The sequence below is a fragment of the Dendrobium catenatum genome, unplaced genomic scaffold, assembly GCF_001605985.2.
Source record: "Dendrobium catenatum unplaced genomic scaffold, ASM160598v2 fragScaff_scaffold_133, whole genome shotgun sequence".
Lineage (NCBI taxonomy): Eukaryota > Viridiplantae > Streptophyta > Magnoliopsida > Asparagales > Orchidaceae > Dendrobium > Dendrobium catenatum.
This window is the reverse complement of record NW_021318595.1, coordinates 6,123,584-6,185,592: the sequence shown is the minus strand read 5'-3', so window position 1 is coordinate 6,185,592 and position 62,009 is coordinate 6,123,584. Positions and strand designations below refer to the sequence as shown.

The 62,009-nt window shown below is 32.6% G+C and overlaps 3 protein-coding genes across 4 annotated transcripts; 1 reads left to right on the top strand and 2 right to left on the bottom strand.

The window, feature by feature from the left end:
- Positions 1-2,577: 2,577 nt before the first annotated feature.
- Positions 2,578-7,379, bottom strand: LOC110114913 (monocopper oxidase-like protein SKU5). Its single transcript, XM_020847957.2, has 9 exons — positions 7,102-7,379; positions 6,751-6,860; positions 6,362-6,632; positions 6,118-6,256; positions 5,249-5,615; positions 4,591-4,956; positions 4,420-4,498; positions 3,252-3,451; positions 2,578-2,874 (listed from the first exon to the last, which is right to left on the bottom strand). The coding sequence occupies exons 1-9, from the start codon at positions 7,249-7,251 to the stop codon at positions 2,769-2,771; spliced, it is 1,788 nt and encodes a 595-aa protein (XP_020703616.1). The 5' UTR covers positions 7,252-7,379; the 3' UTR covers positions 2,578-2,768.
- Positions 7,380-10,637: 3,258 nt separating this feature from the next.
- On the bottom strand, positions 10,638-28,859 carry LOC110114914 (transaldolase). The gene is made up of 13 exons (XM_020847958.2): positions 28,712-28,859; positions 28,511-28,625; positions 28,351-28,429; positions 28,200-28,275; positions 28,005-28,088; positions 27,817-27,921; positions 20,797-20,877; positions 20,623-20,687; positions 18,921-18,990; positions 18,771-18,848; positions 16,106-16,203; positions 15,880-16,015; positions 10,638-11,014 (listed from the first exon to the last, which is right to left on the bottom strand). Exons 1-13 carry the CDS (start codon positions 28,760-28,762, stop codon positions 10,868-10,870), a joined length of 1,185 nt encoding a protein of 394 aa, XP_020703617.1. The 5' UTR covers positions 28,763-28,859; the 3' UTR covers positions 10,638-10,867.
- Positions 28,860-46,453: 17,594 nt separating this feature from the next.
- On the top strand, positions 46,454-59,142 carry LOC110114908 (ATP-dependent zinc metalloprotease FTSH 2, chloroplastic). Of its 2 annotated transcripts, XM_020847952.2 has the most exons (6): positions 46,470-46,610; positions 47,529-47,605; positions 51,950-53,146; positions 53,351-53,664; positions 57,704-57,944; positions 58,504-59,142. In XM_020847952.2, the coding sequence occupies exons 3-6, from the start codon at positions 51,959-51,961 to the stop codon at positions 58,846-58,848; spliced, it is 2,088 nt and encodes a 695-aa protein (XP_020703611.1). In that variant the 5' UTR covers positions 46,470-46,610; positions 47,529-47,605; positions 51,950-51,958; the 3' UTR covers positions 58,849-59,142. The 2 variants fall into 2 exon arrangements, with proteins under 2 accessions (XP_020703610.1, XP_020703611.1); XM_020847951.2 differs by lacking the exon at positions 47,529-47,605 and having other exon boundaries at positions 46,454-46,610.
- Positions 59,143-62,009: the final 2,867 nt, after the last annotated feature.

The window sequence follows — 62,009 nt, the reverse complement described above, 5'->3', positions numbered from 1 at the left end:
GGGCTATTGAAACCTCTCACATTCCAAGCAGCAAGACGAGGAGGGTTCATTGGGATTTAGTGTGGTGGTTAGGAGTTTTTTTGGCTGCTTTACTCCTAGAAGCTTTTGGCTGAGCTTGTGAAACATTACGTGTCTGTTCTTGACTAGAAGAAGAAGATGTTGTCTGTAAAATAACATTGCTTTCCTCCAAAAGAGCAAATTTATTAGGCGATATAACTTTGTCTTGCTGTTGTGGAATTATGATGGAGCTAGTGATCGGCACTTCATCCATGGGCGAGTTTAAATTTGGGATGTTGGTAAATGTAGTATGTATGTTGTAAGGAGGGATAACAACAAGAGATGGCTGAGAAGTGGCGGGGGTGGAGTTAGCAGAGATTTGATTGTTGATTGCTGGAATCTAAGTTGGGGGTTGTTGTGTAACGACATGACTAACAGGTGGAGTAGAATTAAACCCATCAGACGATGTAAAAGGATTATTCCGTGGAGCAGAATTTATTGAAGAGTTTCTTTGAGAAGGTCTTGGCGGCTTGCGACTGTTACTCCTCCCCCGCGAAGGGATTTGGACATCGGACTGAGGAGATGGCGGTTTTGATGGGCAAAAATCTGGAGTGTGTACAATAGATCCACAGTGTTGACATGGAAGAGTTTTCCATTCATATTGTATCTTGAGAGTAAAAGGCTCCCCTAAAATTGTGATTGGAATAGTCTCAAGATAAGCACAGTCCCTAGAAACCTGGACACAAACACGCGCATACGTGAGTCTAGTTTTCTTAGCCGTGAGATCATCAACTGCTAGAGGCTTCCCGATTTTACTGGCAATCCGCGAAATACCATCAGGAGTCCAGCAAGGAAGGGGTAGATCAATAATTTTGAACCAAATCGGGATGGAGGTAAACTCTTCCCTCACGGGTTTGAAATTGGGAACCCATTTTTTGCAAAACAAATGGTTTTCCAAGAAAAAAACAAACACCACCCGCCAAAGCCATATCGTAATCCTCATCAGTCGAAAACTTGAGCATGAAGAATCCATCACTTAACGAAAGTAATTTCATCATACCTTTCAGCTTCCATACCTTACGCATGGCAGAAAGCAAAGATTCGTAGTAGGGGCGTCTACCTATGGAGTATCCAATCAGCGACAGTCCCCATTCATCTTTGGCAGCTTTAACTTGAGGTTCATTGAAGTCCAAGGGGTCATCTGGAGCAGTCGAAGAAGAGAGCTGGAAAGTGTTCCCTGGGCGAGGGGCCGCCACGATGTTGCTGTAGCTAAGGGCAGGACCCGAAGGAAGCAAAGAAACCTTGGAGGCAAGAGGAGGAAACTCCTCAGGAGAAGAAGAGAAGTTGGCCATAGCTCCTCCGACAAAGCCGGAAGAGGGGAGAGGAAGGAAGTGAACCAACGGCTCCGACGACTAGGAAAAGAACGAAACCCTAGCAGAGCAGCCTTTACTGTACTTTGATCAACAGAGTGAACTCTCTAATATGAGTAAGTTAGTTAGTGCTATATATGAGTACTTATTAAAAAATAATGTAGTAAGTTAGTTAGTTAATATTAGATTTTAATTAACTTACGCTAACTCTACTGTTATGTAATTTGATCATTTGAGATAATTAAGTTAAATAATGTACACGATATTATCTATATAATAAATTTTTAAATCAATTTATTTTAATTTCATTTGATAATTTAGAAACAACTACACCGCCAAAATTATTTCACTTTTATTATGAAAGCTATGAAAATAAGCAATGCCTTCAACACTTGATCTAGATTTTTAATAAGCAATGCTAAAATATTTTTTAAAAATATTAAAATTTCAAAGTTGCCCAATTGGACTTACATATCAAAGTCACTCGGGCAACTATGACTAATTTCAAAAACTTTTTTGATAACAAATTAACTAATTAAATCTCTAAAGATGTTTACTTTAAAATTTTGTCATTAGCAAGAGTCATTAATGATTTAGGGATTCTTCATTTTTAAAGTATTTTGTTTGATAAATATTATTTATTATTAAGTTTATTTCGACTTTTTTAAAGATAATTGTGTACCGAATTACATATTTACATGTATTCCTTTTCAAATTTTGAATTAACAGACTTTTGTCCTTATCATTTCTTAGCGTTAATTTTGATTTGATTCCTCTTTGTCTCTATCTCTCTCCCCCCACAATCTGTAATGTTATCATATAGATTAAAAGCCTTTTTTTATTTTTTACCATTAAAATAAATTTAATTCTTCTTCTTCCATGTTCCTAAATCCACAGGACAGCATGAACGAATCCTTCATGGCTATTTAGAACAAATTAGACGATCAAACAACTTAAAAATCAAATTATTTCAATTTTGTGGGAATTTTAAGATGTTTGAGATGATTGCAGTGTAGCTGCTGTCAAGAAAACAAAACATGGAATTTGATTATTGTCATGAATGTTATAAGCATTCCACCTAAAAATATCAAAGGTAAGCCTCTTGTTTTTTTTTTTTTTTTTTTTTTTGCAGCTTTAGTTCTGAAAAACATCTTATAAAAAGAAAAAAAAATCTAAAAATAGCATCAAAAAAATTATGACAAAAAAAAAAGGACACTTCATAAATAATAAGAAAACAAACGGCACAAACACTGGAAAACCTAAAAAACATGTGGCCAACACAACGCCTGGAATCCTTACCACTCCACACACCTAGCTGATAAGTTATCCTTCACAAAACCCAATTAAGAACAAAATTATAATAATAATAAGCTAGCTCAAGTTAATCTGAAGTCTCGAATGTTAAAACAACAAAGGCAATGCAGCTAATAAGAGCGTCACCACTGGCCTTCCTCCTGTAATGGTTGTCGATAACGACTCCAAGGCCTCCGCATGCGGTTTCTGCTGCCTGAAAGCTTCACACCGTCAGTCTAAACCCTTTATATTAATGATTTAGGATCTGTTTCAGGAGAAATTATTAGATCCAAACTATATATAACACCATCTACGTCCAAAGAATAAGAAATTATTATGTGCGGAATCCAGATAGGAAAAATCATTCGGACTATTAGTATATACACAGTGTATACAAAAAATTGATACATACTGTATGTACACTCACACGTCCAAACAGTCTTTTCATCTAGATTCCGCACAAAATAATCTCCTTGAGAACACGAGCAAATAGCTATATGTACTCACCCTGTGCTCCATTTTTTCCAAGAGATGATTATAATAATCTCAAATAAATCATAAAAAACCAAATTGGCTATAATGAATGATTACTTTTGCATGTCCTCAAGGAGTCCACAATAAAGAGCATTATCAGGTACAGGCAGTTCGGTTTTGTTGGTGCTTTCAGGGTTGACAACTTTAATGTAGGTCTCCTGCCCTAAGTACCACGAATCAAGATTTTCTGAGCGCAAATTCCAGGTACCAACATTATCAAGTGAAACCAGGACAGCAGTCCAAGCTCCCGGATAAACCTGAAAGAAACAGCTAACAAGAATATATTACAAAATTTTATGTCTTATATATTTGAATAGTCACTCATTAGCTTTATCATAAAATCTACACTATAGCTCACTTAAATTTTGTGCGTTAATTTCTCTGTTTAGTCTGATTATGTATTTTATATTTATCTTCAGAGTTAATATAATATGTCACACGTATTAGATTTTAGGATTTAGGGTTTATGTAATACCTGAACTAGGCTTTAAGCCCAATGCTGAATCACACGAGCAACACAAATCGAACCACCCAACTCTACGCCCTCTTCATGCAAACCCCAACTTTTAAAATTTAAATTTTAAGATGCTGCTAGTAGACACCAAGATATTTATTGTCTATTTAACGATTAATCTTGATAAAAAATTTTCATACTTCACCAAAAAAAAAGTAATTAATCATAGGTATTTGCACCTATAATAAATCTAAAATCATATTATAAAGTTCTTGCAAAAATGAGGACGAAATATCAAGATATTATCTTATCTCAAATTCAATCTGCTTTATGAAAAATTGATCTGAAATACTGTAAAACTTTCCCAAAATGAGGAGAAACTAAGGAAAAAAAATTTGAAGTCAACAACAAGTCATGGGTGAGGGTTGCCATTAATAGCAATGAGAAATATAAATGTTGAAGGCTATTATCCTAGCATGATTCTAATAATTAAATATGCACGATAAACAATATGACTTTGGCAAGAAGATAAACTAGTGGACTATATATCATGAGTGGCTATATTTATTAGGGGCAAAAAATCAAAGATGAAAAGCAGCAAAAAGGCCTTGCCATACATTGTTGGACATTTCTACAATCAAGATAAATGTATATGAGAAGCAAAGTAAAAAGTTAATATAGCAATGCATACGTTAAAGATTAACATAGAACTTTAAGATGCTGCTAAAGAAATTGATTTACTTGAAGTTAACTAAAGCATAAATTATTCACCTGAATTGTGCTGCGAGCAACACCATCCCATTTATTATATGTGCCTCTACTATTCTCAGCCCACTCCCCATAATCCATCCTACAGATTTCAAAATCATTTATTTGACGTCACTACAAAGATTGTGCCAAAAAGTACACGCTATGTAAGCTAACATACAAAAGTGTCCATACCCAACAACAAAGAAGGCATATCCATCCAGATGATAACTCTGAACTCTCGACTCGTTATTTTGAAATACGATCTCCATGAAACCCCTGTATGTACCGTTAATTACAGAAGTTGCAATTTTTGGTGGTCCTGGAAATGCTTTGGTAGGGAAATTAAGCTTGTAGATTCCCTTCTTGTCATACTGGTCAGCAAGCCTCAACGGCGTCTCAGGAGGTGAATAAGAAATCCCATTGAGTGTTGCCCGAAGTTTTCCATTAATAAGCATAGGTGACTTGTTTTTTATAACATACATTTGAGTGACATTGATGGAACCATACCTAAAAGAACCTTGGGGATTGGGACGGGCACCACTAGCAGTCACATTCCACCTGAAAATGTTTATAGAACGCTCTAACAAACGATCTCAAATATATGAAATTAACATACATGAGTAATGCTAATGAATTATCATTCGCACGGAAACTCCTATTAAATTGTATCTATATAAATCATTCTCTAAAGAAAAAATTTGCGTTGGAATGAAGCAGAACATATGATAATAGCTAAGCAGCATTAAGTTTCTAACAAATAAGCAAACAACCAATGAAGAATGACTATAGTTGTTACAAAATAACCAACCTAAACTTCTTACAATCAAACCAGTACAAGGATGTGGCAAACCTGATTGATCTTGCCTGATTCATGGAGTATGTTTTGTCAAATACATCATTGGGAGGGTCTGGAAGAGGACCAGATGCTTTGCCCTTGGAATTCGAATAATGAAGGATTCCAACCCCTATAACTCTATCCCATTTTGATCCATTTACAAACCTAGCACTTGCTACAATGTAGTAGTCAGTGCTTGCATTCTGATCCATAGTAATCAGGAAAGAGTAGGACTGCCCAACAAATATATCTAGGTTGGTATAATTCTGCTGAACTGTGTACGATCCTTCTGTCTCAGTAAGAAGCAAGTTGTGGGATTGAATTCTAAAGTTCAAACAAGTAAAGATTCCAACATTGTGGACACGAAACCGATAAGTTTTCCCTGTAGCAGTTAAAATAATCATCAGAATAACATGATATGAAGATTTACCATAATAAAGACCGATATACTAACAGACAGAGCTAAGCTGATAAAAATTTAACTAGGATTCTTCTTTGATCATTCCTAATTTGTTTGATGATTTCTGAGAACTAATTCCAAAAAAAACCATTCACTTGAACAAGAATAATATAATAATAAATAATTCAAAGAACTAATCATGATTGAAAAGCTCCCAATCTTTTTTCATACGACAAATAATCTAAGAAAGAGTTTCATTTCTTAAAAAGACCCCAAGAAACCAATTTAGCATTTAAAACAAGACAGGCTTTAATCAAAGCTAAACTCCTAAATTGAACTTTCACTGATGGATGCAAACAGCAAAAGAAGAAAATGAGTGCAGCATAACTGGTCAAAGCCAGACTCTGATCAGATATTCAGTTCTCCAAGAGTATCTTCCGCTATCAAACTAACAAAGAGGAGATTCCTCAGAAAAGGCTATCACCTGGATGAACATCGATGGTCTCGTAATCGATTCCAACCGGAACAAGTGTTTTGTTGTACCTATAAGGACCTTTTCCATTAATGAGGACGCCATCCGGTATCCCCAGAGCTTTCCCTTGATCAAGTTCCTCCCTCAAGTCCTACAAAACCAAGTAAACACACCAACTCCGCATAAATCAAATCATCTACACCTTTATTTTTTCTCATAGTTCTTCCAACTAAGCAATGTTGCAATTGAAAGTCACCTTGTGGTTCTTACTGAACCAGTCACCCACAAAGAGACTGATGTCGCCATATGGCGTGTCAAAAGGCACCGAGATAATCGGCCTGTTGTTGACTGTGAATCCTCCATACCCTCCCGCTGCACGCTGGAAGAGGATTGAGGGGAAATAGAAGAAACTCCCAATTTGGTCTTTGACCTGGAACTGGTAAGTCCAATTCCATCCAGCTGGGATCGGGCAGTTGGTACCGCGAACTCCATCTTGCCAGCTATTTTTCCTATGTTGCACACCATCCCTAACAAGCCAACCCAATTTCTTTACCACATCAACTGAAATTAAACTTTATTCGTCTAATTTGAAGCAGTAGCACAGCAACTGCAAAAACATTAGAACCAATGACTGAAAATCCCTACCAAGTAATGAGAAGCGGCTCGTCAAGGCTATTAAGCACGTTGATCGCCACGTTCCAGTTGGTCGTCACATTGACGACGGGTCCAGGAAACTTTCCATTGATCGAAATCACCTGCCGTTAGTGACAAGACGGCGTGAATGAAACAAAACGAAGAAAAGAAGAAACCAAGAAGGGAAAAAAAATTACTCCGAGAGACAGTGAAAGTGAAATGCCGTCGCTCCAAAAGCGGAAAAGAGCGAAAAGACATAACGGCGAGAAAGTAAAGCCCATCCATATTCACACATTTCCGGAAAATACGAAAAGAAAGATAGCAGATCTAAAGTAGTAGCAGGCTGGCAGCCGAGGCGCACACCTGCTGCTCAACCCCGAGCGGCGCGGTTTTCATGTACGCCACGTTCCAGTCGAAGTAAGCGTACGGATCGCCGGACAAGCAGAGCCCCACAAGTGTCGCCGCCAATGTGAATGCCAATGCAGCTGCCGGAGCCACCCGCCGCCTCGCCATCCTCCCTCCTGGGAACTCCGGTAGTGGAGTTACAGAATGGCCCGGATCTCACTTCACCTGCTCCCTACGGCAGCTTTTTTCCTTCTCTCTCGCGGTCTCCGGCGCCTTTACAGTTCAAACCATTAACCCCGAAGACCATTTGACTGCTCGCGCTGTCTCGAGAAAGCTGGAAAGCCCTTTTTTTTTTTTTTTTGTTTTTGGAAAATTTGAAACACATTTCGGTCTGTAATATTTCTGTTTGTGAATTCCTTTTAATAAATTTTAAAATTGAAACTTTACGAGAAAAGGGCTTCTTCATCTATATATCTCACTAAAAATTAGCTAATTATATTTCTAACATAAAATTCATTTTTGGCTTACCTAATATTCTAATATTTAAATAAAAATAAATACCACTCGTCATTTGCTCATTAAATAATAAATATAGAAACATAAGAAAATTGTTTATTTTTTATGATGGTGGAATAATCTCGACAAAGTCACCATTTTAATTATAAATTTACAAACTTTGAATTATATTTAATAATAAAAGTTATTTATGAAAAGTTTTTTTTTATTTTGAGATTTAATATTTATGTCAAGATTTGATAACAAAATTATAATATCAATAAAATCAGATAAAACAGAATTCAATTTTGCAAAATTTAAAGAAGTAATTTTTTTTTTGTTGTTGCATTCAACTTTTACATTTGATATTGAACTTCCTTATGATATCAAGTCTTTTTTTTTGTTATTTCATATAAATAAGGAGGATTTATATACACACCACTCAAGATAATGAGATCTATATATTTAGCATCTAATGTATAATATTTACATAATATAACATGTTGTTAATGAAGTTTGTTGCATCCTGGAAAATTCGCGGCAAAAGAGAGATATAGAATTTAGCTTCCTAGCTTTGTATGAATATTCAACACACAAATAGTTAAGATAGAGAGGTGTAGTATTCATAAAAGATACCATAATTTTTATATGGAAACCATGTAAAAGGGGGAATTACAAATGATGTCTTTTCTTAGAGGAAGACATTAGCTCAATGTAGCAAATTTATATTATATAGAACACATTGCATAGTTGGAGAATAACACCCTAGTTATTCTCAAAAGAATGTTGTTCTGTTTGTTTGGTTGGCAAATTCATAATCGTTTGATGATAGTCAAAGGGATCATAGTTGGTAGATAATAGAAGTTGGAAGGACCACAATCGGGCAACAGTGGTCAGATGGATTGTAGTTGGTGAGCGACATTTCAAGGCGATGGTGGTCGGAAGGACCATAAATAGACGACAGTGGTTAAAAGGATTGAAATTTGTCGATGATGGTAGTCTGAAGGATCGCAGTCAGACGATGGTGGTCGGAAGGATTGTAGTAGTCGGGTGATGGTGGTCAAAAGTAACATGGTTGGGCGACGGTGCTCGGAAGGGTCGTAGTCGGACGACGGTGGTCAGGACCTTAATCGGGCAATGGTGGTCAAAAAGACCTTAATTAGGTGACAGTTATCAAAAGGACTATTAATGGTTGCCATATGGAGGTTCAATAATTGGTGGCCTGGTGATGCCAGGGTGTAGCATCAGAATTCTCTATGCCCAAGAGCCTTTTCTTTTCTTCCTTCTCCTTCCCCACGTAAAGAATGAGGGTCTATTAATAAATTTTTTGGAGTGCCATGTCCCGTAAATAAGGAGAATATCAAGGGCAAGTTGGGAGTATTCAATTAGACAACTTATAGTGATCCATTGATCATAGAGCATTTATCAAGAGATTAAATGCCTTAGGGATGTCAGAATCGAGAGATATTATGCTCGTTGGATTCGTCTTGTCGAGCCGCTCGATTTGACTACAAGCATGTCACAATTGAATATCATTTGATCTTCAAATTAATTCTCTAAAGCTTCCAAATAGGCTTTTATAATTTGATTTGGACACATGTGGGATTGGATTGGATCAAATTTGATGTCGTTATGTTAAATTTCACTATAAGCTTATTGAAATCAGAGTTCTAATGGTCATGATTTTAATTTTTAAAATTTAGGACTCATATTTGCATTGAGATTCGCACTTGATTGTGATAATTTTTTATGATATATCAAAAAATCGTTATGAATCTTGTCGAATATGAGGAAAGTGGCCATGGGATCTTGCCTAGAAAGATGCATGAAACATAACTCCTACGAACTGAACCCTCACTGTTAAATGTATTGATGAGGCCAGTGATGATGTGGTGCGTGAAGGAAAAGTCTTTGTGAGAGCTCATTAGCAAAGGCATTAAGCCATTAATGGGATATATCGCGACTTGTAAAGCACAAAAAGAGTTCACGAGATGTGTGGATTTCACTGCCTTTTGTTGTTGATGATGGAAATGTAACGGAGAGAATAAAGAATGTGTTATTATTTAATATTATTTTATTTTTTGTTTAGGGTTTATTGTGTAAATAGTAAAATTAAATAAATGCTTAAGGAAAAAAAATTTTTTTTTTCCCAAGCTCGACAAAGTGAAAAGATGCACTTATTGAATCGATACCACGCTTTGCCAGCGAATGCGGCTGCAAGGGGAAGGTGATTGCCAAAGCCGGGGCCACACAAATACTTCATTGAAATAGCAAACTTTTGCTTGCAAGCAATCGGACAATGGCACTCAAGCACTTGCATGCATGTGCACACTTTACTTGTTTAATTAAACAGAATGTGGGGCCACACAAATACTAAACAGGACTTCAATATGCATCATCTTTGACTGATATCCATTTTTTCTATAAAAATAATAATAATAAGAACCAATGAACTCCTACTTACTTCTTTATAATAATTAAATTAATTCAAATAAAACTTAAAATTTCATCTAAACAACTTATTAATTTATATCCATTTGATCATACTCGTTTATTATTTAACACATAATTTGTCAAATATTTGATAAAATACTCATCCCGATGACCCGATTAAGAAACTAGATGTATTAACATAACACAATGAAGAAAAAAAGATTCATGTAGCCGACCACATGTTGTAAGATAAAGGCTTGATGTTGTTATTATTGTAGTTGTTGTTGATAAAATACTCATGACTTAATTACTTATAGGATGACTTATTCAATTTTTTTATGAAGTTTTTCACATCTCATACATTTTAAAAATTAAGCATGTTATTAGAGAGCTATGTATGATAAAAATATTAAATAAATAATTAGATATATAGATACATTTGACCTCCCCCAACAAACTAAATAATACTAAATCAATTAATCAATTATACCAAATTACAATGCAGATTTGAAAAACAACAACACTAACAAACAAGTTAGAACGATATTTTAAAATTCAAGTCATATTCAAACAGAAGCTCAAAATCACTAAGAAAATATATGATTCAATTTGAACAAAGAGTACTCTTCTCACTAATATGTTTCCACACAAACCTGTAGCCACAAAACTCAAATAATGGAGCTCTTTCCACATTATTAAACTACAATACTTCAATTATGCACTCCAAATTGTGAGAATATGAAGCAAATAGAAATCATTTCAGTTATCTTGAAAGAAAACAGAAAAAGAAAATGCAGTTACACTTATTACAACATTTAGCAGTTCTTTATGTGGTTTTGACTCCAAGGATCAGATACTAAACATTTGGTGGTGGCCAGATCTTTCCAAATAGTTCCTCCACACGCTTAGTCTGGTTAATGTAACCATCGAGTCCAGAAGCAAGCAGTTCTTCAGCACAGGGTCCCATTGCTGCTGCAAGGCTCCTTTGATCCCATTTCAGTAGCTATGCCATCAAAACCGAATATTAAGGGTTAGGAATTTTTCTTTCATCTCAATAGATATGATGGATGAGACAACAGTGCCTTGAAATGGATGCTTCTATGGTTTAATGTATGACAAAACGTCATAAAGTAACATTTAAAAAGTGATCGTGTACATATTTTGAAGGCTCTTAAGATCATTGAATATGCCGACATTAAGACTTCATATGGGATGGCTTTCTAACTGCTTCTTAAAGCAGCTTTCTAGTCCAAAATTTAAATTTTTGTACAAAAAGTTGCTTTAAGAAGCAATAAGAAAGTTGTCTCAAATGAAGACTAATGATGGCTTTCTTCCTGCTTCTTAAAACAGTTTTCTAGTACAAAAGTTTTACATTTTGTACTTAAAAGCTGCTTTAAGAAGCACGAAAAAATCCGTCTCAAATGAAGCCTAAGTCAGATGAATGGAGTTATACGGTAATTACAAAATGTGGAGCAGTCTTAGAAGAAAGTATTGTGGAATTTAATTTTTATCCTAGGACTACTAGGATTGAATAGTTAATATTGAGTTAAATAGCGAATTTGCTTATTAAGCATAGATTTTATATTGACCGGGAGATTAGGTGACTTTAAAGGCATAAAGCTCTTGGACAAGTACCAAGGACAAACATGGCATGTCCATCAGTGGCTTAGAGGCATCGAAGAACAACTCTGTTATAGTTCGCTGAACATCACATGCAAAAAGTAGGTTTTTATTTTACGTTTAACGAGTTACTAAATTTGATTATTATATGGTTGCGTGAGCACCTGTGACATGGGAGCCTTTTAGAGAATATTATGCCTTGGTTACTCGAGTTCAGTGCAATTATAGTCACTGTATTCTTCCAAAAACAGTTGCACTGTACCGATACCTTAACACATTTCTATGCAATATATCCAATAGAATCTTTCAAGTGTTCAAGTGTTTTTTAAGGACAAATAGCTCCACAACATACCTAGCAAGGTAAAGGCTCAACCATCATTTTTTTTTTATCAGCAGGGATCCAATATGACAATACTTAAGACCTTGGCAATATGAACTGATAAACTAGAATGGTTTTTTATATTTATGCTTGACAAAGATAAATTTGACCATCTGAAGACGAGCCTTTGTTCTGTTTTTTAAAAGAACTCAATAGCATTTCTATTCTTCTAGGAATTATGTCATAATGGACATGCATGATCTTCTATGTTTTTTATAATAACTGGTAGTACAAAAACTGCTCATATTATGGACGGAAGTAGGCAAAGAAGCTAGTCCAATAAATTAACATTATGCTAGTAACTTGGAATATAGATTCTCATAAAGGCAAATTAATAAAATTAATAGATAATATGATTCATAGAAAGATAAGCATTCTATGTATTCAAAAAACTAAACGAGTTGGAAAAAAGGCTAAGGAGATTGATAGTTTATAATTTAAATTATGATATTCATATATGAGTTGTACTATAAATGATGTATGTTTGATTATATATAATAGGTTGAAAGATAATATTGTAGAAATTAATAGAATTGAAGATATAATTATAGCTTTAAAAATTGTTATTGATGCTAATATTATTAATATTATAAGTGTCTATGCTCCTTAAATAGATTTGAATATATATTTAAAATTAAAATTTTGAAATGACTTGAAGAATTAATATAAAAAATACATCTTGAAGAAAGAATTTTTATTATAGGATATTTAAATGAACATATTGATAAAAGGTAAAAGATCTTAAAAATATTCAGGATTGCTGTTAGTTTAGAGCTACTAATGAAGGTGGTAGGATCACAATAGATTTTGCCATAGCTTATGATTTTGTAAAGGCTAATACCTTATTTAAGAAAAAAAGGAGCATCATATCACTTATAAGAATGGATATGCTAAAACTTAAATTAATTATTTTTTATATGAAAAATGGATTATTTAAACTCAAAGATTGTGAAGTTATTTCAAGTGAAAGTGTATGTACTCAGCATCGCTTATTAATTTTGGACTTTAAAATGAAGACGTAGAATATGAAAAATAAAGTAAAATATTATCCTAGGATTAGATGGGGGCATTTTAAAAAAAATACCAACAAAAATATTTTTGAGAGTATGATTCAATTTCATAAGAGTTTGACTATACATGAGAAAACTAATGTTATATGGGAAAAAATAGCTAGTTACATTAAGAATGTTGTAAATAATATGCTTGAGGCATAAAAAAAAGTTTCTAAAAGCAAAAATAGTTGGTAGTATAATCAAAATGTGCAAGACGGATTAAAAATAAGAAGTTTTATTATAAAAATTGGTTTAGATGTAAATGCTCAAAATTTTTTGAAAGATATAAAAAAATGTTGTAAGGAGTTTAAGAAAACAATATACGATGTAATTTAACTTTTAATGATTTATATAATAGATTAGATACTAACAAAGATGAAAGATATATATATATATATATATAGTTAGTTAAACAAAGAGATGGGAGAAGTAATGATTTGATTTAAGTGAAGTGCATCAAAAGATGGAGATCAAAAAAGAATTTTTATTAGACAAAGATATTCAACAAAGATGTATGAGATATTTTGTTAAACTTTTCAATGAAAATTGTGAGAATATGATTGACTTTAGTGACCTTTGCACCTTAAATGAAAATATTTTTATTTTTATTTTTATTAGCATATTAGTAAACATGAAGTTAGAGAGGCTTTAAAGAAAATGAACTGTGGAAAAATTGTTGAACCTAATGATATTCCAATAGATGTATAGAAAAGCTTAGGAGATGAAGAAAATCATTGGCTTACGAAAATACTATTTTGAAGACCAAAAAGTCATATTTTGAAGAATAAAGATGATGCACAAGATTGTGTGAATTATAGATGAATTAAGTTAATGCTATCAAACTTTAAAATTATGGGGAGAGAGTTATTGAGCATAAGTTATGACGTATACTAATGTTTCTCAAAAATAAATTTGAATTCATGTTGGGTATTTCTAGTATGAAAGCCTATACATTTATTGAAAGGTTTCATGAAGAAAAGTATAGAGAAGAATAAGAATGATCTATATATGATATTTTTTGATTTAGAGAAAATATATGATAAAGTTCCAAAAGAAGTGCTCTGGAGAGTTCTAGAAAAAATTGTTAATAATTATATTCAAGTCATTAAGAATATGTATTTAGGAGCTATTACGTACATGTAAACACAAGGTGGTTTGACCAAGTATTATTTCTGTTGGATTACATCAACGATCAGCTTAAGCCCATTATATTTTGCTTAGCATGGATGTTATTACTAGACATTTGCAAGAGATGTACCCTGGTGTATGTTTTTTACTAATGATATCTTCTTGTTGATCAGACTAGAGAGGAGTTAAAGTAAAGTTGAATTATGGAGGCAACCTAATAGTCTAAAGAGTTTCGTTTGAGTAGAGCTAAAACCGAATACATGGAGTTTAATTTTAATAGTAATAGATCTAGTTGAGGGATTGTAACTTTGGACGCTCAAGTCATTAATTAAAAGAACACGTCATAGATATCTCAGGTTTTATTGTACCGAAGTGATGTTGAAATAGATGGGGCTATTATTAGTAGACAGTTGGATGGTTGAAATGGAGGAATGCATCGAGTCTATGGTGTGATAGAAAAGAACCCCTCAAACTTAAGGGAATATTCTACAAGATGGTGATGAAACCTGTAATGTTCTATGGCATGGAATGTTGGCAATTAAAAGAGTAACATAAAATTAAGTGTTGTAGAGATGAGAATGCTGTTGCCATTGAAATGATGTGTGATGAGTAGCTTCACTCTTATAGGCAGAATGTGAAACAGATATACGTGAAATGGTTAGAAATAGCTCTAGTGACAGATAATATTAAAGAGAGTCGCCTCAGATGATTTGGTCACATAAAATGTCGTTTTCTAAATGATCCATTTAAGAGAGTAGATGTATTAGATTTGATATATTGTTAAGAAAGGTAGAGGTAGACTAGGGGTGTAAATGAGTCGAATCGAGTAGTGGCCTTTACCAAGCTCGGCTCGTAGTCAGAATGTTGGCTCGAACTCCAGCTCGTCCAACTATAACGAGCTCGAGCCGGCTCGCGAGTCTAGATGGGATTTTTTAAATATTATAAATATTATAATATTTAAATTTTTATTAAATATTTTAAACATTTATTATTAATTTTAAACATTAAATATTAATTTATTTTTACCTTATAATATTTATTATTATTATTATTTAAATATTTAAATTTAATAAATAAAATAAATTATTTAAAAATATTAAAAATTGTTCGAGCTAGCTCACGAGCCGAGCCTCATCAAGCTCGAATTCGACTTGTGAGCTCGATAAGCTCGGCTTGTGAGCCCATAAATGAGTTGAGCTCAAGCCGACTGCGGCTCACTTTCACCCCTAGGTAGGCCTAAAAAGACTTGGTTAGAAAATATTAGAAATGACCTTTTTTTTTAGATTTAAATGAGGATTTGACTCTTAACAAGACAATAGAAAAAAAAAATGATTCATGTAGTCGACTCCACATAGTCCATAAGGCTTAATGTTGTTGTTTTTGATAATACAAAAATTGACTGTTATTTGTCATCATCATGTAGTTATCCTACTTAATTTAGGTCAAACACAAAGACGATGTAAGTGTGGTCTTCAAATTAAAAGAGATCGCTTTGCTTGAATCGGCAGAAGTGGTGGATAAATGGTGGGAAAGATAACGCATGCAAGGAAGAGGTTGCAAGGCTGGAATTCTACTCAACATGGAAAGATCTTATCTCCCATTAACAAGATTCGTTAACTGTTTATATGAGTGGAAAAAAATTATTCTGGAGCGCCATATAAAACATAGGAAACACAAAACAGACAATACCTCTTCATCACTGAATTCATATTCCTTTGCAGAGCTTAGAGTTAATCTTCTTACGTAGGAGTATTTCTCATCAGGGTATGTGACAGATTCTTTTAGGGATTGCAATATCTTCAGTGGTGCAATGATATAATCAACCCTGAGAACAAAAAGTAAGATGTGATCAATATTACCGGTTACCAAGGTATGTTACAATGAAGATTAGCAAAGTTTAGTTAGCATAACACACCCAAGAAGACCAAATAAGTCCTGCTTATTGCGGATTGCTGCAGCCATCAGCTTTGACTTGTGTCCATATTTGTGGATATAGTTGTATGCTTTGATTGGCTGCAAGATCATGAAAATTTAATATCAAATCTATAGTCTATCACACCACAAGAAGCATATAAACAAAATTATAATAATTATAACATATAAGGTTGACCCCAAATAGCTAAGAATATGCTAATGTTGATTATGACGATAATAAAGTCCAGTCTATTAATAATCCTGAAAGAAACTAGCAAGCAGTTGAACATTACGGAGCTCCAACAAAAATCTGCATAATTATGTGAAACTCAAATGGTTTAGTTGCTTCAATTTCTTCAAAAAAGCACCATCTTTAAGCATATTCAAAGAACCATTAAAATACATGTCCTCTGTAAAACTTTTCATCTTTTTCTTATACCAAATTTATGGATAAAGCATTCACGAACACAAAGATTTATATCCATCATTCATTTAACCTTGCTTTCATTAACAATTTTTCCATCTCACGTGGAAAAATATTTCTTGTTCCAAAACCCTATACATCATAGGCTTGAAGTAACTAGTGAATGAATTATTTTTGTTGCATCAAACCTTTAGTCATAGACGCATTTTGTTTATAGGTTCACAAAGCCGGTGGTTTTTAATAAACAAAATGTGCACAAGACCTTAGAAATCTTATTATCAGCAAAGCAAGCAACTAATGGCATAACCGCATAAGAGTAATAAGAATAATCATGTTCGATTAATGCAACCGAAATGAAGCTTCAAACTACTGATAACCTGGCTGAAAGAACAAGTAAGAGTAATAATCTAACAAAACAACACCATCTACCAGAAGCCAAGGCATCCGATATCACTTAAATTCATAAGGTGTCTGGCTGATCCATTATAAACTCCTTCAGCTTATAATTAGCTCATGATGGTCATCTTGATAGAATAGAATACGCGTTGTCTCACAAATTCCAAATTAATTAAAATCAGAGTGCATGCTATCTATTAAATAGCATGTTCACTAGCGCTTTCATAACATACCGCCCATTTAGTAAACATTATGACATCTCTTAAAAAACCCCTCAAAGGAAATTCAACCACTTTTCAAAAAAACAGAACAATCAGCTGGCATCTTCTCCCGATGTCCCTAATGTGATTTATGGGATGTTTGGTTTGCTAAAAAGTAATAAAAAAGAATGCAATATAAAATAAAATTTACGTGAAATGAATGCAATGTAAAATTTCAATGAATTTATTTTCCACTCTACAATTCATTTTTGATGTACTGTAAACTCGCCCAATTTTGACAGAATTCCTTTTTTTCACCGCAAGCCAACTATTTTGCTACAGCCCACCACTGCCAATGACTGCAATTGCGAACCACTGCCCTTTATCGCCTTTGTTGGCCACCACATCATTTTACTTTACATTGTATTCATTTTATTTCAAAACAAATAAAAATAATAATAATCTCCTACATTCTTTTTACACTCAACCAAACAACAAATATTTCAAATGCATTATATTCTTTTTATCAAGGTTTTAAAAACTAAACCAGACAACGAACCAGTAAAATAAGAGGTTCACGGTCGACCGGTTCTCGGGGTCGAACTGGATGACGTAATAAATATTAATATTATAAAAATTAATAAAATTAATATAATAATAATGCCAATTTAATCTAAAAAATTTCATCATTCTAAGAATTTTGAGACTAAAAATAAATAAAATTTTATGAATATACAAATAATTATATATTTAAGAACTTCAAAAATTATTATGATTATTTTTTAATTGAATATTTCATACAAAAATTTTCCAATAATTTCTCTTAGAAACATCCATCTTGCACTCATTATTGAAATTAGAAACTAGAAACTACTAGTGATTTAGTCCCACATCACTTAGGAGCATTATGTTATGTTATTTATATACATTTTCTTGTATCCATAGGTTAAGAGTCCACATGGGGTGAAGGAATCATGTGGGCATGATTATCTAAAATTTAAAATATAATATTATGAAATTTTGGGAATTATATTCTTAAATTTTTTTTCGAAATTATATCATATTTAAATTAATTTAATATTTTAAAAATAGTTTATATTCAACTAATTGAACCGGTTGGTTCTTAAGAACGGGCCGGTTCAACGGTCGGGCGGTGGAACCGGCTGTTTAAACCGATTTGATGCTAGCTAGCCCGGTTTTTCAAGAAGACCGAACCGGCCATAGGACCGGTACATGGTCTAACCGGCCGAACCAGCCGGTCTGGTATGGTTTTCAAAACCATGCATTCCTTCGTGGCAAGATGCATGCATTTTGGAAAAACGTGATGCTGCAAGGGACTTATAACACGCCTACAGGAATCCTAAATTCATTAAAGAAAATTCCGTGAGATTTCCTAGTAAATGACTTACAAGTAAAGACTGAGTTTGTGATGAATTCATAAAGCAACAGCATACATTTACAAAGATAAACCACCATTAGATGTTAATGGAAAAAAAAAATGAATAAAGCTGTAAGGTTCTTCCAATAAGGTTCCAGTTTTCCCATGGTTAATATGCTAGCATGCGTCTTCAACTAATACACCAGCATGACAAAGTGAATTTGCTAACAGGAAGCAAAAGAAAAAAAAAGGGTACTACAATGCTCACCAGAGCCAAACCAGGATCTTGTCCTCCTTTACAAGCAGCTTCTATCTCAGGATCACCAGAATGATTGCGAGCCCAATCCTAGAGCAGCATTCAAAATTATGTCTATTAAACAGTTTGAAATGAAAGTCACATTTCAAAGCAGAAAATTACCCTAATTCGCCCGACAAAAATCTGTATAACTGACGCACCCGCCTGAGCTGCAGCCGCTGCTTGAGGAAAGCTGAAGGATCAAAAAGGTGAATAATGTCCCAAAGTTAGAGTAGCAGATTAAAACAGATGTGTTGTCGCCTCATTCATTCTCAACAGTGTCATAAACGATAAATTATAGAAACCCCTTAACAAACAATCAAAATGAGCAAATGACCAGATTGACCCAACATTATTTAGGTTGTGTCCATTTTGAACTCAAACTTTTCTTATTCTCTAATTTGATCCATCAACTTACTAAGCTTGACTTTTTTTTGTCCTTCAACATGACTTTTTTTGATCCTTCAATTTGACCTCTTTGATAAGTTGAAAGATCAAATTAAAGAACAAGAAAAGTCTATAGTTGAAATAATTAAACTTAAAATAGTTCGGAGATTGCTCGTTTTCTCAAATCAAAATATTAGAACTTAAATTTTTGTCTATCATACAAAAATACTCATAAAAATTTAAATAATCACATCTGAAACATTTTAAAAGTGGCATATGATAATGATATTAATAGAATGTAATTAACATTAGACGATATCTCTAAATATTCCATATAGTTGATATTGTATGGGACACAAAAAAGTAATTCCAAATGTTTAAAGATAAGATTTTATGATTTGGATGAGCATTTCTGTGTTTTTTGGAAAGGTGGTGATGAAGAATGGGGCATCTAAAGTAGAAATAGCAATAGATTTTGATATTTTTATTTTTTGAGAAGAGAAAAATCCAAAGTAGAAAAAAGATGAGGAAATAAGGAGACGGACGGGAAAAAAGAGAAAAAAGCACTGTCATATTTAGATTAAGGAGATGGAAGGAGAAAAAAAGCAGTGTCATATTTAGAGAAATGAAGAACCAATTGTATCAAGGAATGTAAGAGCTTTGGTGGCTTCTAGTGAGCTAGTGGAGATAAAACCATCTCTAGCCACAAATGGAGCTAGAAATAGGCCTCTCTCTCATCCAATAACAGCCTATTGATGCCAACCCAACGAGCAAAGGCTCGATCCAGACGGGAGAGCTCAAGAGTAGAGTTCAAAAAGGCCATAATCCTACAGATACGATAACCTTTGAGCATGTTGAGAAGGCTAAGCAAGAAAAAAAGCTTGATAGAGAATCGGGTATAAGGGTGGAGAACTAAGGGATGAGGGTAAGTCCTATGACAATGTTTGGGGACATTTGGGAGAAGCAAACTGGATCGGCAATCAAGTAATACTGACTGTGAAAGCAAGATAGAGAGAGAAGAGCTGCAGGCAGATATGAAGAGAGTAAAGCCATACCTTTTCTCTAGAATCGCAGATGAGAAGAAGACCTCCTTCCTCCAATCAACAAAATAGTTGTAGATAATTTTTGTGTGGTTGTTTTGATTATAAGAAACATGACATGATTCAACTCTCATTTCAGTAAAGAAGGAATAGTATAACTTGGTAATATGAATAGATGATGGATCTTAATTATTTATTTTGCTTGTCCCTTTTGGGCTTTCAGTTTCATAATGTTCTGATTAACGAATCTTAAGAAAACAGCACGTCTAGTCAACATGTGTGACAGACAAGGCATTAGCATTTTTAATGCTAGATATCTGCTACATGAAGCTTGAAAGCAATATGAGCTATGCTTTGCATTGTGAAGCCATAATAATGCAAAGGAAGTTATCCACTACCTATAAACAAATGTCAAATGTGTTTGTATTCCTTCAGCTTCAAGCAACCTCGAAGCTTCAATACCCTGATATGCAATGGAAATTTAGCCAAATGATAATTTGTTGAGAGAGGATGATGGGACGTCATCTCAAACATTAGAATAATATGAACGATTTAATGAATCATAATCATACTTGCCAGGTTGAAGGAATTTTGAATAGGAGACGCTCTGAAGAAACCTCAACCTCATTATATAGCCTCAACAGCTCATGCACCTGAAATGTTAAAACACCAAGTAAATCACATTTAAATGGAAGTTAATGTTAGCACAACATAATAGCAGAAGAATTTTGAAGCATTTTTTTCTTATCATTAAAGGTTATGCGTAAACTCGTAAGAACATGAATAACATGCAAAAGAATATATCTTACAGACTTACACTTAGCTCAAAACTGAATTATTTATTTAAAATCGGATTGTACCTTTTTTAGCAGAGATTAGAACAGTCGACCTCAATTTTGAGGTCAAAGATAATACTCAACCAAATGGTTGGTGGCAGATTTTAAAGCCAAAAAAAAAAAAAAAAAAAAGTTTTCTAGCTACAAGAAAATTGAGGGTTCTCTCTACCGTATTTTCTTTATTCAGTTCAACCGTAATGGGTGATGAAAAAATGAAAGTAATTTTTCAAAAACATGACATATCCTTATGAAGTTACCGTATACAAAGAAAAACACTTTAAAAGCACAATAATTCTGAGACTGAGTGACAAACTTTTACATCTTTCTATCCCATTTATTTATTTCACATTTGGAGGCATATACAAAAGTAAATAGTTCCCTAACAATATACCTACTCCCTAAAGTAAATCAAGTGTCAAATTTGTCAATTTGCCTAACAGTCATAGAAGAATTGAACCACTTTTTCCATTGGGAATTATCATCATAATGCATGATTTTTCAACAATGATACAATGAAAAGCAATGGAATTGCTAATTTTCAGTAAATTTATGCTTTCCACAGATAATAGAATGATACAAGAATGGAGGAATCATTATTAGTAAAACCTCTCTTCAATCGTAGACTATAAGGGGATATATGCTTCATCAAAGCAACATGTCTAACATTGACCTTATAGAAAATTATAGAAATTAATTAATAGATTAGGATTTCTTGTGATTAAAAAATTGATGGTGAACATAGAAAGATCAATAATGATTTTCTTCTTGCAAGGTTTATGCTAATTGATTGTGTGAGGGAATTGGAGTGGAATTCAAAGGATGCGCACCAAGGAGAGATGATAGTGAAAGTGATGAGGACATCAACAGACGTTTTCGACAGGTATATCAGCACAGGAGGCGCAGATCGATGGCCACGATCCACAGTCTTTATTTTGATGCTTAGTTCTATTTTGATATTATGTATTATTTGATGTTACCAATTGTACCCATTCTTTTATTTGTTTTGAGTAGTAGCCCCAGGGGCATGCACGTCATTGTATGTTGTTTTCTTTAGGCCTATATATTATGGCCTCTTCTATTGTATGAGGATTATTGGATGAATGAAAATTTTGTTTTATGATCTCTTAGTGAATTCTTGAGTGAAATCCCAAGATCTCTTAGTGAGTTCTTGAGGAAGAGATTTTCTAGTTGGATTCTCTCACCTCTCCATTTTTTTCCTACCCCACCTCCCTTCTCAAGTTCCTCCCAAACTCCATTGCCCCCTCCCACGGTTTTTCCCCACCTTAGCCCATCCCGCCGTCCCAATCCAATCACCCCCAGCCTCCCTACCTCCACCGCAACCCCACCCCTCCTCCATACTCTACCGTCGGCTGAAGCCAACCGCCAGCCAGCCGACTCCACCCCGCCGCCCCCTTTGGCCTTCCAGCCTTGCCCCGACCCCCTTGCTTCCAGCCTTGCCGCTGGCCCCCTTGATCCCCTTCTTTTGAATTTCAAATTCCCTTGATTAACTCCCTTTCCTAAATAGCCTTTCTCTGTTTTGGAAAGTCAATTGAAGGGAATTAACCCAAATTTGAAATTCAAATCCCTTTCCCTCCCATATTACCCCAAATTAGGAAGTTTTCTTAAATTAAATCAGATCTGAATTTAAATTCAGATTTGATCCTAATTTATTTATTCACTATGGGCCCCACCTAATTAATTCCAAGCCCCTCTCTCCTCCCCATATGGTCGGCCACCCCTCCTCCCTTCTTTCTCTCTCCAATTGCCACCTAATCACCACTTAATACCTCATTAATACCTTTCCCTCCCCAAATTTTAATTTCAAATTTCAAAATCTGAATTTGAAATTAAAATGTTCCTTTCTTTCTTATTTGGAATCTGAAATTAAACTTCAGATTTATTCTTTCCACAAAATAGCCTCACCCTCTCCCTTCTCTCCCTCCCAAATTGTGACCCCCTCTTCCCAAGTCCACGGCCCAATCTTTTCCCCTCTCCACCCCTCTTCTCTCTTTGGTCTTCCTTCTCGATCGCCCTCATCCCCATGCTTACAGTGCATGGTTGATCCTAAGGTCGACCACGGTTTCGCATACAACTAGCAAGGGGAGATCAACATTTTCCTCTCCCCTTTCTACGAACCGGATTGGGAGTACGACGTCACAGTTGAACGCTACGTCAACCGTATTGTGTATTGCCTTGCCGGGACCATTGATCTTCAACGACCACAAACCCCGTGGTCCATCATTGGACGCTTCGTGCCTCCTCCAACTCCGACTACCCTCCCAACAACGACGTTCTTCGGCTCGTCCGTACTAGTGGTCACTTCATTTCTAGTGTGGAAGATATTTCTCCGCTCAGCCTAGATTCGTAAGAGAGAGAGCAGATCCTCACGGTGAACATCTCATTATTAACTGTTGGATTTGTGTTATAAGTTTTGACATTATTTCGTCTTTGTATTGGATTGAGAGTGTCTTGGTTAATCTTCATGTATCTCTTTGCCTAAGCAAAAGGAAAACCGCAAATTTTCTTAACTCTCTTTGATTTGATGCATAATTTTATGATGGTTAACCTCTAATAAATTATCTTGTTAATCTTTTTTGTAACTCCATACATGTGTCACATCATAAAGTTGTAAACAAATATAGAAAAGGTGAAAACTTATCAAATCACAAAAGTGTAGCCTCCTTGATTGAAGTCTATGACCCTCTCTTCCCATAATTCCCAGCATCATTGACTCCTTGCTTCCTTCTCCTTGCCTTGAAAGGAATGTCATTCCTTCAGTACTTGCTTTTGCAACCAATTATTCTTCCTTTTTTAAACTCTCAGTTTGAAGAGAGCAGAGAGTGAGAGATTAGCAGGGAGTGAGAATATGGATGTAAACACACAAAAATTCAGGTAAATAAAATAAAATTTTTATAACAAAAATTATTATCATATATTAGCAATTATTATTGTTAATTAAATCTTAGCATTTATATTAAATAAAAAGTCAAATTTAATTAAAATGCTTCCCTAATCCTGAATAGAAAGATCGGTTGGCTGCAAAGGAGTTTGAAGCAGTTATTAATGTGGGCCTCCTTTCATTATCTGTTCACGTATACAAACCGAACCAAAATGTTGTGTTCGGCTGTGTGAAACAAAGAACAATTGTGGGTTTTCAAGTGCTCGAGAGCGGCTACAATGGAGCTACAATGGAGAACGGCTGCAAGGAAGGTGATGGCATGGTGCAGGGAAGAAATCAACTGTAGCAGAAATTGGTGGAGAAGGCTGTAACCGAGTGAAGATTTCTCTTATTCATTTAATTGATTACACGTAAACATCAGGCTAAGCACTATGAGAACTTAGCGGCAGTGAGAGAACCATTGTCGTAAGACTCAATTTTCTGTGAGAAAAGATTTATTAAGAAAAACAAGAGGAAGTGCTGAATGCACATAGAAGATCAGAGAAAGGTATAAATTGGGTAAGTAAACCTGTAATTAATTTTAGTAAGATTAGCAAAAAATTCTTTGGGTATATTGCTAAGATCAACTGATTTCTACAACAGACTTTGAGAGCAGGAATTTCATTAAAGAATTCCAATTAAAGGAAAATCCTTGAGAAATTGAAGGAAGAAGAAATCAAGATAAGCAATTTTGTTATATGCATAGTGTCTTGTAAATTTCAAATAGTAATAGCCTTTAAAGATGTTGTATCTAATTGTGTCATAAGTATCATTGATTATATGCAAAAGGAAGATTTTGAGGTAAATTGTTATGTCAGTAGAAATTTATTGTATACAATTTATTTGAATTATAAATTTTACAAATTATAGAATTTGACAGGTGATTGTAGGTAACTTACAAGTGTAGAAAGAGTAAGAAGTAGATGATTGGAGGAGACAACTCATCAAAAAAGTAAGTTGTGTAAACTAAAATAGTTTGGAGAATTGGATGGAAGTCCGACGACGGTCAAGCGGGAGTCCGACGGCTATTAGACAGGAGTTTGACGCTGGTCCAGCGAGAGTCCAACAGTGTTAGGGTAGTGATCTGGCGGCAGTTGGCGGCCGGGTTGTGGTCCGACGATGGTTAGGTGAAAGTCCCGATTGGGTGGAAGTCCGGCAGCAGACGGTGGCCGAATAATAGTTTGAAGATGGTCGGACGGAAGTCCAGTGGCGGTTGGTGACCGGGTTGAAGTCTGGCAGCGATTTGCGGTCGGACGGTGGTCCGACAATGGTTGGGCGGGTGATCATCGACAAGCCATGTTCCGAAGCTGTGGGTATGGCGGGGGGGGGGGGGGGGGGGGGGGGGGGGTCCATCGGCGGTCAACAGAGGTTTGTCGGCGTGGTGCTAAATCTTTTGAAGCCTCAAAGTTCTCTTCAATCTCTAGCCAAAGATCCCTCTCGTCCAGAGAGTGGTGGTTTATTTATAGATGTTGTGAATGGCATGCCCTGTAAATATGGAGAAGATATAGGGTAAATGCAAAGTGCTCCATCGAACGGCCGATATTGATCCCCTCGATCATAGAGCATTTTTCAAGCATTTATGTGCTTTAACAATATTCAAATTAAGTGATCTTGGGCTCATTGGATTCATCTTGTCGAGCCGCTCGATTCGACTATAAGTATGCCCTATTTGGATATCATTTAGTGTCTAATTAATGCTTTGAACCTTCCAAAAGTGCTTTGGTCACTTGATTTAGAGCTATGTGGGCTCGGATTGGGCTTATTTTGGTGTCGTTGAGCTTGTCTCTTTGAGATATTCAATTTGATTATAAGTTTGCTAAAATCAAAATTCGGATGGTCCCAAATTTAATTTTGAAAGTTTTCAACTTCGACATGCCTCGATATTCGCACCCAATCAAGGCATTTTTTTGTGATTTATCATGTATAAATCTCAAATAACTTGTTAAACTACCCTTTACAAATCCTAAATCTAGACCACTTGTATCAAAACTCTAATTCTTGGTTACTTGATCATTGGATTTTGGTCATCTGCATAGGTTCTCACATGTTTGTTGGTTTTCAAAATTTTTTGAGGTTGATTCTTAGTTTGCTTATTTTGTATTATGGTAAATCAAAGGACTTTTAAAATTATCAAAATTGGTGAGAGACATAAAATTCAACCAAGATTTTAGAAGGTTACTTTGGCCTAAATCTATGCCAAAATACTGAATTTGTTGTGTATAAGGTAAGTTGTGTCCAAATGGGAGGAAACCAAGCCACTGCAAAGGAAGAAATGGTAGAAATCTCAAATAGCTTTTGCCAACCTACGCCTAACAAATACTAAATCCATACCTCTTGGAACAATAATCTAATTATGAGTTACTTGATCATTGGATTTTGGATCATGTGTGTAAGTTCTGATGTCTTTATTGGTTTTTAGAATTTTTGGAGGTCAAATCTTATTTTGCTTATTTTGTACTAAAGTAAATCTAAGGGGGTTTATGATAATAAAAATTGGTTAAGAGACATAAAAGCTCAACCAAGTTATTATGAATAAATTCAAACTAGATGTTTTATACATTTGAGTCCTCTCCTTGATCAAGAGGGCTTAGGCTTTTCGGGGCAGGCTATCTCCTTGTACAAGCGAAAGGCTTAATTTGGTAACTTCTTTTCTTTCTATATTTTTTTCTTGTTTTCTAAAATTCTGTTATTGTTTTACATGTGATTAATTTTATTTGAGTTTGATACAATCTAAATTTCTATAGTAGCATGATTTTCCACTTGATTTTATGGTTTCATATTTCCAAATTTCTATGCATAATTCAAGTTAAAAGGCTATTAAATTATCAGCTATGTAGATTTTATGTTTGCTCCCATTTTAATCTCAAGTAATAAATAAATATCCAAATTAAGAGTTCATGATTTGCAAATTTATGTGTTTTTGCATGATTTTGTGCAACTTATTACTCATGTATTTAGATCACCTTTTTTTTTATGTATGTGGATCAACTTTGGTGTAGATTTTGGAACATATCAGAAAAGACATCTAAAAAAATAAAGAAAATAAAAGCAAACCTTTGGTATAAGTTTTTGAGAGTTTGGAGCTTCCTATGGCATCTTGTGTACCTTGCATACAAGCTTATCACATATGAAAGATTGTTGCTCTCACTTATGGTTCAAGCCTCAAGAATCATGCACTTTCCAATCACAGCTAATAAGGCAAAAAATACACATAAGAAGCTCGATTTGTTGTGCAATGGGGTAGATCATAGCTACAATTCACTTTTAAAAACACATATTAGACATTAATTTATACTATATGTTTGATCACATTTCATAGCAACAACATTTCAAATCATGCATATCATTGCAACGAACTACGATGGACATTAAACTAGGCAAAAAATTAATCAATTATTGTAACAGATTATAATGACTTTGAGTTTCTGCAAGGTGGCAATGTTCTAAGCTAATCCATATCGCAACTGTGTTTCTGCACAATGGCAATGATTTGAGCTCCTTTGTATTATTTTCCATGACGCTAGGTGTATGCGTATGCCCAGATTTGTATAAGTATTAGCATTCATTTCAAGGTTTAGCTGGACTGAGTCCGTTTGGCAGAAGTTGTCACAACAACACAAGCATAACATCAAAAGTGCAGTAGTTCAGCGAATGGATGAAGAGAAAATGTTAGTAAGGGTAAGATATAGAAGATTTTTAGACAAGAGATGGCTTCAAAGGCTCCCAAACTCACCATGTTTGAAAACCAAATTGTAGTATCTGGCCATTGAGCAAACAAGGATAGTAGAAAAGGAGTAAAATCATAGACATGATTCTACCTTATTAATGATGCCTCGTGTGTCATAAGCAAGACGGGCATCCACTTCTATTGACACCCTACCTGGGACTAATCTAGCCAAGTCAGCGCCAACATTAACCAAAGCCTGCAAATGAGGAAAGCTTATAAGCTGCCGAGAATCATTCCTCAAAAGTACAAATCCTCAAATTACGGCACAATCAGAATGACCTTGTTTAAGAAGCAGGACATCCGGTCACTAGATTTCCCTTGTTCATAACATTCACTATTTGCCAATGCAGTCTCCACAGCATTCTACAACAACGCCATTGTTTTTAATAGTTTGAAGAAACAAATTACAAAAACATGTAAAATCGTGTGCTCTTGAGATAAAACCAAAGTCGCAAAAGCAGTACACTTCCTCACCTTAAACTTGGTATCTGGAAGACTGCAAATTCCTAAAAGGAGCGAAGAGCTAACAGTAGCAGCTGTTGGGGGAAACCTACCCTCAAATCATGAAATCATCGGTAACAGTAGGCACCAATTAAAAAACAGCAAAATATTAAGTACCGCGTACTTCTCAAAATCGTCAAAAATCACTGTGTCCGGAACAATCTCGCTGAAGCTAGACACAGCGTCCATTTCGGTGCTCATAGCTGCATTTCAACAAGTCAGAACTAAACAAACAAATTCGGATTTTCGGGAGGAAATAAAGGGGATATCAGTAAAGATCATACCAGTGCCAACAGAAGAAGACGCATTTCCAGATGATGCAAGGACTATCGGGAAAGATCGCCGGAAGTGGACCAGAAGATTCGAAGTCGATCGTGCCGATCGGGGCCATTTCCTCACCTGATTCAAGATCAGATGGCAATGATTCAAACGAAATAATAGATTGGAGCCCCAAGCCAAAAGAGAACAAAGGAAATAAACCAAACCGTCGGCGAAGAAGCGCTCAAAACAAGCGAGGAAGACGGCGAAGCTGACATTTTCGATTAGAAACGGAGCTACAGTCGAAGCGAAGTAGATACGAGCGATATCGCCTAGGAGAAATTATTTAATGCAGTTTTGTCAGCAGATAGCCCGCCTATGGGCTCGATTTTAATATTTATTGTCAGCGGGGTAAAAAAAGGTAAAATGCAGAAAGTTTTTACATTTTAAAAAGCACCTATATGATTTTCAATACCCGGAATTCATAGTTCTCTCAAATTTTTGCAAAAAATTCTCTTTACAATTTCCAGCATTCTCTTCTATCAATTCTTGCGCAAATGAAGTCACTTGCAAAAAAAAAAAGTTGATTTGTTGCTTGTGTTGTTAACTATCATTTTAAGCCGTAATAACTGCATTTTTATTGCGTACAACATATTGATTTTTTTTATTGTACTCCGGAATAATTGTGTTTTTTTATGTACAACAGATTGATTGTTCTCGACTCCTTATATTATATTAATGTTTTATAATTGCATAATTATTTGCTGATATTTATTTTTCAGCGTATTTTCTCAAAATTCTATGTGTATTTGCTAAAAACTAAAATTCTAACATTTTAACATAAATATTATGGATCATAAAAATAATAATCAAGTAAACACATCAAAACGCAAATAACAAAAACATTCGTAACATAAAAAGATTAATGATTTCTTACCTTATGCTGTGCGTATTTTCTACGTGAATTATGTGTAATTTCTGTGTATCTTCTGTTTATCTTCTTTTTCATTTGTTTGTTTTCTTAATTTATGTAGATCTACGTTTGTCCTATCTCTTATTGATGCTATGCTTCAACATTTTGAACAATTTGTGATAAGTTTGATGAGATAATTTCTCCTGATGTTGAGAACAATTTGAATAGATTAAATATATATCAATTTCTTCAATTTCCTAGATTCGAGTAAAACGCCTCATTTATTTATGAGCTACTAACGATCTGGAATATTTCAAAGTAATATTTTATTATAAGTGTCATGTTATACCTTCCATTGTTGATGAAGTGACCCTCCTTATTGGTATGTTAAACATAGGTGAAGAGATTTACTGGCTTACCTTGTCACTTACAGGAGTCACATCAACGAATATAAAGTTTGAAATATTGGAGTTGAATATACATAGTAACCTAGTGACTATGTTCAAAATATTTATTATGTATTTATATTCAAATTTATTTTTTTCAACTTAGTAACTTCAAAACCCCTATGTTTCTACATATAATATCAAATAACATAGTTGAGTTTTTATCAATTAACTATCTGTGGTCAATTAGGAATTTTTTTTGTTGAAGATTTTAATAAGGTATCTATCATGATTTTAAAGAACAAGTCAATAGGTTACATCAATGATTTTGTGTCTCTACTAATTATGAGTGTTAAATTCATTTAAATTTTTATTTAATTTAACTAATTCATTTGCTAAAATTAATTTTGATCTTATACAGGTTTGGTTCCTAGAGCAAACTTTCATTCATACCCCTAAGTAGTCGGACAAAAGGTCATATTTTCTTCCATGGGCTGCTAACATTGTATATAATACCGAGAAGACCAGTAATTTATTTGTTAATTTAAAAAAAAAAGATAAGTACATATGCATATTTGTCATGCGGCAAATTTTAATAAATACCTCTAAGAAGAATAGAAAAGAATAAGGATTTGTTACCAAATTAATTTTTCATAAAATTTTGATGTCCTCTAAGGAGTTACCTAGGAGGAAGTTAATCTTTTGAACATCTAAAAATATCCATCAATCCATCATTCTCCCAATCAAACCCCCACTCCTAAATAGCTTCTCCCCCCAATCTCCCCAATAACCCTAACCTCAATCACCTAAGTTACCCCACTTTTTATTTTCAACTCAATCATTCAATATTCTCCAGGAGAAAATAATCAAGATAGTCCAAGATACCTGCACTAACCTCTTTCATGAATTTGAAGGTAGAATGAATAAGAAGTTTAAGCAACTAGCTCAAAGAGTTGAATTAATTGATGACAAGCTCTACAATTATATTACTCATGCACTCTTTATCCTGAGCAACAACCTACTCTTTTATCCTCATCCTGCAATTATCTAATGCAAAATAAAGTGATATCTTCCAAGCAAATAAAAACATTAGCCCTAGATGAGACCAAATCCCTAGACGAAACCAAATCCCCAGAGCAGTCCAAAGCCCAAGAGTAGTCCAAAGCCCAAGACAAGTCCTACAATAACCCATATTTTAACTTTATTAAGTTTTTTATGGAGTTGATATAACACCAAATTGTAACATATCTTAGTATTTTGATTGTAGTATTTTACTTACATACTTTTTTTCATAATTTTTGGGATCTGATGAAAATCCTTAAGAAATTGATACCTATCAGTAAAAATAAAGATTTTGGGACCTTTAGATGTCTATTTTGCAAATCGATTTCACTAATATTTTTTTAAATAATATGTTTTATTTTATTTATATTTGTATGTAATTTTTAAAGTCCTAAAATGATTTATTTGAATTATATACTAAAGAATCAATTAAATGTGATTTTAAAAATATACAGATTTTTATCTACTAAAAAATTTATTTTGATGTATAAAATTAATAGTGTAGTATAATAAAAAATCTTAAAACATCATTTTATATAATTCCTGATATTTTGATAATTTTATAAAAATATATATTTTTGCATAATAAGATTTTTATTGTCTACCTTTATGACATTTTAACATTTTTGAATTAAGTTTAATTATATTTTATTTACTACAATGCATTGAAAATAAATATAGATATGTGCTTGAATAATAGTTGGTCACTATTACTATTATAATATTATGATAATAATATGTGTGTTTGAAATAAACAAGTAAATACCGATTGACCCGTTGGTTGGAGACTAATTAACCTGTATATAATGGTTGGTCGACAAACTTTTTTTTTAAATATTATGATTTGATGTTATCCTCTATTAATTCATGCGATACACTGATTGAGAGTTATAAGAAGATTATTACTATGCCGACGGACAAAGAGTGATGACTCTATTAATGAGCCAATGGTTTACTTATATTAATACTAATACTGAAAAATACAGTGATAATCAGGACTTTTTAATTGTTTAGTATGACTACTGAAATGTATGTTCTTGAGTTTTTTTTTAATATTATATGGATTTATTTTTATTAAATGAATTTATTGTTATCACATTATTTTATTACTCTTACCACTTTATTGTTATTGTTATAGATACTAATACAATTGATTCACGATAATGATATTATGCATTTAATATAATAGACATGTGATACATAAGGTTTAGATAGCATGTGTACATTTTTATATGATTTTACTATATTGATTGATTTTGACAATTCTTATTTTGATTTGATATTTTATTCGATTATGGATATATGATTGATTTATGAATTTAACACTCATACTAATTTACTGCTTTATAGGTTTTATTTCGTATTATAGTTTTTTATTGTTTATAGATTTTACTACTAATGCATATGAATTTTGATATTTATGTATTGATTTAATAATCATATGAATGTAACCATTATGATTTGATTATTGATGTGTATATTGCTCTTTTATTATACTTTGAATCTAGTTATAGATTTTGATGACCTACTAGACTTTTTAAGCTCATTATATATGATTAAATAATTTCATATCATAGCAGGAGAGGAGTCTAGTCATGATTCTTCAGGTTCTATTTCATTTTATTCTAGTTATTTTTTTATACTCATGACATGATATATATTTGTGATAATTGTATTGATCATAAGTAGTGTATATAATTTTTAGGAATGACTACATATATGTAAATTGATGTTTTACATTATAGAATCTAATTTTATTATTTATTACTGATTGATGATATTAGATAGCTCTGAATGTTATTTATTTAAAATTTGAATTAATAATTCTTCCAATTTAGATTCTAGGATATCACATATAATATACTCCCCATGACAAACTAGTTATTCATGCCCAAGCTTTTAATGAAAAGAAAACAAGTGAGTTATAAGAGGAAGATAATACTACAAAAACTAAGAGAGTATACAAAAAATATAAATAAGATATTCTTAATGCATCCCAAAAAGAACCAATCAATATTGATCATGTTCTAATAACTGTTAACCCTGCAATTAAAAAAGTGGAATGTATTGGCATAGAGATGTTGAGTTCTGAGAAGAAATATTTTTTGGATGAATATATTATTAAGTTCATTGACAAGTAAACATTTTCATTATGTTATTAACTTCATTTTTATTAGTATTTTATCTGAATGTTTATTGACTAATGCATATTTTGTGCTTATAAACTACGTATTTATTATATATTTTATATATAATTACTGTGTGTTCTATGCTTAATAACTGTGTATTTTATTTTTAATTTTTTGTAGGGGTGATACAATATTTTCTTCTGAAAATATTATAATTTTTAGACGTGGCATTAATGAATTATTATATGATAGTTACCTTAACAATGATCATATAGATTCCTTCGTTATTTTATTAAATGAGAAGAGTAAACTTTCGCCCAACAAATACCATTAATTTCTATACATCTAGCCAATATATTGAGTTATTATACATATTTAATTTATATATAATATTTTTGTCTACTCAAAAATTTATTTTGATATCTAAACATAGTAGTGTAGTATAATGAAAATCTTAAAACATCATTTTATATAATTTCTGATATTTTGGTAATTTTTAAAAAATAATCATTCTTGCCTAATAAGATTTTTATTGTCTACCATTATGATATTATATGAATTAAGTTTAATTATATTTTATTTATTACAAAGCATTGAAAATGAATGTAGATATGTGCTTGAGTAATAGGTGATCGTTATTATTGTTATAGTATTATGATAATAATGTGTGTTTGAAATAAATAAGTAAAGACTGTTTGACCCGGTTGTTGGAAACTGATTGACCTGTATAGGAGGCCGATGGGCTTTTCTTTAAATATTGTAATTTGGTGTTATCCTCTATTAATTCACGTGATACACTGATTAGAACTTTTAAGGAGATTATTTATATGCCGATTAACAAAAAATGACGACTCTATTTTCTAAGCAAACGGTTTATTAACATTGATGCTAACATTGATACTAACATTAGATAGTTAGAACTTCTTACTTGTTTAGTGTGTCTACTGAAATGCATGTTCCTAAAACATTTTTCTTAATATTATATGGATTTATTTTTATTGTATGGATTTATTATTATTGCATTATTTTATTACTCATAACACTTTATTGTTATTATTATAAATACATATATTACTGAGTCACGGTAATGATATTATATATGTAATATACTAAGTATGTGATATATGAGGTTTAGATAACATGTATATATTGATTTTGACAATTTTTATTTTGAATTTATGTTTTATTTGATTATGAAGATATGATTAATTTATATATTTTACACTCGTATCCGTTTACTATTTTTTAGGCTTTCGTAATATAGTATTTTATTATTTATATATTTTACTATTACTGCATATGAATTTTGTTATTTCTGCATTGATTTAATGATCATATGAATATAATTATTATCATTTGACTATTGACATGCATATTGCTCATTTACCATGCTTTAAATCTAGTTATAAATTTTGGTGACCTGCTAGGCTTTTTGAGCTCATTATATATGATTAAATAATTTCATATCATGGCAGGAGAGCAAGAATGTGAGGCTAGTCATGATTTTTCATGTTCTATTTTATTTTATTCTAGTTATTCTTTTATACTCACGACTTGATAGATTTGTGATGATTGTATTAATCTTGAGTAGTGTATATAATTTTTAGGAATGAATAAATATATTTAAATTGATGTTTTTAATTATAGAATCTATTTTTGCTATTTATTACTGATTGATAATATTAGATAGCTTTGGTTGTTGTTTATTTAAAGGTTGAATGAACAAGTCTTCACATTTAGATTCTAGGGCATCCCAAACCAGTTATTCATGCCCAAGCTTTTAATGAAAAAAAAAAAAACAAGTGAGTTATAAGAGCAAGATAATATTATAAAAATTATGAGAGTGTACAAGAAGTAGAAATAAGATATTCTTAATCCATCCTAAAAAGAACCAATCAATATTTATCATGTTTTAATAACTGCTAACCCTGCAAGTCAAAAAGTGGAATACACTGGGATAAATATGTTGAATTTTGAGAAGAAATATTTTTTAGATTAATACATTATGAAGTTCACTGACAAGTAAATATTTTCACTATGTTATTAATTCCATTTTTATTAGTGTTTTATCTGAATGTTTATTGAGTTATATGTAATTTGTGCTTATATGCTGCGTATTTACTATGTATTTTATACATAATTACTGTGTGTTCTATGCTTATTAACTGTGTATTTTATTACTAATTTTTTTGTAGAGGTGATACAATATTTTCTTCTAGAAATATTATAATTTCTAAATGTGGCATTGAATAATTATTATCTGATAGTTACCTTAACAATTATCATATAGATTCCATCGCAATTTATTAAATGAGAAGAGTAAACTTTCGTCCAACAAATATCATAAATTTCTATATATGTCGCCAATGTATTGAGTTATTATACATGCTTAATTTATATATAATATTTTTAGCTGTTTCATTTTTTATTTCTTATATTTAATTCTTGCAGAGTTATAAGAAGAGGGATCCAAAGTCAAAATTGTTTATCGAGCATATAACCTATAATTATGTTCAGTCATGCAAAATTCTACTTCAACTAATTATTGACGAATCGCATTGGTCGCTTCTGGTTGGGTTGGTGAATGAAAAAAAGTGACAATTTTATGATTCTTTGACGAACCCCATGCATAGAACTATTGCTACAAAGATAGTAAGTTTGATATCAATTGTTAAATTTTTTGAAATTTATTAGTGAAATAAATTATGTTCCATGTATTGTTCATATTAGAAGCTTATACAAGGACACGATAGAAGCTTTTGATAGTGATATCAGACAATGGAAGTTTCAAATTGTCAGGGGCGTGCCAACTCAGACTAGCAATGTAGATTGTGGAATGTATGTTTGCAAATATATAGAAAATATTATTCTTCAACACAACACCAAATGGACTAATAATAAAAATTGGCATGCTACTATGCCAAAATATAGGACAGAATTTGCATACCAATTGTTGCGTGCATCATTGAAATGAATTTTTTATTTTCATAGTTTTTCTCATGGTCTGTAATTGTTCAATGTACATTATTTTGATTAAATTTTTTTTGCATAATTTTTGTTTGTCATTCATTAATTTTTCTGTAAACTATAACTTGTACACTATATAAAAGAAAACTTTTTGTAAAATTTTTATTAATCTTATGGATATTATTTAGTGTTTAATCAAATACTCAGTAAATACCCACTAGTTACATATACAATACTAAGAATTTTGTTATTTTTAAGCAAATACACATTCGATAGACATATGGTACGCATAAAGTGCACATTAAATACACATATCTTTGTGGTTTGGTGGTTCAAAATTTGTTTCTATATTTGACAAAGTATTTTATATGACCCTTTTTTTAAAGTTTAGCTATGTTATTATTGAGAGCATCTAGTGTTAAAAATTTATTTTATAAACCTTAATTATTTGTAGTGATTTAGTCTACATTTCTAATGATATGGTCAAGGGTTTAGGATTTTAGCATTAAAGATTAAGGGGGGTGTAACATTTATTGATCAAGCTTATTGTATGAAGCATAATATTTTTTAAGGGTTTAGGGATTTAGAGTTAAAGATTGAGAAGGGTATAGAATTGATTGATCATGTTTATTATATGAAGGATAATATTTTTTAGTGTTTAGGATATTAAGGTTGTATATATAAGGATAGGAATTCAGCTTAAATTTTTTGGTCTCTAATGATTTTATTTTGTTTAAGCAAATATGCAATAATATACATTCGATATGCATGAAATACGCATCACCTTGTGGGTTGGTCGTTTAAAATTTGTTTTTATATTTGACAAAGTATTTGTTATTATTGAGAGCATAACATCAAGTGTTAAAATTTTATTTTATGAACCTTAATTATATGTAGTGCCTATGTTAGTTAGGCTATATTTCTAAGGATAGGATTAAGGGTTTAGGGTTCTAGAGTTAAAGATTGAGGGGGGGGGGGGGGGGGGAAGGTTTTTTTTGTTGTCGTAAAGTTTATTTATCATGTTATTATATGAAGGATGATATTTTTTAATGTTTAGTATATTAAGGTTTTATTTATAAGGTTAGGAATTAGACTTAGATTCCTTGGTCTCTAATATTTTTTATTTTGTTTAAGCAAATATGCATTCGATACGCATGAAGTACGCATCTCCAACTTGTTTGGGGTTCAAATTTTGTTTTTATATTTGACAATGTATTTTATATGACTTTTTTTTTAAATTTATCTATGTTATTGTTGAGAGCATAGCATCAATTATTAAGATTTTAACTTATGAACCTTAATTATATGTAGTGCTTATGTTATTTAAACAAATATACGTAGTGTACGCATAAGGCATGCATTTGATATGCATAGTATACACATACTTTATATAGCAAATCTTTTCTTTCATAAACAATAAATATAAAATGATACATTAAGTTACATTCACATAACAACATCTTGATAAATCTAAAAAATAAATAAAAAAATAAAAAACTATCTTGGTCCAAATGTGAATTTGCAAATACTCAAAAAATTACTACAATTGCGCATCAAACCTAAATATCCGGACTACCCAGGTTTACACTATCCTAATTTCCAAATGTTAAGCAATCTAAAACTTCATTTATTGTAATTCTTATCACCACTTTTAATGGATTATTATTTTTGACCTCTTATTTGTCTAATTTTTTTGTTGCCATTTTCCTATATAATTTTTTAAAATGAAAGGAGAAAACTGACAGACTTCCCAAATGGAACTAAAATAGTTTTACCAATATTTGTACAAAATCTGACCAATAAATTAAAAATTTTGGAGCTGGTTATTTTTTTGTGTATTTCAAATACCCAAAAAAATACTCAGCTCCAAATTTTCGAGTTTGGTGGACAGTTTTTTGAACTAATACTAGTATAATTATTTTTGTTCCATTTGGGAAGTCTGTGGGTTCTCTTCCTGTATTTAAAAAATTACATAGAAAAATATCAACCAAAGATAAATTGAATAGATAAGAGGTCAGAAATAAATACTCCACTAAAAGTGGTGATAAGAATTGCATCAAAGGAAAGTTTTAGATTGCTTGGCTTATGGACATTAGACTAATGTAAAGTTGGGGATTCAGGACATTCAGGTTTCATGTGTATTTTTTTAGTATTTATAAATAAGCAGTAAAGACTCTATTGGAGGTTAACTCCCAATAATCAGCAACACTCAATCGAAACACAGCTGGACGGTCAAAACTCATCCTTATGTTCTCATAAGATCCAAGCCTTATATAGAAAAAAAAGAGAAAACATTAAAAGCGGTCAAAACAAAAATAAAAGACCATTAAAATTAAACTTCCTTTTTAGAACTATCATCATGACATAAAGATAGTTATAAAATAAGCAATAAATGTCAACCGACCACCCATCAATCCCCAACTAACACTAATTATTACACATGCCATCCCCCCAAGCAAAGAATTTGGCTTAGATTCTAGTTGTTTTAAGCAAATATGTTGTAAATACACATTTGGAATGCATAAGGTACGCATGCAATACGCATCTCCTTGTTGTTTGGGGTTCAATTTGTCTATATTTGACCAAGTATTTTATATGACATTTTTTTTTGTTTAGCTATGTTGAGAGCATTGTGTTAAAATTTTAGCTATGCTTATGTTGTGTTTAAGCAAATTATACAATAAATACACATTTGATATGCATTAAATAATTTTATAAAATAATTTATTTATAATGAATATTTTATTTTAACAATCAATCGTCATAAATATACTTATCTCATTTATTGCTCTGATTAATGATATTCATCATCATTATCATGTACCTAGTTGATGGCTTATTGGAGGGCACACCGGTTATGAATTACACAGTGAATCATTCATGTATGCTTGCGAAATTACACTACTTAGCTGATGTCTTACTGGAGGGTACGACATCTCTAAATTCCTCAGTGAATCATTCGGGTATGCTTGTTAAATTACATTGCTTAACTTATGGTTGATTGGAGTGTACGTCATTTATAAATTCTTCGGTTAAGCATTCGAGCATGCTATAAAATTATAATTTAAAATTGTAGACATTTGTGTTGTGTTTTTCTTCACGGATGGTTTCCCTATTAAAAAAATTAATCTCAAGAAAACTAAGTTACAATATGTCATAATATAAACTAAATTAATTAGTTTAGAAGTAAAACCATATTCTTCAGTTTTTTTTTTTCATTGGTTTTTTAGCCTTGCATTCGATAATGCTTTTAGGCCTACGCTTTAGAGCCTCTTTCATTTTTTGCAATGCCACCATGTGTAAACTTGTGTTTCTTTCTCTTTCCATAAAGAATCAAATCAATATTTTCAGACATATCCTTCATTGCAGCCAACATGTATTATTGAGCCTCCTCATTATGTTGTGCTCGTATACTAATTTGATATGAAAACCTGATGATATAATTTTTGAATATGAATCCACAACTAGCTTTAAAATTATTTTGAGAAGAGTTTTTCAAATTTTGACCTGAATATATATATATTCGAGCTCTTGCTGACCATCACAGGAATATGTACTTCTTGAGGATAATATCCATCAACCTCAAAACTCCCATACAGTGATAACATAGAAAATTCATCATTTCAAACTTTCCTGTAGGTGCATTATAATGCCTCAAAATCTAATTTGGATGAATTATTCATTTATCTTCTAATAAATAACATAAGAGCTATCTAATATCATCTATCATTATTAAACAATAAAATACATTCTATAATTCAAAATATTAATGTACACATATATATTCATTTCTAAAAATCATATAAAATAATTAGGATCTATAAAATCATATCAAAATTACTCTGTCATGAGTTTAAAGAAAAAAATAGAACTTGAAGAATCCTGATTCGCCTCACACTCCTGCTTCCCTGCCTTAATCTGAAATCATTTAAGCAAATATAATGAGTTTAAAAAATCCAACAAGTCACCAAAATTTACAACTAAATTCAAAACACGATAAAAGAGTAATATGTATGTTAAGGATCAAATAATAGGAGTAGCAGTTATATGATTATTGAATAAGTGTAAGATAGTAAAACTCAAATATAGTAATATTAAAATCTATAAACAGTAAAATGCTATAGTATAAAAACTAGTAAATTTGTATGAGTGTCAAATCGATAAAATCAATCTTATCTCCTAAATTGAATGAAACATCAAATCAAAATAAATGTTATCAAAATCAAATCAATGCAGTAAAATCATATAAAAATATACACATGCTATTTAAATCTCCTATATCACATGCTCAATATATCACATATATAATATCAGTACAATGAATCAATAGTCGTAACAATAAAATGATAGGAGAAATAAAATAATGCGATAATAATAAATCTATGTAGTAATAAAAAATTCATACAATAATAAGAATAATACTTTATGAATATGTATTTCAGTAGTCACATTAAACAAGTAAGAAGTTTTGACTATTACGATTTTTTTCAATGTTAGTACCATTGTTAGTAAATCATTCGCTGAGCAAATAGAGTCATCACTCTTTGCTCGTTGGCACGGTAATGATCTTCTTATATGCATTGAATACTTCCATTATGTGTATCAAATCAACAACCCAAGAATTAGAATGATCATTTTTCTCTATACAATAGTAAAAAATTTTGAAGAATCACATGACACAAACTCTATACTCATTCCACCCACACCCTATAAAATTTTTTCTTAAAAAATGAATATAATTTCCTTGAATAAAATTAAGTAGCTTGCTTTAATATTGGACTGCTTTTTATTATGGTTCTATTTCAGACTTGCTGCATTTGTAATCTTAATCCTATTCATTTCGGCGCCAATTCTTCATCATCTTCTCTACATCTAGATAATAATTAATTATAGAACTTGTGGACTTAGAAATATTATGACACATATTATTAGTAGACTCACTACGCTGTATGGATAGAATACTCATGTTAAAATAATCCTTATTAAATGTTATTAACAACTTATTCCTTATCCTATAAATATCCTCCAACCAACCATGATCGTGGAGGTTCACTTTTATGATCATTTCAATCCATGTATTCTCAAACTTCTCCTTAGAGTTATATTTTCTCAAACACTTATGGAAGAGGCTTTTGAATTTTTAATTGTTATTGAAGTACGATACTTTTGATGGAGCCTTTTTATGGATATGCCATTGGCACACTCTATGGTGATTATGTTGTCATGCAACTTTTATGGTCATTGCCTAGTCTTGATCCATGAATATTATTTTTGGATATTTATCACCCATTATTCACACAAAAGTTATAAATAACAATGTAAATGATTTAATCATCTCTTTTGATAAGAAGGTCACCCAAGCAAAATATTTTGCCAATGATTATTGACCCCGATAATTGGTGCGTATACTAAATTATACTTATTAAACCTATAACTAATATAAAAATTACCACATCACCAAAGCAGTCATAATCTATCATACCAATTCCATCAACTCAAAAAAAAAAAAAAAAAACTATCAAATTTATTAATTTAAAAAAAAAAAAAAAAAAAAACAATCTATCAAATTTATTAATTTGAATATCCCAAGCAAACATATTATCATTAACTTAATGTTCTTTAAATAACTGAATCAAAGTATTAGTATCCTCAAATTTAATCTATGCTCTTTTTGAATAAAGTTATACGCATCCATCTAAGAGAATCCAATATTCTCAACACCTTCAACTTTATTAGTAAGGAAGGAAAATGCATCAATAGTTCTTATCCCGACTTTTGTCATTGATTTAAGAACTAAAACTTTTTGTGCACATTCTTACATGATCTAAGTAGATGTCGGTCTTCTGCCCTACATAAATCATGATTGTGGTTTTTAATAAAATTTTCACCTTCCAATATTCAACTTCATCCATTATAAACCTATTCATAGCTGGACAACCTGTTCGGGTGTCTGATTTTTTATATTTCATTTGGATATTAAGATCAGACATCTTCTTGAAACTAGCTTTTGAACAAACAAAATCTTTGGATTTTATTTTGCTGAAATTTGACCAGTAACTATGAGGATCCTTGTGAATACTAAAACTAAGATTATGATCATAATTATAATAAGCCTCATATGCCTCTTTCTCATTAACATAAAGTTCCTGATAAATAAGCAATAAATATGTAATAAATATGCATTCAATAATTAAATAGTAAAAACACATAAAATACACAGTAAGCCATAAAATAAAGAAAATGAGCAAAAAATTTCATAATAAATACTCAAAACGGTTTACAAAGTCCTTAAGGTAACTTCAACTTACTACTACTTGAAAGAGCTAAAAAATAAATCAAAAAATAAAAACCTTTGAGTCGATGGTCACTTCTTTTAAAGACAATTACAAGTTAACCTTAGGTACATTATTGATAAAAGAGCCCTTTATTGTTGGTTCGTAGTTTACTTCTTTCCTTGCATGTAATAGAATGCAGTGTGTGGTTTTTGAAAAAAAAATGTCAATTGCTTATTTGCAACAACAGAGCGAATATGTAACAAATCTTGACTATCAAGCATCCCCATGTAATAATTAGTCAATATTGGAAGATGATCAAACTAGTAATAGAGATAGAAATAAATTAGGTCAAAACAATAATAAATGGTCATTAATACTGTGAGATAGAGCCAAACGACCACCTTAACCAACTTAATCAGAAAGCCTAACAAACAATAGTTGAGATACACATAATAAAAAATGATAGCAATAAAATAGGTCAAACATGCAATAAAGTACTATCCATATCATACGACACTCTAATCAAACAAAAAAACATAAATTATTAAACTAGTAGATTTGTAATATTCACTAAAAAAGAAGTAAATACGCACTACATACACAACAAATACACATCAACTACATTATAAATGCATAAATTAATATGTTAGAGCAAACATGTATTAATTACACAGTAAAAATGTAATAAATACGTCAAAAAAATGTCTCTGTAACAGAAAATTAGGACTTCATAATATGCATCAAATATGAAGCCAAAATGCATTATTTAGACTTTAAATAAATTAATTCAAAAATTAATAATTTCAAAAATGCAGATAAGTTGAAACCTACATCTCTATAAGGAAAATTTGAATTAAATTTGGAAATATACATAATGGCTATAATGCTGTAAAGAAAACTTGGAAGAAATTAAACTTTACTGATAAGCTGAACTTGCCCTCTGGTTGCACTTCTTTTAACTGTTATGCTTCTTGGACATTTGCATACCCGTTTTCAGCCTTCGCGCACAGTGAGAATATTGTCTGCTCGTAAAAAGAAGCGTCATCCTCTAGATCAATCTTCATCTTCTTCAGCATTTTTTTGCAAATTTTTTTGCTAAAAGTCTTATATATTCAGGTGATTCGCGACTAAAATCCTTAAAAAGAGACTTAAATCCTAAATTTAATGTTTGGACTGGTCGGGCTGCAAGACAAATGATTTGGACAGGGTCAGGCAACAAGACAAATGAATATCCATGTTGGCATCCTCCATGTATGAAAACCACACATAACAATTTTGTTGCCATCCGAATGTAGCTCTACGTCCGAAGTTCGCACAGAATAAGTTCTCCTCGCATGGAGCTTATGGGCGGATCCCCAAATACCCACCCTTTAAAAAAATTATATGAAAAATAAATTTGAAATTTTAACCCACTAAAAAATATTTTGTCCACCATCACCTAATAAAGCTCATAATATTTATCATACTATAATAACAATTAACATTTTTTTAAACCAAATCAAAATCAGTTAGACAACTTATTGAATCAGTAACAAATTGCTGGCCCGTTTAGTTTAATATTTGAAGACTCTATTTGAAAATCAAGCTGATTAATGGTTTGATGGTCTGAATGGTTCGATCAGAGTTGAATTGGATGACATAATAAATACTTATTATATTTAAATATTATAATAATGATAGTCAATTACAAATATATAATGAAATATGAAGCATAAAAGAAATATAACAAATAAATTCAATAAATTTATAATTAAATATAGTATTATTTTAAGTAATTGACGTTATCCTGTGTGGAAGAGGTCGAGAGAATATACAGAGGTTGTTTGTCAGTGTTATTCGATGATGTTAACCTATGTGGAAGTGGTGGAGAGAATCCACCAAGGATATATGACCTATCCAAGATTATTTGTCAGAGTGTTGCACTATGATATTAATCTGTGTGAAAGAGGTCGGGATAATCCACCAAAGATGTATAATATATCTGAGGTTATTTATCAGAGCATTGCTCGACGATATTAACCTATGTGGAAGAGGTCGAATCGAATCCCCTTGTGATTGATTATGCCTTTATTGGGAGGGTGCAAATAAGCGTGTGTATTCCAAATCATTGATAAATAATAGTCTATCTTTAGACTGTTATTGTCTTTTTGAGGCTGAGGTTAAGAACTTGCATAAGGAGTAGAAGTTCAGCTAGGAACTGTATAAGTTTATAATTTATTGAAAGTATCATTATATTTGTTAAAAGATTTATGAAAAATAGTTTCCCAAGATATTATCTTAGATGTTGAAAGCATTGGAGAAAATTTCTTAGTCATGATTGTAGTCAAGCACCCCCCCCCCCCCCCCCCCCCCCCCCCAACATCTGATTCTCATAAAATTGATGCAATAATGGTTGATGTCAAGATGTTAACATGAATAACCTTTCGAGATTAGAGCAAAAGTTACCCCCAACTAGGAATTACGTTCATACATACGACCACAAATTGTTGGGTCCTAGAATATTCACGGCGATAGAGAAATATAAAGTTTAACTTCTTAGCTTTATTCAAAGATTCAATACACAATCAAATAAAAAGATAGGGTATTATATTCCTTAGAGACACAAAAGTTTTTCGTGGAAATGCCTGAAAAGGGGGAAAAACAATGAGGCCTGACCCAGTTTGAATGAATCCACTAGTGTTTATAGTCGATTATAAATGAAGCTCTTCATTGGAGGGAAAACCTTGGCTTGTTATAGCCAGTATAGTCATAAAGACTATAATTAGGTAACAATGGTTGGAAGGACCATAGTTGGGTGATGGAGATAGGAAATATAATAGTCGATGGGCAACGAAGGTTGGAAAGCCTCTAGTCAGCGAATGATGAAGGATCAATGTTCGAAAAAAAATGATGCTCGGGTGTAAGTCCGATATAATTGGTGACCGGGTAGAAGTCTGACGGTGTTTAGAGACGGTCAGTGGCCATGAAGTGGTCGAGGAGGAGCTTGGTAGCGAGAGAGATATCAGATTTTTCTTCATTTCCTCTCTTCTTTCCTTTCCTTTTTTCCTTTCCCTTACTTGGTACCCCTTCAATGAGAAAAGAGGGGATCTATTTATAATTTTTTTTTGGAATGATATGACCAATAAACAGAGAGAAGATCAATGACATATTGAGAGTGGTTAGAATAGATCACTAATATCGACTTCCCTGATAATGGACCATTTATAAAATATTTGAGTGCCTTATTGATGTCAAAATTTTGGCGATCTTAGACTCGTTGGATTCATCTAGTCGAGTCGTTCGATTCGATTATAAGCATGTCAAATTTGGATATCATTTGATCATCTAATTTGTATTTTAAACACTATAAATGTGCTTCGGACCCTTGATTTGGACCCATTTGGGCTTAGATTGGGTCGAATTTGGTGTCGTCGGGTTTGTGTTTTTGAGACGTTTAATTCGACCATATGTTTACTAAAATCCGAGTTTGAATGGCCCAGTATTTAACTCCGAAAGTTTTCAACTCAATTTTGTCTCGAAATTGGTGCCTAATCATGATTAATTTTTAGTGATATATAAAACATACATGATTAAGTATATGTACATTATGTGTAATTAAAGTGCATTTTTGATTGCAAATTGAATCAAGGAATCATATTAAAAAAGGAGTACAAAATTTATCAAAGTTGATTTTGATTTTTAAAACTAAAAATATGAGAGTCCCTTGCTCTACAAATACTTTTGAAGTATTTAATATTACAAATACATTTTGGCTCATAAAACTCTTTATAAGAGGATTATCGGCATCATAACTTATATATTGGCATATAGGTATTTGATCTTAATTTTAGTTGATGAGTATTTCTCTGTCCTTTAATAAATTGGAAAATAATTTATTTATTTTTTGAATTAAATTAATAAAGATATATATATATATATATAATATTTATTTATTTTTATTTTATTTTAAAAAAATAAAGAAAGATAAAAATAATCTTTAACTCTATTAAAAAATTATTTCGGCCCTTTAAAATTTTTAAGAAGAAATTAAATTAATTTTATGATGAGATTATTTTAATTTCACTTTAAAAAATTAATTAATAAAAATAATTCAAAATTATTTAATCTTTGGGAAAGAACCAATTTATAATTTGATTCTTTCCTCTTTATTTCTGAATTTTTCTCTCTTAAAATAACTGTTGCTTAGTGTCGTCAAGTGGTGAGAGAAGACGCCACGTTACTCCTTCGAATGCGCAGCCGAATCTAATGGTACTGATGAGAGGCCGACCTCCTTGTCCAGCTTTTAAAACCATTCACTTATCTTTCGCGTAGTCCCCAATCCTTTGCTCTGTTTAAGTTGTTAGAGCGATAGTGCACAGATTCAGCGGCCTTGTATTTTCTTCCTCTAGATCAAGGTACTTCCTTCATTTCTCGGAGTGTTTCTCGTGTTTTTGCATCAATTTTTGCACGGCGGCTTTGCAGTTTTATGTGATTTCGTATCTGCCATTTATTCAAGAAATTGCAAGGCCTTTTAACTAACTAAAATTGCTGAAATCGCAGCTAATATAAACTATATAGGTTTAATCTGTTGATTCAAACACTTTTTTAACAAGCTGTTATCTCACGAATTTTTTGTTGCGAACGATTTTTCTGGATTTCCTTTTGGCTCTTCTAATCAAGAAAACAGGCCAAAAAAGTGCAATATCAAAAAGCAGTTAAAAGATATGTTTGCTGTTGACCTAGTTCTGAAATTAGCTTATACTTAGGTGCTGGAGCTTAAGCATGAAGTCTTACATTTGTTTCTTTTTAGATTTAATAATTTTTTGACCCGACCGAATGGTTTTGTGGAGGTAGGATTTGCTTGGGGTAGGAGCTTAACCAGTAAAATTTGTTCTATATTTTGAAATTCTGTCATTCTTATTTTCCCTTCATAAGCAAAAGAATGTTTTTCATTATCCTTATTAATTTCTAACATTTTTTTTTGCATGAAGAAAGTATAAATATTATTTTATTTCATGTCAAGCAGCAACATATTTAGGTTGCATTATCTGATTTGGCCATATATATATGTATTTTTATTTTTTAAATTTCTATTGTATAGAAGCCACTCAAAATAATCAAATATACATACGCGCACATCCAGTGGTTCTTTTTGAAATCATTAAATCCAATAAAGAAAGGATATGGCTTCAACATACGCGTCTTGGCCGTCTATCCTTTGTTATTTTCAAAATTATGTTTCTTTAGTTATTACAAAAATAAATATCGAAGAATTTTATTGTGATGTTTGTGATTTATGAAAACACATAACATGTTTTCACTTGGTGACACAGGAATCTTAAGTCCATTTTCTCTTATTCATAGTGATATTTGGGGGCAATTATTCACTCAACATCCCTTGGGCTTAGTGGTTTGTATTCTTTATTGCTCATTGCACCAGTTTATTTTTACTAAAAGTTAAAGTGACGCAAGTACCATCTTTCCAAATTTTCCTAGCATGATAAAAAAACTAATTTGGTGTTGAGTTAGATTTGACAATGCCAAATACTTTCAAAACAATTTAGAGTCCTCATACTTTTTAAGATATGTAATTATACATGAGTTATCTTAAGTGTATACACGCCAACAAAATGGATTGGCTAAACCAATGAATGATCACTCACTTGCTTTCACAAAAGCTCTCATTTAATAAAAAGATTCCGAAATAATATTGTGGGGAAGTTCTTTTTAACAGTTTCTCACATTATAAATCAATTACCTATAAGGGTCATTGGGTTTATGAGTTCTACACAAGTCCTAAAAAAATTTCCTTTGCTATATTTGCTAAAATGATCTTGTTTGGGTTTTGGGCCTAAAATTTTTTAATCAAATAATAATTTATTTAATGTAATATTTCATATTAGCGTATGAATTATTAAGAATAGTACAATCATGCAAGATCTCTGATTGGGGATTTTTTTTGTTTGCTGTAATGTGTTTCTTCTTCTTAAAATCCAACTTGAGCTTGCATCGTGCACATCAATTTCAGTTTGGATATGTTTATTGACTTATGAATGAACTAGGCTGATATAGGACTTTTTTTTGGTATTAAGCCATTTTGTTAGGCCATTTGACTAGTATTGCAGATATGCTAAATACTGCTTAAAGAAAAAAAATGTTACTCTATGCGGAATTATTGGGTGACGGATGAGACGACCTTTATGGTGGCGTCAAGTTGACGAATCCATTACATCATTGAAATTTATGTGCTGCTTACCATTATTCACAAATGCATAGTATTGTCACAAAGTGCCTAATTATTCCACATCTCTTTCATGGATTGTTTGGTTGCAACTTGCAAGTAGGATTTGACTCAAGTAGATTTTAGTACATCAACATTTAGCCTTTATCCCACTACGTAGGGTCAACTACATGAATCTTTTTTTTTTTCCATTGTGTCCTATTAAGAGTCAAATTCTTATTAAATCTAATAAAAAAAGTCATTTATAATACTTTCTAATTAAGTCTTTTTAGGTCTACCTTTACCTTTTTTTAACATAGACTGGATCTAATACATCTGCTCTCCTAACTGACTCATCGGAAGGCCGATGTTTTATTTGATGAAACCATTGAAGGTGACTCTCTAATCTTATCTACCACTGGAGCTACTCCAACCTTTGAACGTATATACTAGTTTCACATTCTTTCTTTATATGTAAAGCCACTAATCCACTTGAGCATCCTTATCTCTGCAATACTTAACTTAGTTATATGCTTCTCTTTTAATGGACAATATTCTATGCCATAAAATATTATAGGTCTCATTGCTATTTTATTAATTTCCCCTTAAATTTGAGGGTTACTTTTCTATCACACAACAAAGTCGATGCACTCCACTTCAAACATCTAACTTGAATTCTACTAATAATATCCCCATCAATTTCACCATCGCTTTGGACAATAGTCCTCAGATATCTAAAATCTGCACTCTTTTAATGACTTGATCACCCAATTTCACAATCCCGCCTCTGGATTTATTACCACTAAAATTATACTTCATGTATTTGATTTTAAATCCGCACAAACAAAAACCTTTAGACTCTTAAGTTGGCCTTCATAATTCAAGTTTTCTTGACTCCCCCTCTAGTCTTATCAATAAGAAAAATATCACTAGCAAAAAGCATATACTATGGTACATCCTCCTGCAAATGTCTTATAAGAACATCCATGATGAAAGCAAAAAGATATGGGCTTAAAGTTGATCCTTGATGTAATCCAACTAAAATAGAAAAATACTTGATCAAACTATCTTGTGTTTCAACGCAATTATAGCTCCTGTATACATATCCTTAATAACTTAAATATAAATATTATTAACTCCTTTCTTTTCTAGAACTCTCTAGAGCACTTCTTTTGAAACTTTATCATATGCTTTCTCTAAATCAATAAATATCATGTGTAGATCCTCCTTACACTCTTTATATCTCCATTATACCTCTCAAAAAAATGTATAGCTTCCATAATAGACTTACCCAACATGAATTCAAATAGATTTTGAGAAATAATAGTTTCGCGTTGTAACCTATACTCACTTACTCTTTCCAATAATTTTAATGTATGACACATTAACTAATTCCTCTATAATTCACACACTCTTGTGCATCATTTTTATTCTTAAAAATAGGAACCAACACATTGCTTTTCCATTCATGTGACATCTTTTCAGTCTTTAAAATAATATTAAAAAGTTTAGTAAGCGAAGAAATTTCTTGATTATCGGAATATCATCATGCCTCACTCTTTTCTACACTTAATTATTTTTAAAGCCTCTCCAATTTCATCTTTATTAATACTATGATAAAACAAAAATCTTTACTTTCATTTAGGGTACTATAGTCACTAAATAGTCTAAACTCAATCGTATTCTCACAATATTCATTTAAAAGATTATCAAAATATCTTACCCACTTATGTTGAATATCCTATTGTAAATCCTGTAAATTCGGATTAAATCCTAAAATTTGTTTGGCATGACAAAGGCTAAATCCAACTAAATTTTGATGAACTGTTTGGCTACTTCAAGATTTTAGTCTGTTAACTCTAATAAAATTTTAATAATACCAATTTTCTTTATTAATTATTAAGATATATTTATTTGTATCTAATTTACATGATTTAATATTATTAATTTTAACAATTGGGGAAAAAGAGAAATTGCGAAGAACTTGGAAGAGAAACTCAAAATTGATTTTTTGATTGATAGTAGATGAAGAAAAACATCAAGGTACAATGGATCTTCTATTGGAGAGGAAGATACGTCTCTCCCAAATCTCTAGACGTTGCTAGAGCCCACACAAGAACAAAAAAAACAACAAATTGCAGGATGAAATCACATGAAAACTAACCCTTACCCCCCAAAATATACTTAAACATACAACAATTAGGTAAATCCCAAAAAAACCCCTTCTATTTGAATTTACCTCCTATAACCTCATTAATATTCTCCTAATTAATCTAGTGGGCCTCATAATTAAGGGCGACAGGCATGCGAGGGCAGAACCCACCCGCGCGTTCTGCCTCTGGTAATAGTTGACCGGTCATGTTTGGATCGATCTATCAATACTTGCCTCTCAAAGAGTCACCTTGTCCTCAAGTGGAAAGAGAGAAATTGATGCTTCACCCTCTCGTATGGTTCCCAAGTGGCACAGGATCTAGAGGTGATTTTGGAACCACTGGAGCTTAAAGGGGTTCGTCAGGGAGAAGTCGAGCCCAAGGAAGTTACCTGACTATGATTATTGTAATAAAAATGAGTTTATGATGTGCAATTTTACTGGATGTGAAATTGATAACTATCAGGCAATATTCTTTAAATATCAAGTGATATTCTAGTATTCTAGGTTTTATTAGTTTAGGTAAATTTGATCTATTATATAGAAAATTGAAGTTATAAACGATGATATAATGTTTAGAGTTAAATAGAGGTCGTTAGATTGGAGAAGTTCCCAAAATTATAATGTGAGGAAAGAATATTAAAGGATTTATAGGTAAGTTTATTATAATTGTAGTTGAACTGGTTATGCTATATTGATTTGATGTCGGCCAACAATTAAGACATGAAGAGTTGCTGAGTGTTTCATAAATGAGAGTTTTGAATGTGGGGTAGATTTTGTAAATTTACAATTAAACTGGCTATAATGCAATGTACCTAGATATTAGACTAATTCATCGACAACTCTCTTGTCTGTCGAGTAAATGAGAATGTGAATATAAACGTGTAGTAAAATAAGAATTGAGTGTGTAGCAAAATAGGAAATGAGTGTGCAATGATTATTAATATACATAATGTGGATAAAATATGTTGGGGATAAAATAATGGCAGTATTGTAGATGGTTTGCACATATATTTGGATAGAAAAAGATGCACTGATGATTTGTTTGGTGTAATTTATGTTAAAGGATACAAAAGGAAATGGGACAAGCTAGTGATAATATGCTAGAAATTATGCAAAAAGATTTTATTGTAATGGGCTTAATTTCTCACGTACACAAACATGAAGGATGTAGGAAAATTCATAAAACTGAACTCAGTTCGTTGCAATATGGCGATAATTCGTAGTACTGTAGCTTGTTAATGGTTGAGCTCAAATTTGATTGCAGTGTTTACCTTCTTTTCTTCTCTGATTTGTCTTTTGATAAAGATGCTCGAGCTGTATCTTGAAAACTTTTTTTTCTATTTGTAATTGTATATATTTAACGCCTTTCTCCTTGTCTGCAGTAAGCTCAAATGGCTGCCTCTTCTCTATGCCTCACCTCTAATGGGATATCTAGAAAATATGGAAAAACAATTCTTACCAAGGAAATGTATGGAATGAGTCTAGCTTCCTCATCAAGTCTTCCTTCACACAATGCGGTGCCTAAGCCCGTGTCTTTTACTGCCTCTTTGAACCAAAATAAGCTCTCGTCAAGAAGAAAATTTCTGAAGCTGTTACATGGAAATGCTGGTCTAGCATTGTCTACTCTTATCGGTGCAAAAAATGCTTATGCTGATGAGCAAGGTGTATCTTCTTCAAGAATGTCATATTCTCGGTTTTTGGAGTATTTGGACAAGGATAGAGTAAAGAAAGTGGATTTATTTGAGAATGGAACGATTGCAATTGTAGAGGCTGTTTCACCTGAGCTTGGCAATCGGGTGCAGAGAGTGCGTGTGCAGCTTCCAGGGTTGAGTCAAGAACTTCTTCAAAAATTAAGAGAAAAAAATATTGATTTTGCAGCTCATAATGCACAGGAGGATTCTGGCTCTCTTTTGTTTAATTTAATCGGGAACTTAGCTTTTCCACTAATCCTCATTGGGGGTCTATTCCTTCTCTCTAGAAGATCATCTGGTGGTCTTGGAGGACCTGGTGGTCCAGGGTTTCCCCTTGGCTTTGGTCAATCCAAAGCCAAGTTCCAGATGGAACCTAACACCGGTGTCACTTTTGATGACGTTGCTGGGGTTGATGAAGCAAAGCAGGATTTCATGGAAGTGGTGGAGTTTCTGAAGAAACCAGAAAGGTTTACTGCTATTGGTGCTCGTATACCTAAAGGTGTTCTTCTCATTGGTCCTCCTGGTACTGGAAAGACTCTACTTGCCAAGGCGATTGCTGGTGAAGCTGGCGTTCCCTTTTTCTCAATCTCAGGATCTGAGTTTGTGGAGATGTTTGTTGGCGTTGGTGCCTCACGAGTTCGAGATCTTTTCAAGAAGGCTAAAGAAAATGCACCTTGTATTGTGTTTGTTGATGAAATTGATGCTGTTGGAAGGCAGCGAGGAACAGGTATTGGAGGAGGGAATGATGAAAGAGAACAAACTCTGAATCAGCTTTTAACTGAGATGGATGGTTTTGAAGGAAATACTGGTATCATAGTTCTTGCAGCTACTAACCGTGCAGACATTCTAGATTCAGCATTGCTAAGGCCTGGAAGGTTTGATAGGCAGGTGAGTCGACCCCAAATTGCAATCATTAGGCTACTTATGGTATAAAGATGACTTATTTATTGTTTGGTATTAGTAATATCAATCTTTGGATTCCATTTACGTCTAGTTATCTTTCAAGCTATTTCGATATGTACTGGTAGTTGGAGGCAATATTTTTTTTTATCAACGCGGCTTGTTTTGCTTAAATTTAGAAATTCTTTTCAGGTAACGGTTGACGTGCCTGATGTAAAGGGACGCACGGAGATACTGAAGGTGCATGCTAGCAATAAGAAGTTTGATGGCGATGTTTCTTTAGATGTTATCGCAATGAGAACACCTGGATTTAGTGGAGCAGACCTTGCAAATCTTCTTAATGAAGCTGCAATTTTGGCTGGTCGAAGAGGAAAGATGGCCATTTCATCTAAAGAGATTGATGATTCCATAGATAGGATTGTGGCTGGAATGGAAGGAACTGTTATGACAGATGGAAAAAGCAAAAGCTTGGTGGCATATCATGAAGTGGGGCATGCAATCTGCGGGTATGTTCATTTAAATTTCTTACTTGCAGTTCTTTCTTTTTCGCTTTATCATAATTCTTTGTTGTTCAGTTTTATGGTTTGGGTGCCATTTAACCTATGAAATTTATCGTTGATTATTGATGTAGTTCTAAAGTATTGGAAAAAAAATTCAAATGAGAAATATGAAATGTTGTATATCATTATGTCTTTTGGTTATATATTTGTTGACATTCATATTTACTCCGCTATGCAGCTCGATTGAATATGACGAAAATGATGACCAATAGACACAATAATACAGTATTACTGAAGTTCAACTCAAAATGTATAACTTAAATAAGCAATCAGTCAAATGTTGTCCGTTTCGCTTTGTCGACTTGCTTGGAATATAAAAAATATCTATAAAGGACAACCATATTGCCTGAGTTTGTACACGAGTAATTAAACAATTTTGTTTTTGGGAGCAAAAGGGTTTGAAATTTGTAAAATTTTATATTGCTAGATGTAAGAACCAATTCAGCCGGTTTATTTGAACTAGCTCCTATCTAACGGACGGACGAAACAGGCGAATTGAGTGGGCAAGCCGAGCATACCAAACACAGATGCGGAAGCTTCAGATGGGTTTGGATCGCGGGATTGAGTGGAGAAATGTGTACGGGACTGAAAAGCAGTGACTCCTCACAGGAGATAACTTCGTTTTGCTTCTTCCAGGTAAGCCAAATGAACAAAAAGAGCGATAGAGGTCGTCCGAGAGGAGGAAGATGAATGAATGTTTGTTTGTCGATTTTTTTTATATATTTATGTCCAAATCATCCTGTGATTTATAATCTAAGCCGAGAGGAACCTTTAATTAAAGGTAGAGGAAGAAAATCTGAAGTAGAAAGAGGAAGTATCTGGATTTGAAAAATTTCTTCATAAGAAAGTATCAGTGATTTCAAATTTCTTATTTTATTTCTTTTACCATTCGTTACCGTTTGTCAAGGTTGATAAGTTTAAGATAACTACATCTCATAAAAAGTCAATATCATATCAAACATATTTCCATTATCACTTTTAAGAGATTTCACACCATTTATGATATGATATGTGTCATCTAACTAGATGACTTTATTACCAAATGACACGACTAATTTACAACTATAATTGGGGCCCTTTGACCAGATGATTTCGCTGCAAAAGTAAATTGTTTAATTATGATCAAAGCCAAAGCTCAAATGTTCCCCAATGACTTAGCTCATTGAGTCGTAAATCATAGGGTACATTTGGTAGGGTATAAAGCCTTGTCTTAGATAAGATCATCTTAAAATTATCCTTCTAGACAAACATTCATATTAAGTCTATAAAGTCCCTTGTATGATGAAACCCATATTGCCAACAATGATCATTTGATCAAGTTGAGTCAGCTACCTCCGTTGAATTAGTAGGTTAACAAAAATATAGGACAATGAAACTATAAGATTTTGATTAGGTTCATCACCATTAGTGCTACTATAAGCTAATCATTTAACATCGATCAACTTGCTTTAATTGAAAATTAACTCTCGTTATTGGAAGAGGTAATAAACACGAGGGCTTTTGTCTATGAAAAATCGAGAACTAGGTCTTAAAGTTCTCTTAAAATGGAACTTTTATTTGGTCCGGTCACCTAACGTAGCTCTACGTTCGGACGCCAGTAAAATAGTGCCATGTGTTCTCACTATTTACCGCGCGGCCCGACAACCCCGACTTGAAACAGATACGAGATTGTTATGTTCACGTGTTGCTAGGTATTGCTCGGTATTTGATCTATATTTGCTCGGTATTGGTCGATTTTGCTCGGCAATAACGAGAAATACCATTATGTGAAAACCAATACCGAGCAATACTGAGTAATATCGAGCAATACCGAGTAAAGCAATACCGAGTACTCGGTATTGCTCTTCACATAGCGATATTTTTCATTATTGCCAAGCAATACCTAACAATACTGAGCAATACCTAGCAATACCGAGCAATACGCGAACATAGCATTCCCGGGTCAAGTCGTCGGGCCGCGCGGTATTGAGTAAGACCATGTGGCGACATGTTATTGGCGTCCGAACGTAGAGCTACATCAGGTCACCTGACCTAATAATTGTTCCTTAAAATGGGGGCAAAATATCATAATAGTGTATTATTAGCAATCTAATTCACCTTCTGAAAGTTTGACCTGGAATAAAACTCTCTTAGAAGGGCCTGAATGAATTTTCAGTGCCCACAATATTATGCAAAAAATATGAATATGGAAATTTATAGGGAGTTATGATGTTTCCAAATTAGAGGCTTTCTCAAAAATTTTAAATTGATGCAGGATTCAAAGGATGACTATCAATGATCAACTCCTCAACATTGGATCTTAATAGATTTTATGTTTCAACTTCCCAACATTGGATCTTAATAGATTTTATGTTTCAACTTCTCAACATTGGATCTTATTAGTAATCCAATAGGCATTCTAAAAATTTGACCTGGAACAAGACTCTCAAAAGTGCCCGACACAAATTTTCAAGGCCCACAGTATTATGCAAAAAATATGGATATATAAATTTAAAGGGAGTTCATGATGTTTCCAAATAAGGAGACTATATCTCAAAATTTTAAAATTGATCCAGAATTCAAAGGATGACTATCAGTAATTAACTCAGCATTGGATATTAAAAGATTGTATGTTTCAAGTAGGTTCAACCACTCAACGCTGACAACCAAGACTAGTCATTCTCGACCAAATCTTTGCTATATGATATTTTGAGTTGTAAATGAATCGAGTCAAGTATTGTAGTTTCAAGTTCATTCATTTATTTTCTTATCGAGTTTGAGCCGAAATGAAGTTTTAATCAATCTTAATTAATTATCTGTTTGATGCTAATAATTTAAACTTATAGCTTAATTACTAGGTTTTATTGAAATTATAAATTGTAATAAAAATGGTATTCATCAGATATTTAATTTTTTTAAATCAAGTTTAAATATTAGAAATAAAATGTTTAAATTTATATATCTAATTATTTATTTGATATTTTCGTCATACATATACCTCTAATAATAAATATTATTTTTTAAGTATATAAGTTATGAGAAACTTAATGCAAACATAGAATAAGCCATCAAATAACCAACTGTGCAAGTATGCTATTATTAAATGAGCAGTTTACTTAATTTTCAACGAGTTATTAAACAACAAGCTAGCATGTTCATGAATCTAAATAAACAAGCGACTTATTGTTCAAGCTTATACAATCTATATGACTAGTTTTTAAAATTTGTTAAAGCTTGTTCATTTATGCTAATAAATGAACATAAATTATGGTAGAGGTTTTTTTTGAGGTCTAGCCGTCTAGAACAATGATAGTCACCCTTGAAAAATGGATAAAAATAAAATAGAGTTTTAGTTGTTGCTATTGAATAAAATTGTTGATGGAATTAATATCATTGAAAGAAAAAAGCAAATGATTGGATTTTTTTTACCTAACAATTATTTTTGAAAGACCAGGAATGGAAATTGTTTCTTGATTAATATACACAACAACAACAACAACAACATCAAGCCTTTATCCCACGGACTTGGGACCTGGCAACGGCAGTGTTGATAACACTAGCAATTTCCTGATTAATATAATAGACTTGAATTCAATTGTTGATAACACTACAAATTAGATCAACATCTAATGCGTGCATTCCATCTTTTCTAGCAGTCCTTGTTGAATCATTAAAAAAAAAAAAAAACTTAATTTTTTAATTTTTAATTTATTATTTTTACTTCAGAGTTGTCGGTACCTATCAAAGCTATGTCATCCACAAGCATTATACATTAATATACCCTATTTTGTATATTTCTTATAAGCACCCTTATAAGTACGCTTGACTCCTCTTTTCTTCTTAATATCCACCAAGTCACTCTATCAAGAGAAGATCAAATGAATTTCTAAGTTTCTTCTATGTTTACTGTGAGATACTTTGACCCTATTATTATGATTTTTTTCAGTAAGTTCATGCTCCGTTCTAACCCAAACCCTGACCTCTTTTATTCATTCATATTTTGTAGGACCTTAACTCCAGGACATGATGCAGTCCAGAAAGTAACCCTAATTCCTCGTGGCCAAGCACGAGGGCTTACTTGGTTTATTCCTGCTGATGATCCAACTCTGATATCTAAGCAACAACTTTTTGCAAGGATTGTAGGTGGCCTTGGAGGTAGAGCTGCTGAGGAGATCATCTTTGGAGAGCCTGAGGTGACCACTGGTGCTGCAGGCGATCTACAGCAGATAACTAGTTTGGCCAAGCAGGTACGTATAGCATCTTAATCAATATCATTAGCTTTATCCCAGTTAGTTAAGCCAGTTTTTGTGTATCTTTCTTCTCAATGAATTACTATTGAATTCGAACGAGGCCTATAGTGGATCCCAGTCTGATATAACATCAAGCTTTACTCTCATGCATTAAAAGCTGTTTATGAGTAATTGGCATACGAACAAGGCTTAATTTAGTTGTGCCCTCCTAGTCTAAAGTGGTGAAAGCAAGGAAGCTCAACATAATAAGCAGTTTGATATAGCTTAGAAAGACAAATCAGAAAGGAAAAGTGAAATAAATGGTGCTGAAGTTTAAATAAATAACTCATTAAATATTGTAGTCGATTCAGGGGTTCTATCTTAATCTTCTAGGAGGGCTTACCTGTCCCTCTTTCAACCTTCAAGGCGTTCTTAATCTTGCCTCGAAGATCAATCCACAAATTACTCTTTGTGAAGTGTTTGTTCATAGGGCATTAATTAGGCTACACAACTTGATTGTGGTGTTAAGGTTTTAAAGTGTGGCTCAACTGAAAATGATCTTTCTTGTACTTTGCAGATGGTGGTCGCATTCGGAATGTCGGAGATTGGCCCATGGTCTCTAATGGACTCCTCAGCACAGAGTGCAGATGTGATAATGAGAATGATGGCTAGGAACTCCATGTCAGAGAGACTAGCTGAGGACATTGATGCCGCCGTCAAGAGGATTACCGACAGTGCCTATGTGATTGCTCTAAGCCATATAAGAAACAACCGCGAAGCTATCGATAAGATCGTCGATGTGCTCGTAGAGAAGGAAACACTGGCTGGTGATGAGTTTCGAGCGATCCTTTCAGAATTTGTTGAGATCCCATCAGAGAACAAAGTTCCTCCATCAAAACCAACGCCTGTTGCTGCTGCTTAATATTCTATTTCCACTATCATGGTTCCTGCAAACCAAGGAAATCTGGTGCCAAAATGCAGCATTGTATAATATTTTTGTAGTTTATAAATATTGATATGTAAGTATTGTATTTGGGCTTCATTTCTTAAAGGAAAGTGTTTGAGTAAGTTAAAAAATATGAGGCCTGAAATATGCAGTACTGATGAATCTTACTGCACCTCTTTAAAAGAATTTCTATTCATCTCGTGCAGGATTTGATCGGATCTTGTGAATTTTTGCGCTAAATTCTGCAATTATTTGTCATGCCATTGCCTATGTTGATGACTGTATCAGGTAGTTTCTTGGTGCGAAGACTACACACTCTTCGCACCAATTATATTATGATTTTTCATTGTATATGAGATACTCTGTATTGTGATCTTTGATTTTTTTGTCCAATTATCGCATGTGCTCGTTACCTGTACCTATTTTAATCATTGCTCTTGTCTATTCTTGAGCCTCTTCCATTTCTTAGCGAGTAAGAAACTAATAATGATTTATTATCAAAATTGAATATATATATATAATGCTAATGCATTGGATTCTAATGAAGGAAACATTTTCTTATAAGATCGGCAAGTTGAAGAAAACATAAATAAAATAAAAATTTGACCCGACTTTTGCATAATTTTGTTTTGGAAAAAAAAAAGGTTAAATAGGCTTAATTTTATTTTTAATTTGTTGTATTGCCAATTAATATGACAGTCGTTATTAAGATACTGAGAATTTTATTGAGACGATTTTAATGATTTTAGCAATATAATTATAATTTTGATTAATATGATAAAAATTATTATTAAATAAGTTTAACAAAAAATCGTATGATTTTAAATTTGACAATTTAGCAAATTCTGTCTTTTTAGACACACCGCAAGTTGGGGTCGTATGAGGAAGCATGAGACAAATGGCGCAAAGCCTCGATGGTGATAGGTCATCATGCATGGTGGCCTATGGTGAGATCCAAGGCATTGGATGCTTCCTCGAAGCTTCGCTGGGAATATTAATTACTGTTCTAGCCCCTCATCAATAATTTATAATTATACAGATATATTCATTCCATTCCTCCTCAGCCCTTAAAATGTATACATTCTTATTACTAAACCAAACATATAATCAAATGAGGTAAGGGGCGTACCAAGCCTTAATTTTCATAGGGGGTGGAAAAACTTATAAGTAATCGTTGATGTTGCCTCGAATTTGGCTTGATCTTTTGCTATAAAAAATAAGTCATTTGCAGCCAAACAATAGATGAAAAATAAAATGATCGCTAAAGATGATTAATCATTCAATTTCTACAAAATGTATGTTGAAGTTGTCTTGAATTTGGCTCGACCTCTATTTGTTCATATCCTTGATTGTCTTACACTTCGCATATATGTTGGTGGTCTAAGGGGGGTAGCGCCCCCTGGCGGGGTTCTACATGTCCGATCAGGTCGCGGGGTCAAGGGGCAATGCTCTTGCGGGAGTTTTCGGGGGCAACGCCATCAGAACAGATTTTGCTTGTAGGGTTATTTTCGGAATTCAAATTGTTAAATAAAATGATGAATTCTCTTTACTATTTCTCTTTGTATTTGATTCATGGTTTTGTAACAATAACATTTCTACACAATATATTTAATTATGCTATGGGCAACTGACTAAAGACTATAATATTTTGAAACTTTAAGTGGGGCAATTGCCTAGCTAAACTCTCCGTGCTTAAGGGGGATCCGCCCATGAATGAGATTATGCTCATATTTGACCCCTAATTAATAAACATTTTTGTTGAAATCAACCGAACTTAAGTAAATTATGAAGAAAAAGATTGATTTTTTTTTAAATGATTTATTTAAATACATATATAATATTTATCTTGCACAGGATTCTTCTATTAAGCTCAATTGATGCTCTCATAGCTGGAAATGACAGAAACAAAAGAGACAACAAACTCAGAAAGAGAGAGAGAGAGAGAGAGAGAGAGAGAGAGAGAGAGAGAGAGAGAGAGATGGGAGTACAAAAGTTATAAAACTCTCAACCACAGTTTAAAATATCTTAAAACCAGTAGTTGAAGCCATGGGAGGACACATAGTTGTATTAGTAGTGACCAAGCTGAAGCTCTTCGTTTCAGGAGGCCACGCAAACGTCCACATATTGCCAGCTCTTCTCCTTCCATTCATATTAAGGGTTCCTTTAGCTGCCAGAATGCCAGCTTCTCTACCTGGAGTTGTTTATTCCCTTCGCCTATTAATCTTCCAGCTCAACAGAATACTTTTCCGGCGAACTCCGACGCCGAATAATCAGAGGATGGCGAGGACTCTCAGGCTGCTCTACAACCGCATGATTCATAACGGACGGTCTATGATGATAGAGACTGATGCTGAGACTCTGCATGCTTTGTCCATGGCTTCTTTGTAAGTGTCTGTAGATGGATTATTGGAGATCGATCTTCCTATTGTTGTTTGGTATGTTATATAAGATCGACTTGGCTTAAATTCTATCATAAAATAAGTTTTCGAGATTTCATATAAATTAAGCTGCTTTCATGAATTTTTTTTTAATATGACAGATTTTTGGAATTTCTTTGTATCCATAATATAAAGCTGTGATGTGCGCCTGTGCCAAAGGAATTTTAAATTTTAATCTTCTTCTTCTGAAGATTTAATAAATTTTGTTGGAGTTAATCATTCTTCTAAAACTTGATAGCAAAGCAAGATGAGCAATGGTAAGAACAGACAACCTTCAGCCTGCAGAAATAAGCCAAAAATGCAGCGAAGCGACAACAAGAAGGCAATAATGTAGCCATGTGCTGTTATAGTAATAATCTTAGTTTTTTTTTTTTTAACAATTAAGAAAAATTCACACAAATATCTCCTAGTTTTTTTTTAATGCTTTTTTTATTTCCTAGAAAAATCAGGTAGTAATTTTCTTATTTTCTAATTCTTATTATAATTTATTTTTTTTAAACTACTGCGAAACATCTATATATATGTAAAATAAGTCTTATTAAAAATTTTATTCATCACACATAATATTTATCTTTATTAAATATTTAGCTTTTTATTCGTTTAAAATAAAGAGAGCTTTTCAAAAACTAGTGCTTTTTTTTTGGGGAGAAATTTAAGGAAGCTTTTTAAATTATGTGCTGCCATTATTTTGCTTTCCCG

Excerpts from the sequence above, each read along its gene's own strand:
- LOC110114913 (XM_020847957.2), bottom strand. The coding sequence starts at position 7,251 with ATGGCGAGGCGGCGGGTGGCTCCGGCAGCTGCATTGGCATTCACATTG. Across the intron at positions 6,257-6,361 it reads GGTTCAGTAAGAACCACAAG|GACTTGAGGGAGGAACTTGA; the intron begins GTGACTTTCAAT and ends TTGGTTTTGTAG. Across the intron at positions 4,957-5,248 it reads AATCAGGCAAGATCAATCAG|GTGGAATGTGACTGCTAGTG; the intron begins GTTTGCCACATC and ends AAACATTTTCAG.
- LOC110114914 (XM_020847958.2), bottom strand. The coding sequence starts at position 28,762 with ATGTCAGCTTCGCCGTCTTCCTCGCTTGTTTTGAGCGCTTCTTCGCCG. Across the intron at positions 18,849-18,920 it reads TTTTTGTCGGGCGAATTAGG|GATTGGGCTCGCAATCATTC; the intron begins GTAATTTTCTGC and ends ATGCTGCTCTAG. Across the intron at positions 11,015-15,879 it reads ATGAATTCAGTGATGAAGAG|CTACTGAAATGGGATCAAAG; the intron begins GTATTGTCTGTT and ends TTGATGGCATAG.
- LOC110114908 (XM_020847951.2), top strand. The coding sequence starts at position 51,959 with ATGGCTGCCTCTTCTCTATGCCTCACCTCTAATGGGATATCTAGAAAA. Across the intron at positions 53,147-53,350 it reads CTGGAAGGTTTGATAGGCAG|GTAACGGTTGACGTGCCTGA; the intron begins GTGAGTCGACCC and ends AATTCTTTTCAG. Across the intron at positions 53,665-57,703 it reads GTGGGGCATGCAATCTGCGG|GACCTTAACTCCAGGACATG; the intron begins GTATGTTCATTT and ends CATATTTTGTAG.